Source organism: Neolamprologus multifasciatus, chromosome 5 (assembly GCF_963576455.1).
Source record: "Neolamprologus multifasciatus chromosome 5, fNeoMul1.2, whole genome shotgun sequence".
Classification (NCBI taxonomy): domain Eukaryota; kingdom Metazoa; phylum Chordata; class Actinopteri; order Cichliformes; family Cichlidae; genus Neolamprologus; species Neolamprologus multifasciatus.
In genome coordinates this window covers 3,947,607-4,019,138 of record NC_140443.1, presented here as the reverse complement: position 1 = coordinate 4,019,138, position 71,532 = coordinate 3,947,607, and the positions used below count along the sequence as shown (strand labels likewise).

Here is a 71,532-nt window from a genome sequence, read left to right as displayed (position 1 = left end):
GTTACTGAAGGTCCGCGGCTCCGAACCGTAGTAAAGGGACCTCTGGCTAATACGGTGGGTTCTGTGTCGGGCTCGTAGCCGAAAACTAGCTTTACTTTGTTGTCTGTGTCAACTTTGCTAGCGAGAGACAGAGAGAGGCGTTGAAAGGCTGCTCCAACGGAACTTATTGTTTCAGAGGAAAACACGAACACGGTGTACAGTTGAGTCTTAATAGCTTACTTACAACTGGGCTCGTCAGGCTCTCTTCTTGGCTGCAGTGGTTATTATTATATTTACATGCTTCCAGCTCCCGTTTCTGCTCGATGACAGCTCGTACTTTTCCTTTTTCTCCCTCCCTCGCTCACAGACACATAACGTGTATGGCAGTCCATTCTCCCTGCAGCACGGACTACACTGCCTATGATGCTACATTCTTTAGAGCTATACCTGTAGCATTCTGCCTATTAGCTTAGCACAACAACAAAAAGGCCTCTCTCACCCAGGAAACACGCAGAACGAGAGCGGCACCCTGTAACCATGGCAACCGCAACGCTGCCGCCTGGAACAACAGAACGTAGCTGTCAAACAAAACCCAAACAGTCCTGACCCGCCACAATATGAAACAGGGAAGTACCGCCGTGTAATCCATTTATTTCAACAAAGTAACTGTATTCTAAATACCACCTTTTTAAACGGTAACTGTAACGGAATACAGTTACTCCTATTTTGTATTTTAAATACGTAACGGCGGTACATGTATTCCGTTACTCCCCAACACTGTTCCCCGTGGGGAGGGGGGGGGGGTCTGTCGGGATGGGTTCGTTTAGATTTGATTGTGAAAGATGACGACGCATTAATGTGGGTTGAGCAGGATTTTCAAAGTTGCCGTTTTTGATGCAATACATATTTTTTATGTGGACAGAAAGCTAAATATCAACATAATTAATATACATTTTGGATATATTCAAGTTAACACATACAGTGTACAGAAGAGTGTAACTTTTTACAAGGATCAGTGATTGAGCTGCAATCAAATACACTAAAAGGAAGAGAAAAAAAGGGCAACTCTTTCAGTTTTAAAGCTTAAATCCAGAATAAAGTCATTATAAAAAAGCTCCTTTTTATAATTAAGAGTTTTAGCTCATTTTGATCAAAGTCAAATATCATCCTGCTGATTAAACTAGTTGGTCAGTGTGACTTCAACGTTAAAACAAGCTTAGGATTAGTGTCTGTGGTAGTGTTATCAGTGTCTACATGCACCAGCTTCCAGCAGGATGAGGCTCAGTTCTTTTCATGTGACCTGCTGGCATCATGAACCAGCTTCATGAACCTGCTGTTAAACTTTAACAGCAGGTTAAACTGCCCCCTGCTGCCCTTATGAGGGATTTAAAAACGATCCCATATATGAGCACATTTAACATTCAAGTGAGTTATTGCCCTAAAAAGATGTTTTTACCTGAGTTTTTCTAGACATTTTTAAACATCTTCAACATCTTTTCACAGATGCTTTAATTTGTTTTTTAAAGGAACTTTAAAACCCATTTCTGTGGCAAGACTAATGGAAGCACAATTGTGTGAGGTCAGTATTTTTTTAAATAGACTTAGGATCTATTTTAATATTCCCCTTTGAAAATATTTCACAGTGAATCAGAGATGTCCTCAATCAGCCTGAGGAGACGTGCAGGCCAAGGATGAATTTGCTGTTTCAGAGATATCTGGAGAATGTTTATAGTTACTTAAAACATTCGTCCCTCTTCTGATCTTCACAGGGATAAACAGACAGAGGCTTTCAGAGGCAAGTGCTGTTTCAGTCAATACATCCCCTCTAAATCAGAAAATAAGACATAAACATGCTTTTTGCATGATAGATAAAAGAAACCATGTTGGTACCATAACCATAAATACAACAAGTATTCCTGTATAACAACTACTACTTCATTAGAACTTGAGGGTTACACATAGTAACTGCTTTTGATTTAATCTAATCCTGGATGAACAGTTATCAGCAGTCTCCAACCTTTTTTGCACCACGGACCGGTTTATGCCCGACAATATTTTCACGGACCGGCCTTTAAGGTGTCGCGGATAAATACAACAAAATAAAACTAGTACCGGTACCGAAAAAAAGAAAATTTATTTTTTTTTCACACGTGAAAAGACCCAGGAAAACCGAGTAAACGCTGAAAACGATAACAAAATAACGCTGAAAACCGATAAAAACCCTGAAAACCATACATTTCACACCTGAGCCTCAACTCTCGCGGCCCGGTACCAAACGACCCGGGGGTTGGGGACCGCTAACCTATACCACACACCAAATATGCTCTGTTGTTGCTAGCAGCAGCATGCTAACATGCTCATGTTTACCAGGTATAACCTCGACTCTGCTCACCATAGACCACCTTCATTTTTTTTAGCATGACAACATTTTTTTTTTTTTTTAATTAAATAGTAAAGTATATATTTTTTGTGTATTTAGTCAAAAGGATCAAATACTGTAGGGGTAAAGTTGTAAACTGCCTGCAAGAAATACCTTTCATAAATTCAGAAGTTTATCAGGATCTGAACAGTTGATGATGATGTTTCCTCATATTTGGTTCAGTTCTCTTTGTACACATGTGACATTAACTTTGGTCATTCTTATTTGAATTAACTCTAAATTATGAACACCAGTTCATAACACCAGTTAAACTGGCCTGGGCCCAAACACGGTTTCATGAGCATCCACCATAACACAAACAGCCAAACTGAACCAGTTTTATAGAATTTTTTTTTTTTAAAGGGACTTCCATCTTTTGTACGTGAATTGGAAATGTGCACTCATCTGTAGTGAAAAACACCAAAATATAAATAATGTTGGAAACTTGCTAGCAGTTATTTTAAATGGAGCTGATTTAAAAACATGGAGGCAAAGCTGTTGTGGCTTTTTGTGTTTCTATTTGGAAAAGTTCGATGTCTGTTTGAAGCACCTTGGCCACAGCGAGAGCCGGCACTGGGGAGTTTGTGCTTTTGTCAGCCGGAGCTCCCACGCACAGCTCACTGGTTCACTGCAGAGTTCTAGATATTATCTAACACCAGATCAAAAAGGTGGTTTTATATTCAATGAAACAGTGTTCCTTCTGTCTATTATGTGAGAGATGAGCTGCTTCATTTTGAGATAAAAATACCAGAAGAACTTAGAACAGAAGGAAAAATGTGGGTGTGGGGATGTGGAGAAAATGCTGAAACATCTTAATGGCAGCTCGGGCGGGAGGCCAGACAAGAATGCCTTTTGACAGAACAAAGCATACTCAGAGGCTGAGATAGAAGAAAGTGGAAAAAAAGAAGAAGAAAGAGACGAGGAGAAAGAAATCAGTGAAGCTGGCTGGCTGTAAAGATTATCTGCCACACTATCCACGACACTGGCATCCCCACATAAGTGCTCATTAGCAGTCTGAGGCATGCTCCAAGGAGAGAGCTTATTTTAGACAGTAGACTGCAGCAGCAGTGCTCACAGTCAGGGTCATTTCTCCCGTTTTAGTCCCACATTGCTTCAATGGCTGAGATTGCTGCAGTCAGCACTATTATTGTATTGATTTATGGACAGTAAGATGCTATAAGAGGGAGCTGGTGCTGGTTATTATGGGATTAAAACCAAGCATGCCCATTCTGGCTATATCTGTCTGAGTGCACTTTGGGAAGGCTTTTCTCGTACTGGTGAAAACATGTAAGGACAGGTTTATGGATGTAAAAACTAAACTTGATTCATTCAAGTAAGATGTTTTATTAAGCCTTATTTTTTTCTTCATTATATATATATATACACATGTGTGTGTGTGTGCTGCATTTGCAGTGATAAAAAACAGCTGGATTGCAACAATATTTTATTGAAGGGAATGGAAGAAATTACATAGATTGAATTTGTCATGATTAGGCTGTGTGCAGGCAGGAGAGGACCCAAACGCAAACTCACGGGAAAACAGGACTGAACTCAAAATACAGCTTTATTGCTGACAGAGAATAAAGGCGATACAAAAATAATATGAAACTAAACTGGGAAGTACTAAGAAACTGACTCACGAGGAAACACACGGAGGGGCACACAGTCATGAGGGAGAACGCGACACTGAACTGAGGGAGACGTGGACATAAATACAGAGGGTAAACGAGGGAAGTGGGAGCACATGGGGAACACAGCTGACACAGATAATCGTAACAAGACAGGGCAGGAGTGAACACAACATGACACATACTTAGGAGAGACTGTCAAAGTAAAACAGGAAGTACACAGAGGTTCAGACAGGAGGAGAGAGAGCACGGACATAATGGGCTGGGAAAACGTGGAATAAAACACAAGGAGGGGAAACGAGGGTTCACAGATAGACAGAGGGGCACACGGGGGGTTACTGAATAAGGAACATCTTAACTAAACAACCTAGGAACAAAGGCATAAATAAAGAACAAAATACAAGAACACACGAAAACTAAGAATACTGGGCCAACATGGCCCAGGACCATGACAGAATTGAATAGAATTGAAGACTATGATTTGCCTTAGATTTGTTATATACGTGCAGTATATCTGAGTTTTACCATCATTATATACTTCTGGCTAGTACGGTGCTGGACTAGCTTTTGTCTTAAGAACTCTTCATGGCATAGATTTAAAAAGCACTGGAGACTCAGATCCGTATTGACAGAATCACAGAGTTGAGTTGCTGCAGATTTGTGTTCATCCATGATGTAAATCTTCCACCACTTCCCAAAGGTGCTCTGTTGGATTTAGACCTGCGGCTGTGGAGACCATTCATATTTAAGAAACCAGTTTTGCATGATGTGAGTTTTGTCACATCATCAAGTTGTCAACAGCTGTTGAACCGGTGTACCTGGCTCATTAATAGGTATGTTTTGTGCTTTTTACAGTGGTTTTGTAAAGGTGATTTTTACACAAAGACAAGCAGAGACGATAATAATAAATATAACTCTTCAGAAATGAATTGTTCATGTCACATCTTTAGTGTTGAATAGACTCTCGTCCAGGAGGTTATATTATTATAATAGGTTATATTATTATTATTATTATTATTATTATTATTATTATTACATATAATATATATTACTGCTTCTGTTTGAGCCACAGTTCACTAACAGTCACGGCAGTAAAAGCACCAGCAAGAAAAATCCAATTTACACCAGATGTAAAATTGAGACATAAATGTTTGGCTCGGCTCAAGAATAACGAACAACAAAAAATCTACTGAATGTGAAAAAGTATGAGAGCAAAGGTCCCAGACAGAGCTAATACAGAACTAACACCAGTGCAAAGTTCATTCCCAGAATTCCCTTATCTGGATTCACTTACCCAATCAGGCTAAGTGGTCGCGGCGAGCTTTTAATCAACTTGCCGGTGTTTAATTTATGTTACCACAGAGAGAGCAAACATCATCCCATGTAAAATCTCAGCTGTACATTGCTCGACATGGATGATGCTGCGAATCAGTCGAATGCTGTCGACAGTTAGATCAGAGCAGAAAAACGAGCAACAGCAGAATTCACCATTTATAGGAGAAATGAAAAAATACTGCATGAAAAATAAAGAGACTGAATATTTCTCATTAGTTTTAACTTTTGGTTTCACTTCAGCTCTTCTCCACAGTTGACGGTTAAACAACAACACAACAACACAACAAAAGTAACCCACAGACTAGTTGTACTACATATTATTGACACCGCACCCGTGTGACAGCAGATGCTCTCTGCAGATAGACGGGTCGTCTGAAGCTGCCAGACTGCCAACCGTCCTCTCGTTATTTCACCAAACCAATGAGTCCCATTAGTCAGGTGCAGTTTTATGAACCCGTTAAAAAATGTAAATGTTATATTTTCTTAATTTACTGCTAAATGAACAGCACAAAAATCAGTGTCCATAATTTACATTGTAAATGGAATATTTATTTAAGCATCTGGACAGAGAAAAACATGTAGCTCAATCACAACACATCAATCAATCAATCAATCTTTATTTACAAAGCACTTTTCATACAAAAAAAAAAATGTAGCACAAAGTGCTTTACATGGTTGACCCATGACAAGGTTCAAGCTCCTCCAGCTCATCTGAATGTAATGCTGCTGCAGAAGGCTGGCCGACCCGTTGAAAGGAGTTCATTGGCTGCGATTGTGTGAATGAAACTGAAAAGACAAATAAGCAATATATTGTTTGTATTTACTAAGTATGCCTTTAATAGTAAAGAACAAAGGAAGTAAACAAATTTACTGAATATACTTTTGAAGTCTGAAATATGCTACATAATAAAAATAAATGGGACTTGTCCTCCAAAAGTCAAATAAAAGTGTATTACCCTCTGACTTGTCTTTTTAAAAGCATCGTTACGTTGACATAATGGTAAGAAAAAACACTCCTGTGTTACAGTTTAGTCTCACTGGAGTAAAATTCATTCATTCTCAAACAATCTGATTTGGACTGCCTGCAGTCACTTTAGTGTGAAGCTCTGTGTATACAGAGTTGATTATATATAGATTTGTGATTTTCACAGATTTATCACAGTTAATCACCACATTATCAGATTACATGTTATTGGCAATTTGACCCCCTTTTACCGACAGCTAGCAGCTAGCTAGACTTCACTTCTTATTGCCCTTTTATTGTTGCCTTCACAAACCAAAGTTGCTTTTAAGACGTGGTCCCCGTCATGGAAGCAATCAGATCAAAGGCAATAAAATCACCAGTTCTTTACATGATTGTGATAATTTTGGTTTCCCTTGGTGTGACGGTATCAATAATGGAAATCAGATGCCATCAAATATGTGTTAAAATCACAGCAAAAACTGATTATTAGCTTCATTTGATGACTAGCCTCAAAACCTGGGTGACATCAGCCATGCTTGCTAACAATCTCTCTCAATGAGACTCCGAAACGTTTGAGCTGACGTAGTTATTGTGTTTTAAAATGTAATGAAAAAACTTACCACTTTCCTGGTAGGAGGGTGGTGGCATTGTGAGCATGGGTGTGGCTGCTGGTACAGGCTGATAGACCGTGTTAACTACAGTGGTTAACACTAGAGAAAGCGAAAGATTTCATGTAAGTTTGAAAATGAAAGCAAATTTTGATGTTCCCGTCATTACAACTGAACTTTTAAATCAAAAGTTTAAAGACAATGGGGATAAAAAAAATCTGTGTCTTACTATGTACCCTGCACAAACGGTAAAACTGACAATATTGCAGTTTCATGAGCGTTTGTGTATCAGATTATTTCTTGCTTTCAAGAATTCCTGTAAGCCACCATCCCAACTGGAAAGAGCTCTAACACATAAAGCTCATCAAACAGCCATTTTCCATTGTAAGAATTAAACATAATTTCAAACAAGATGCTTCTGGATAATATGCCAGTGTGGCTGCTTGCAGCTGTAGCAAACTTACTGATTATTTCTCGACTGGGATTTTTCTTTTTGGATGTCCTGCAGCAGGAGCAGCAACGAGTCACACAGCAGATTATGAGACCCGTGCATACGAGAATAGGAACAGGAACCCCTATTCCCACATACTCTGCATGATAGCTTCTTTTCACTCGAGCAGACCTGCAAATACAAAAAAAAAAGCTGTAGTTTGTACTCATTTCTGGAGCATTGAGGGGGGATAAGGCTAAAATGAAGAGCACACCTTCTGAAACAGAGTTCCTGTTTTTTCTCAGTAAAGCTGTACTTTATGTCACTGCAGCAGTATTTTGTCCTGCAGTCCCCACAGCAGTACTTTTTACATTCCTGAGTATCATGGAAGACACCGTTCGTGTCCCAGTAACTGTGGCAGTGATCAGCTGTAAGACAAACATGTTGAAGCAAAGTGAGAATGAGAGGTTAAAGCTGCAGTGCATTACAGATCCTGCAGACAGATATTGTGCAAAGACACTAATAGAGAATTAAGATGACTTAGCTTGATATTTTATTTTCACTTTGTTATTTTAAATATTAAAAATAAAACTCACCCCATACAGCCGGGACCACAACCACACACAAAACACACACAAGACTGGACAAGATACTCGAAGGCATAGCTGATGTGATGCAGTGTAAGGGGGAAATGAACCTGACTGTGGAGTGATGGCTGGTTATAGGGCTCTGTGTCTGTCCTACCTGTACATGAGTAACCCAACAACATTCCTTACTTCACATTTCACTAGCTCGGCTTACATCCTCATTTTAGATTTGACAGCGTTCTAGTAGGTAAAGGTGAATGGCTTGGACATGAATTGAGCTGCGGTTTGGGGAAGGCCTTGAAGGGGACTGGCGAGGACTCCCGGGCCTGGCAGATCCCCATGTACTAAATAGAAGTGAAGAAGTTAAAGAATTGAAAGGGGAAGAGAGGTGTAGGTAAACGAGAATGAACAGCTTGCAGAACTATAGATGAGAACCGGAAGGAGCGTGTTTGGAGGCGTAGTCCCGCTCTTGAAATTCTGATACATAACCTCCAAAAATACCTCGATACTCAACATTTCTTAAAACATTAGGGTGCTGTAATTGTTGCTGGAGCTTTGTCCTTCTCAGATTTTAAGACTCCATCGACATTGGAAGTAAGTGAAATTGTACCAGAAACATCTACTGAGGTTAGTCTAGCACCTACACGTTTTCATTACAGAGCCATCCTGCTGCAGTCTGTGCAGAGGTTTAGCGTCATCTTACTGAAATAAGAAAGTCCTTCCCCGAAAAGGAAGTAATCTCAGTGTCACCATGTGTAGTTCCAAAACCTCCAAGTGTCATTCACGGTTAATGGTTAATGCTATATGTTCCTGTAGTCCAAGAGACGGTTTGGCCACGATGTGCTGAGGCCACTTCAGTCATTTAAATCGCATTTAAGCCCGTAGAAAGTGATGGTGTTGAATTGTTGAATTTTGACTTGTATGTCAGATCAAACCAAATGTAATCAAATGTGTTTAGTAGCAGCAGTTTGTAGAAGTGTTTCATAGCACATTGGTCTGTCACATATCGAATCCCTCCTCGTCTTTACTCTTGAAAGAGTCAGCCTCTCTGTGATGTTTTTGTAAAGAGAAAAGAGGGAAGAGAGCACAAAACACAAATGGTGGACCTCAACAATTTTAAAGCAGAGCCCACATAGCAAAATTGGTATGGCCCGGATCTGGCCCACACGATGTTCTTACACATGGCCCGCATACCGCAAAGAATGACGGCCCTTTGGTGGCCCAGATCTGTTTTGCCAGATGTGGCCCACACATGGGCCAGCACAAGGCCAGTTGCGGCCCACACATGGGCCAGCACAAGGCCAGTTGCAGACACACTGGTAGTCCTGTGCTGGCCCAGAACAGTTTCAGATCTGGCCCCAGATGTCAGCCTAATGTGTACCTTAATCAAGCCATGTAATAACAACATGTGCCGGAACATAATAGTGCAAAAGTAGCATGACAACACTCTGTTCAGACAGTGAATGGACTGATTCTTTTATAGCGCTCGTCTACTCTCCAGGATTACTGAAAGTGCTCAATTACAACATGCCACATTCACTAAACTGAGCGCTTCCTAACTACATTTATACACATTCATACTCTTGACATGCAGCCAGGGATCGAACCACCAACCTTCCGATCAGCAGATGACCTGCTCTACCTCCTGAGCTACAGCCACCCACTGGCAAAGATGAGTAAACCGTCACTAGGTTTTGGATAAAGTGTACACTCACAAACCTTTCAAACCTGCATTTGAAACGTTGGCTACCATAGCAGTATAGTATTGCAACATGGCATTTGAGTCTTTTAACTAAAATAGGAAAACAGGAACATAAACAGTGCCATCATTGCCAGGCCTGGCCCACAACTGGTTGACATACAACCTGCCATGACACCAGTCAGTCAGAAGTGCCAGCTTGATGCCAGATCCGGGCCAGACCTGTTTTCTATGAGCCTGGGCCACGTAAACCAAACCACAATTGGGCCAGATGTGGCATGCCATCACATAGACAGTGCCATCTATGCCAGGCCTGGCCCACATCTGGATGACATACGTCTTATCATGTCAGAAGTCAGCCAGCAGTGCCGGCTTGATACCAGATCCGGGCTTGCTATGTGGGTGTGGGATCATCCAGAGAGAAAACAGGATAAAAGCCAGACAATATCGGAGGTCCTTCGGAGTCTGCTGGACTCTGTCAAGGACATTCTATGACACTGTGGTAGCAGCCGCCTTTTTCTATGCAGTGACCTGTTGGGGGAGCAGATGCACGGACAAGGACAGGAGCAGGATTGACAAACTGATGCAGAGGTCTAGCTCCGTGCTGGAATGTCTTCTGGAATCTGTGGAGGTGGTGGGCGAGAGGAGGATGTTAGTATAGCTGAATTCCATCATGCACAACCCACATCACTCTGCATGAGTCTGAGTGTGCTGAGCGGCTCCTTTAGTCAGAGACGGAAACACCCTCGCTGTAGGAAGGAGCGCAGTTAGACTCTAAAACTTTATTTCTTGCATATTTGTACAACCATCTATCTATAACACATTCTGGGTATGCATGTACATAGAACCTCAGCTACTGTTGTATATATTGTATTGTATTATATATCTTATTATCTTCTAGTCGTCTTATCTTATATCCACTGTGGAAGAGTGTCTTAAAGAGGTTCTCCCCATCAATATTTTTTAAAAAAACAAAGTAAAAGAATTATTTCCTAATGTTCCTGGCAAAATATAAAAAAGTAGGGTTGGCTCAACACTTACGCAGCACTGCACATTTGACATCAGCTGTGTGTGGCATGCTGCAATACTTTTATTATTTTACATACAAACTATAAATTGGGCAGGGGCGACCTCTGCTGGCAGGTTGCACTTATGACTTGTGTAGTATTTTGTTTTGTTTCATTTATTTTATTTTTGTATTAAATTTTATTACATTTATTTTTGTTTCTTTCAACAGTACTGTTCACTGCGTTTCAAGACAAGATACAGCATAATAAAATAAAGATATCCAGCTGGCAGGGATGTGGTCGTACAAACACCATCTGCAGTGAACACAACACAGGACAACAAAGGCTCCTGTTCAGGCTCCTGAAATAAATAAGTTAAACTGTCCAATGCTGTGCTTTCATACACATGAAACATGTTATTAATTATTTACTTAGGCTTGTTTATAAAGGATATATTAAAGTGGAATAATGCTATTTAAATAAAGTGTTAACTAATACACTTCTTAATAGCATGTAGTTACAGTTCTAGGATTTTGTTTTGTTTGTTGAGTATGAATCATGTTAATGGTGTTTCATCACAAATTCAGTACCACAACTTGATCCTCATCAACGTTGTTGAATGTGAGATTTGTAATTACTACACAGGGACAGTTGTCTACATAAACACAGACACTGTGGCCACGATTAAGGTAGAAATGGTTTCATTTGATTCCTCTTTTTATTTGAGTCGATATGTGTGTTTTGGTATCTGTTTGATTAAAAAAAAAAGAATAAGAAATTCATCATTGAGTCATGTAAAAAGAAATTAACATCACTGATGCAAAATTTCAAAAAGCAACAACACAAACATGTTCAGAAATTAGGAACACTTATTTAATTGTGTGGATTCTGATTGAGAGCTCTCCTCATGTAAACACAACGTAATCCACAGATTTTACATGTCTTTGAGAGCCGAGGTTCAATTAGGGAACAGATAATAATGGGTTGGATTTATATAGCGCTTTTCAAGGCACCCAAAGCGCTTTGGGTGCCTTGACAATGCCACTTTACAATGCCACTATTCATTCACTCTCGCATTCACACACTGGTGGAGGCAAGCTACGGTTGTAGGCAAGGAGCAGACTGACAGAAGCGAGGCTGCCATATCGCGCCATCGATACCACCAGTAGGCGGTAGGGTAAAGTGTCTTGCCCAAGGACACAACGAGCAGGACAGAGAGCCCGGGGATTGAACCAGTGACCTTCTGGTTACAGATACGCTTCCCAACCCCCTGAGCCACGGTCGCCCCAGATACAAAAACACTGTATTTTTCTAAGAAAACTAAATACAAAAGCATACAAAGGTATACACATTCATTTTATAAACATCTTTAAATTACATACTTTTGGTTCTTAGTTCAATCTTTTTTTGTGTATTTATTTGGATGAAAGCTAAGGACAGATTTAAACATGGGGTTCCACCAACCTTAGAAGTGATTACCTTAGTGTCAATTTTAATCCAGAAAATAACACTATCACACATTTGACGACCTCAGCACTGGAACAACACACACACACAGACACACACAGACACACACACACACAAAATTTACTGAAGGTCAGAAGTAATGGAAGCTCTGTAAGTTCCGAGCAAAGGACCCAGGCGAAGGCCATACAGGAACAACACAAAGCAGCTGTCAGTACACACAATAGGCATGGCTGCCATTTGTAGCAACTACAAATACCTAAAAAACACATTTTAAACAAGAATCGACCTTATCATACTTAACATGGTTTACAATATTGTTTTGGATAGGCATACACAGCATTGTTTATACATTCATCCCTGGGTCTTTAAAAGCTGTAGTGTGGCGTAGCAGCAGTCTGGTAAGCTGTATACATTTAAGGCCTTGGATTATGAGAAGGGTTGTACGGTGCTGGCTGAGGGTCCTCTGAATATGGTGGCGGTGCAGTAGCCTGGCTTGGAGGTTGCAGAGGGTACATCGGCTCCCCGGTGAACAGCACTGAGTGAGTAGGATTGGCTGAAAAGACAAAAGAAACTGATTTTCTATGTTTATATTGTTATTGATCAAATTATTATTTCTAACTCATTAGGCCATATGAACATTTTAATAGTAAATGGTATGAAAAGTCAACAAATTTAATAATTTTGTTTATAACTGTGTATTGATCCACGTAACAGAACAAAGAAAGGTGCTGTCTAATAGATCAAATGGACCATCAGCTCCCTCCTGTTTTTAAAAAAATTAGTCAGAAATCGCGTGAAGTAGCAAAACTTTTATGTTAGTGCCAATCAGATGATGCTGTCAAATTTACACTCACTGACCACTTTATTAGGTACACCTGTTCAACTGGTGACTAATGCAAATCTGTAATCAGCCAATCACATGGAGGCAACTCAACGCGTGTAAGCACGTCATATTTCAGAAACTACTGATTTGCTGGAACCATCTCTAGTGTTTACAGAGAATGACCGGAGTGCTTTGAGCTGACAGGAAGGAAACAATAACTGAAATAACCAGTTGTTACAACCAAGAACGTCTCTGAATGCAGAGCATGTTGGAACCTTGAAGCAGATAAGATAACCTTGAAGCAGAAGACCGCACCACTCGTCTCGGCTAAGGAAAGGAAATGTTGACTACATTTCAAACAGACTCTGCAAAACTGAACAACAGAAGCTTGGAAAATCGTTGTCTGGTCTGATGAGTTTCAAATTCTACTGTGATATTAAGATCAGAATTTCATGTGAACAACATGACAGCTTGGATCCATCCTGCCTTATGTACAGTTAGACTGCTGATGGTGGTGTAATAGTGTGCAGGATATTTTCCTCAGTGTTGGGAAGGTTGCTTTTAAAATGTATTCCATTACAGAATACAGAATACATGCCCCAAAATGTATTCTGTAACGTATTCCGTTACGTTACTCAATGAGAGTAACGTATTCTGAATACTTTGGATTACTTAATATATTATCATGCTGTTTACAACTACATGAATGTACTATTGCTGTGATTTATTACTGTTACTGAAGGTCCGCGGCTCCGAACCGTAGTAAAGGGACCTCTGGCTAATACGGTGGGTTCTGTGTCGGGCTCGTAGCCGAAAACTAGCTTTACTTTGTTGTCTGGGTCAACTTTGCTAGTGAGAGACAGAGAGAGGCGTTGAAAGGCTGCTCCAACGGAACTTATTGTTTCAGAGGAAAACACGAACACGGTGTACAGTCGAGTCTTAATAGCTTACTTACAGCTGGGCTCGTCAGGCTCTCTTCTTGGCTGCAGTGGTTATTATTATATTTACATGCTTCCAGCTCCCGTTTCTGCTCGATGACAGCTCGTACTTTTCCTTTTTCTCCCTCCCTCGCTCACAGACACATAACGCGTATGGCAGTCCATTCTCCCTGCAGCACGGACTACACTGCCTATGATGCTACATTCTTTAGAGCTATACCTGTAGCATTCTGCCTGTTAGCTTAGCACAACAACAACAGGCGCTCTCTCACCCAGGAAACACAGAGAGAGAGCGTCTCCCTGTAACCATGGCAACCGTAACGCTGCCGCCTGGAACAACAGAACGTAGCTGTCAAACAAAACCAAACAGTCCTGACCCGCCACAATATGAAACAGGGAAGTACCGCCGTGTAATCCATTTATTTCAACAAAGTAACTGTATTCTAAATACCACCTTTTTAAACGGTAACTGTAACGGAATACAGTTACTCATATTTTGTATTTTAAATACGTAACGGCGGTACATGTATTCCGTTACTCCCCAACACTGATTTTCCTGGTACACTTTGGGCACCTAAGCATAAATTCTTTATCAGTTAAATGTCGGAACCCATGTAACTGCTGACTATGTCAATTCCATCTTCTGATGGCTCCTTCCAGCATGAAAACATCCTCTATCACGTGCTCAAATCATCTCAAACTGGTTCCTCCAACATTATAGTGAGTTCACTGTTCTCAAATTGGGATGGTGTCATGTGAATATGGACCAAAATCTCTGAGGAATGTTTGCAGCACCTTTTTGAAGGCAGCAAAAGGGGTTCAAACTCGTACCAGCAAGGCAACTTGAGTGTATATTAAATCACAGCACAAACACAGATACATAGCTTCATCAACACCTGGGTGTCATCAGCCAAGCTTGCTGCCAACTTTAAAAATGGGAAAAGTTGTCAGTTTACATATTTTATTATATTTTATTATATTATATTTATTATGTTTTAAAATAGAATGAAACAACTTACTACTTTCTTGGTAGGAGGGTGGTGGAGCTGTGGGCATGGGCGGGCCTGAAGGCACAGCCTGGTAGCCTGGGTGTGGCGGCTGCTGAGGTGTGTTGGAATTTATCACAACTGGAAAAAGTCAAAGATTTACTTCAGCTTGAAAATGAGTTTAAAGACAACTGGGAAAACTCCCATCTTTTCTAATCTTTTTTAAAAAAAATCCAACATTAGAAATGACAGATTGCTGTTTTATTGTTCATGCATCAGACTGTTTCTTGTTTCCAAAACTTCCCAAAAATCCCACCTTATCAACTGAGAAGGTGTCTGGCACATAAAATCTCACAAAACAGACAGTACATGTCTATAAGAAGTAAAACTCATTTCATTATTTACAGTGTCACTGCTTGTAACTGTGACCAACTTACTTATCTGTCTTTGAGTCGGCCTTTTTTGACATTTACTGTAGCAAAGGCAGCAAGGAACCAAACAGCAGATTATGAGAACCACACACAGCAGAAGAATTAAACTCCCGACGACGATTCCTACAATCAGACCGATTTGGCTTGTACTGCAAATAAAACATGAAAAAAAGCTTTAATTTCTACTCACATTTGCATCATGAAAAAAGGTTAAATAGAAGACCACACCTTTCAGAACTTCCAGAACAGGATTCTTGATTTAGCTGCTTGGACTTATCCTTGCAGCAGTATCTTAGATTGCATGTGCCACAGCAGTACTTGCTACATTTTTCAGCATCATGTGAGAAACCGTACGTACCCACATAGCTATGGCACAAGTCGTCTGTAAGACATGAACGAGGGTAAAGTGAAGAGAGCGTAAGAGTTGAACCAAAGATCTGGTAGACAGATACTGTAGTGATGGTAGACAGAAGACAGTAATACACAAACACAACGATGAGATCTCAGGCCTGATGACATAAATATCATAATAAAAACTCACCTGATTCCACTGGGATCAAAAACACACACAAAAGACACACGAGACAAGGTAAGACACTTGAAACTATAAGAGACATGATGTCGTGTAAAAGGAAATGAGCTTGACAGGGACGACTCTCCCTACTTGTGTGTCTGTCACACCCTGTGAAAGGTCACCCAACAACATTCCTTCAATAGCATACATGACTTAGCTTTAGATGATCAACAGAATGCAACTACTCGCAAATAAACCCTTTGAAAACAGTACAAAGTGTATTAATCAAAGGTTAATCCTAACAGTTAATTTTTAATTTTTTTAATTTTTAATTTTTAATTTTTTTTAATTATTTTTAAAAAAATTTAATTTTTTAATTTTTTAAAAATTTAAAAATTTAAAATTTTTAAATTTTTAAATTTTTAAATTTTTATATTTTTTAATTTTTTAATTTTTTAATTTTTTAATTTTTTAATTTTTTAATTTTTTAATTTTTTTGTAATCTCTTGCCAGCAGTTTTTAAACTTTTGGGAACTAAAGCAGTCATATACCAAATTTAAATCAAAACAGCTTCCCATTCTTTCTTAGAATTAGATTAAAGCTCCTCATTATTTTGGGGTCATATTTTTTGTTTCAAATAAGTCAAAAGTTTTCCTCGGGTAGCAGATGTGAACAATCGAGGCCACAAGCTAAAATGCATCAGTCAAGCAGTAAAGTTGCACTTTAGCTTTTATTACATGCGTTTTTAGTACAGAGCCATCCTTTGACTTGACTTGCTGAGATAAGAATCACCTTCCCTGATAAGGAAGTAATCTCAGTAGCCATTAATGAAGCATTTACAGATGTGCAAGAATTGCTCATTTCATCCCAGATGTTTTCTTTTGATGCATGCTCAATCATCCAGATAGTTAAATCCCCAAAGGTTGTTTCTGTTCATCTGGACGTAGCGTTTTCAGTGGGAGAAACGTTTCGTCACTCATCCAAGTGACTTCTTCAGTCTCAGCTGTCTTATAAACAGTATATTTGCACAATGACTGAAAGCAGCCCACTGAAGGAACAATGGGCTTTTAATTAAAACAGCATCAAATCCTAGATAAGTCAATACATAAATTAACAAATTCAGGATATTTACAGACACCAGTACTGTAGTCACTGGGTTGCTTCCATTAACTTTACTCCTTTACACCACAATATCACGGACTGCTACTATACCATATAAGACTTTGAAATCAAACCAGATTTACTTCATTAAACCATCTAAAATCCAGAAAATAAAACAAATTCCTGAAGACTCAAGTTTAAACTCAAGTTTAAACTCACGTTTAAACTGGTAATGTGAGACTTGGGTCTCACATTACCAGTTTAAATGTGAGTTTCTGTTGCTGTGCAACATGTGAATGGAATACTTTTAAGCAGCTCCGCCCAAACGTCCTCTGAACCAGTTACTGTTTGTTTTTTTTTATCTTGTCTCCACCCAGTCTCCGCTGATTGGGCTGGTTACACTTGTGCTCTTAGATCAAATCCTTGTACACTCCCCCCATCCCCTTACTCCCACCAGCCACACACATAAACACCATTATTAAATGTATGCCAAAATGTATTTTTGAATGTTCCATTTTATGAAAACTAGTTTAGCAGGTACTAAAACAAGGGCTGGTCGTGAAGCCTTAAATCCACATCATAACTCTGTTATGTTGCTTGGCCTGTTTTCCATGATAAGCTCAGATGCAGAGCACAGGACACTCAACTCCTTTCCTCATCTCTCAGATCTTTGATTTTTTTTTTATACAAGTAAGTGATCAACAGCCCATCTAAGCACCACCATGGTGTACCCATATTTTTGCTGCTTCCAGCAGGATAACGTGCTCGGCCACAAAGGTCATCTCAGACTGGCTTCTTGAACATGACAGTGAGGTCGTTGTACTCAAACGGCCTTAAAGTCACTACGGGTGGGGGGAAAAATCGATACTGTGTAGTAACGTGATATTTTGTTTGATAATAATGTATCGATACAGGGACAGCAGAAATCGATATTTTGTTACAAAAAAGGTTTTTGTGCTCTGACTTCAGAGCATGTTGATCCTTTTTCTGAGCAAGAATCCTGACATTCCTTCACTGTCCAAATGTGTTTAACTTTTTTTTGGCAGCAATTCAATTCAATTCAATTCAAGGCGCTTCATAGATACAGAGAAAAAGCCAACAATCATATGACCCCCTATGAGCAAGCACTTTGGCGACAGTGGGAAGGAAAAACTCCCTTTTAACAGGAAGAAACCTCCGGCAGAACCAGGCTCAGGGAGGGGCGGCCATCTGCTGCGACCGGTTGGGGTGAGAGAAGGAAGACAGGATAAAATAATAAACATGACAGTTTACTTATTTTAATTTAAGACATGTTTTATTATAATTAAGTTTAAAACTTTTTTATTTAATGTAAAATTATATTTTGTTTTAATTGACTTTCAAATTCTTCAGTTGCTGAAGGGGCTGCATAGTTTTCATAAACTGCATAGTTCAGAATAGCTATAATTGTACCAGATGGTTGATTCAGTTAAGTTGGACTAGACTGTAATACAAACCGTTCAGTTTGTCAACAATAAAACTGAAATGAGAGAAAGACTGAGTGTGAGACTTTGATATTAGATAAAATGAATATTGATAAAGTTTACCTTTATGTACAGAATCTGAATATCGCAAAATATTTTAAAAAATTGCAATAATATCGTATCGTGCGTTAAGTATTGTGATAATATCGTATCGTGGGATGTATGGTGATTCCCACCTCTAAAAGTCACCAGATCTGTTTCCAATGGAGCAGCAAAGTTGCATCATTGTGGCAACTGTGTGATGATGTCATATCAATATGGACCAAAATCAGTGGGAAACATCACACTGAAAAGTCCATGGAAAGAACGAATGGGAAACACGTCAGAACTGGAGCTCTTAAACAAGCTGGTTGGTTTTCCTATTTACGTGTTAAATAACCCCCTGGAAATACTAAAATAGATAATAAAATAATATAGACTAAACAATAACCCTGTATTAATTAGACTAGATGCCATTATATGAAGTCTTTTGAAATTATACATTAAACATAAATATTAGTGAAGTCATTATTTTCACTCCCCAAACTAACTTGTATTTTATTTTATAATTTTTAAAACGTATTCACCAACATGTCAGTTCATTTTCTTTCCTTTGAGTCTGTCGCCCATTTCATAGCTGTTGATAATATATTAACACAAATTCACCAAACTGAAAATTAAACAACCAGCAACTGAAGAAAAGAAAAAATAAACTTTATTGAACTTTACAATAAGGTCTTTTTCACAAAATGACATTAACACACAAAGAAAGTCCAACATATACTCTTAAAGTGGAATTATTAGACTTTAAAGGAAGCAAGAATAAATCTCTGAAAACAACATAATCTACTGTAATCCACACACGCATCAATAAAATAGTCAACACTGGCCAGAGAACAGAAACCACAGGAAGAACACAAACAGGAAAGCCAACACAAGTGTTTTTCTATTCGTCGGCTGATGTAACAAACAAAACTAGAAACACGTGACACTGCATCCCTTTCGTTAGCGAACATTCAGGGACTCAAACATGAGTAGATCCCAAAGGCCACTGCAGACGTGTGACTGACGCACACTGAAATGTAAAGTTTGCCGCCAAGTCTAAATAAAGAAGGATGATACATTGTCAGAGAAGGTCAAGGTCTGGACGTCACATGAATTGTAACTGTACTTTTCAGCTGAGTCACGAGAAAAAAAAAAGGTCTCTTCAAGTAATTTCAGCCAGCAGAAAGCAGAAGTGATGGCTCTTTTCCACAATCAACACACAAACACGCAGACAGAACAAGTTAAACAACACCAAAGAAACTGTTAATGTTGTGAGAACATTAGAGAGAAGGTTTGATGGCACTACTCAGGAAACAGGACACTGCTGAATATTGTGCATCATCCAAGCCTTCATGGTGACATAAAGCAAACAGACTCCATGATAAGTAGAAAAAGATATTTTAAATGATTTGGAATTGCATGCATGCTTCTGCAGGTAATGTGGCTGGAAGGCACAATTGTTTCTTGTGTTTAACACGCGCTCATCATGTTATTGTTTGGTTAACTGAAAAGAAAAGAATCTCCTTTGGTAAAGTAACCAGAAGCTGCCAGCGCATTTCAGCTCAGTTAGATGTGCAACCCCGTTTACAACAAAGTTGGGATGCTACATACAACTTCACGAGTAAATTCAACTAACAGCTAACTGGCAATAACAAATGATTGGATTCAAAAAGAGCATTAGCAAGATTTAGACGACTTAGATTTAGAGCTGGAAATGGAGTCCGGCACTCTTTAAAAGACCGTGCAAGCAAATAGTTTAAAATATTAGCAACAATTTCTTAAGAGCAGCAAATCACGATAGCCATCTGGAGACAGTGTATTTTACCTAATATCACAAAAACATTCTGATAAACTGGGAAACTCTTTACATAAAAGGACGAATTAAATATCAGTTTTATACTGAAAAATGCTACATGGGCTCGACAACACTGTTAATTAATATAGAGTTCATCTTATTCCAGGATTTTCTGATTTTCTGGGCCTGTGTTTATTTAAGATAGGCTGTGGAAAACGCTCCTGCCTGACCAATCACAATTTAAGGGAGCGAGCCCATCTGAATGTTTGGTACATTAGCGCACACGTTACAGCTAGCATTCAGCATTTTTCTGCAGCTTACACAGCATCCCAGCCCGGTTGGAAATGTGGTTGTAGGACGGGCAAATAAAACCTGAGTAATGACGGGGAAACAAGATCTTGATGCTAATTCTTCTGTGTACGTAAACATCAAAATGTAAAGCAAACCATCCCTGTGTGCGAGGCGTGTTTTGCTGAATTGGAACTGGAGTGTGTGCTGAACACTTGTTAACTACGTGGAATTTGTGTGCTCAGGAAACACTTCTGGTCAACTCACATAACACAAATAACTTTAAGGTATAAACCCTCCAGTGATAAATGCTGCACACTTTCAATTTGTTCCCATGTAACATTATTTACAAGGCGATACAAGAAAAATACAGGAAATAAAGGATCGAAGCACTTCATCGACCTGCAAACAGCTGCCAGATGGCAGTGGGAAAATGGCTACAGACAGTGAGACACCTTAAGATCAACCACTGAATCTGACTGCAGTCACTGCAGAGGTCAGGTAGTTTGGCTGGTGGATAGTAAAGGCAAGATGGATACGCTGAGGAATGAGGCTGAAAAAAGTACTTAAAGCAGTGAGAAACAGTGGTCTCATGTTTCATTTCTCAAAATAACTAAAGATGGACCCCAAAAAAGAAAAAAAGATGCATATTGCATGCCCATGCAATGCAAGTAAAAAACACAATTTTCACTTGGTAACTGTTCAACAGAACTGCTGAATCAGCACCGCCCTAAAATTCCCAAATACAGGCAACAATGAACCAAGTTACTCTGAGGTTTCTCCTCTTGATTCAAAGAACAAACTCCCATTTCAGCCGAGTGCTGCAGCACGGACGTCCACTATCCAGGCTAGGGTGGTGGTGCAACAAAATCTGGGTTGTATGGAGGCTGGACTAGGAAGTCTGCGCCTGCAGGTGGAAGGTTGGGCTGCGGCTGGGTCGGAGGGTTCAGCGGGTACGCCGGCTGGCCGGGTGTGAACGCAGCCTGGCTGTAAGGCATCGGTTGTGGAGGAAAAGCAGGGCCAGCTGGAAACAAAAAATGAAGTTGGCGTGAGGATGAACACAACCTCAACTTCAGCTCTGCAGCTTAAATGTTTCATTTCCCTTTTTAGAAAAACCTCAAAAGACCCACGTCTATGCAACCGCAGTTTCCACCTCTACATCTGAATACAGCTCTTTTGCAAAATTGCAAAATATTATTGCTAAATCTGCAAACATTTAATGAAACACAATAGTTAATAATGTCGTGCATTTCTTTAAAAAAACTCTTTAATTCTATCCGAAAACCTTTGTTTAGCACAGATCAGTTTGAAAAAGCTACACCTTCAGAATATTCTTCTACAATAAAAACTAAACATCTAACCTGCATTTTATAAGTGGCTACAATTAAATTACAGTCATTCAGTCTCAAATAAACAGGGGCTTTCTGCTCAAATATCCTTGATTTGCATAAAAAGTTAGAACATTTATGATGATATAATTAAAATTTTACCATTTTCTTCATTTTTGTGATAAAGAATTCTTTATACTTTTTTTAGAGTATTGTGAAAATCACAACAAATATTGGCATGCTTGTTTGTTTGTTTTAGATATTTTTGGACAGAGCAGCTCCTTTTCCCAGTTAGAAGCTTCAATCAGCATTTCCTCAAACACACTGTTTTGGTGTTCAAAGCCAATTTAAAGCTAGATCAACACAATGTTTTGTTAATTACAGGGATGAGGAAAATTCACACTTACTTGCTTCCTGATAAGATGGTGGTGGTCCTGGTGTGAATGGTTGTCCATGGTAGGGTGATGTGGACTGAGCTGGATAGCCGGGTTGAGCTGGATAACCAGACTGAGCTGGATAACCGGGCTGAGCTGGATAACCAGGCTGAGCTGGATAGCCGGGCTGCACTGGTACTGGCTGGTAGGGCATTCCCTGGTAGGACTGAGATTGTCCAGGTACTGCAGTTGGTTGCTGCGGGTAACGCTGAGGAGTGGTGGTGACCACTGTGGTGTGGGTAGTGGTCGCTATCACAGCTGCAATTAAACAAACAAATAGATTAGAAATATAGAAAACTTTGCTGTTTTACATGCAGTGTAGGAGTACAACTACAGGAGGAATTATTCAGGTATGGAGATAAAAGGATTCAAACTAGTTTCAGGACATCCTCATAAACCCTTATAAATGTTTATTACACACATAACAAACTCCATAGGCATATGTACTAAATCCACATTGGCTTTGTCATGATTTCCAGTGCAGAAAGATTTAAACACATTAGGAAAGTAGAGTCAAAGGTATTTGTACTTCCTACTCTGTTTGTATTCAGGAGGATATGAGATAACAGAGGATTAAAGACCAACCAACAGCACAAATAAAATGATCCAAATGTCCTGAACTTGTTTGGAACGTGCCACCAAGTTAAACACAACTTGCCTTGGACAAATATGAGGCAAGAGCTACGTAACTCTTATCGCAACTTCTGCATTTAATCAACTGTAAAAACCCAGCTGTCGCAAAAAGAAAAGCATGGCAAGAAAAAAAAAAGAAAACAAAAATAGTTTAGTTTCGATTCCTGCAAATGGATCTTCTAACACTACAGCTTAAACACAGAAGACAGGATATCCTGGCTGGTAATTAGCCAAATAATTAACAGCCAAGATCCAAAATGTCTTCAATGTGTATCATAATGTATGGATAATATTAGGGCTGGGCGATATATCGAGTTTTTTAAAAATATCGATATATTTTTATACGAGATATAAGATGTGACAATATCCTTTATATCGATATAGTCCATGTTACGTTATAATTGTAGTTGTGGAGCCGCAAGTTTGCCTCTCTTTCGTCCACTTTTGTCTTTACGCAACGTACTCGGCCTCGCCCCGCCTTCACTGAACACAACTCCCCCTCCTCCACCATCGCTTCACCTGCAGGCAGCGACAAGATGAACACGGCAAATCTCCGTTAACGAGTTACTGCGCATCGCCCCGTGCGTGGGGCTGGACGGCGTCTACGTGTTAGCGAGCTAACCACGCTAACGAGCTAACCACGCTAACGCCATGCACGGCCTGAAATCCTTTCATTTTCTCAAAAGTTGACATATGTGCCTTATGTGTGAATTCTGGTTGTGCTTGATGACCGCGAACCGATTTTATGTGGTACACGGCGCTCAGCAATCTGTCAAAAAATGTTTTACTTCGACTTTGGTAAGCTACGGAGCTGCACTGCTTGATAGATTGTCGGAGCATTACGGCCAGTGTTGCCAACTCCTCAGTAAGGAAAATCGCTATTGGTTGTCCTAAAAGTCGCTAGAAGACGCTAAATGACGTCATCGCCTAATTTGCATAATTGGTCATGCTAATGTAATTGTAACCTACGTTGTTGGAGAGAGAAATAACATCGTGGAAGAGACATAAAGTGAGTAAAAAACGTCCTAAATGCATTTAGAATTTATTTAGAACTACAAATTAAATTTCTTTTAGCAATTATTGTTTTTTTTAATGTCATAATTCCAACCCTGCTCCTTTATCCGGGCTTGGACCGGCAAAAGTGACCCGAAATAGGCACTCTGGTGGAGTTACTTTGTGTGTGTGTGTGTGTTTATAAGTAGTTTTAAACCTGATCCACAAAACAGCATAAGAGTAAAAGAAGAACTGACTGTGTTACAGCACCCGCTGCTCGTTGAGAGTAAAAGCGATATGCGCTTTCACGTCTTTTTTTAGAGAAGCAGGGGTCTCTAAACTCGCTAAATATAGCGACAAAGTCGCTAAGTTGGCAACACTGATTACGGCTACCGAGGAGCCTCGCGGAGTGATACGTACTGTGCTTCAATGTAATATTACCGTATTGTGTGTGTATAAGGACCATAAATGGCACCTGTTAAGTGCCGGTTACGAAGCGGATTTCAAACTCAAGGCTGTCAGTCACGAACTTGGAAAGAGAGCAGCTGTGAAATCTGTCTTTGTTATTATGCTCAGCGTCTTTTAGTTTACATTTTGACTGCACAATTGTGAGCTCTTTGTTATGCACAAAAACAACATTGTTTTCTTTTATTTATGGAGCATTATTATTTAATAAATGCTCAATTTATTTTTGAGTAGCTTTGTTCATGTACATCTATGCTGTATGTTAATAAAAGTGCCTGTGTGACATCTGGGACACAGCTTTGACTAAGAACTCTTTTTGTTCTTACCTTATGGCTTTAAAAAAAATATCGAGATATATATCTTATATCGCCATCCAGCTAAAAAATATCGAGATATATATCTTATATCGCCATCCAGCTAAAAAATATCGAGATATGAATTTTGGGTCATATCGCCCAGCCCTAGATAATATTCTTATAAAGAATGACTGAAAACTGAATATTAATCAGAGAAAGACAAGAAAAGGGTGCAGTTTTAAGTAAACATCATCGATCATCCTCTCTAGCTTCGCCTAATGAAGATTTACACTTTGCTATATTTGATTGAGTCTCTGTACATTTAATGTTAAAGAAACAGCCCTGCCATAGTCACACTCAGAGTGTAAACCCATCGCTGTGTAAGCTCAGTGAAAATGAAAAAAAGAGGGGGAAAAAAACCACCTGCGGGTGTAACGAAGATGTTCTTCAACATCTTCACGACCACTTCCTGTAAATGACGTAGGATGGCTTTCTTTTTTTTCTTTCCAGTCTGTGGCTGTCATAGAAACAATGAGTCACACAGCGTGGCGCTCTGACTTCCTGGATTTGATCCCATCATACCACTGGAACTGAGGCAGCCAAGGAAGCCAGACTGCGTTCCTCACTTGCATTTTAGCCTCTCCGCCAGAAGACTGTCGCCTAACAGCAAAACATTAACCAGCTGACAGGAGGTGTGAGAACTGGGAAGAGCGTTCATTATGGTGAATGCACGTCTCTGTAAACATAAATATGGACGTGTGGAGTCAGATGCTTTCCTCTATTGAGCAGAATTTTTTTTTAATTCCTTTTAGGGAAGCGGATCAAGATGTGGCCATGGACATTAGCGGTTTCGGGTTTGAAAAACACAGGATAGTAGAAAGAACTGTTTCAGGGAATTGTGGAATTAAGGAGGATAAAGTGGAATCTTTATAATAATCTTTATAATCTACCGCAGATAAAGAGTTGAGCGCTGCATTCTTGGCAAAATAACCTGTCGAAGTTTTCTCTTTCCTATTGAAGGCGGGTGTCCTCTTCACCTATATGGGAGATTCCTCTTTCTCTCCTCGTCTCGCCTTCACTAACTGAGAAATGCAACAACCTGCAACAAAGGCTCTGAACTGAGAAGCAGGCTGATGTGTGATTGGTTGCACACACACTCCAATCTCAGCTTTATTTCAGAGGATTATTAATTAGACATATTTGCATAGCAGAGCTTAGACACGTAAATATCAACTAAATTTGATTTCTGATGTTGACTAAAAAAAAAAAATGCACGGCAATGCTTAACAGTGGAAAGAAGTTTGTACAAGAATCCAAATGTCTGCTTCTTTGCGGCAGATCTGCACAGCTATGACTGTACGTTTACACTGATTCAGCTGCAGAAGTATAAAAGAGAAACAGCAGAAACCATGGGCAACCACAGCATGATGTATATTTAAGCCTGTGATTTTGATTTATTTTTGAGGAAAGTAAATAAGGCACATTAAGTAGAGTTACAGGTAGAAAAAAGGCCAGTTCAGCAGATATTTAATGGACAAGACTGATGATGTGGGATATTTTCATTACTGTCAAGAAAGCCAATGAAAAGCTCACAATGTTCCATCTTCCCTACACAGTGTGTGACATCACACTTCCTACTCAAATACTAAAGGTTAAAAAAGAAAAAGGTCCCAAATGAAACCTGTTTAGTTTAAAAATGTGTCAAATATTCATCTGCATGTTCTGGACTAAACAGTGACGCTTTCAGGAACTACTTTCAGCGGTCTTTGTCTGTTGTGAGGAAAAGGTGGAGCACGAGGAAAAGGGATAAACTGGAATTTACAGTCGATGTGATGAAGCGAGGAGGAAATGTGTCAACATAAGCGGTCTCTATTACTCCTTACCAGATGTTGGCTACAGTGCACAGTTAAATGTCACTCTACATGGCTAACAGCTCACAGACGTTGTTATTATGAGAGGAGACGCTTTGTGTTATCGAGCATGGCAGAAAAACATCCGTCCAAAAGGGGAAAAACCCCCACGATGCTTTATGACAGAAATCAAAGAAGGTGAAGAGGAAAGTAGTAGTTAGCCTGGGTCAACTATTTATATGATAGCGAGAGCTTCACGACATCACAAAAATGATTTGTGATCTAAAAATAAACAAGAAACAGTCATAAACAAACTTCTGAGGTGAGAGAAAAGAATAAAGGTTACATAGGCTACACTTAACCTGTGGTTATCACAATAAATCTGCATTGCACTGAACTTCAAACAGCCTCGCTATGTTAATACGACACTGGGAAATGCTATTTGCTGTCTTTAATAGTATAAGTTTTTCTTGGTTTGCTATGTGAGTATTTCCCCAAAAATGTGTTGATCATACTGACTAACAATCTGGTGTATCCAGGAGCCTCGTTTAGAGTGGTGCCAACAGCAAAATAAGGCAGTAGGTCACCCCGTGGAGAGGGGTCAAAGTACGCTAACACAAACAGAGAACACAACCAGATATACCACAATCCTCTGCAAAGTGTTGTGATGATGCCAAAGTTGGTTTAATAACATCAGTTAATTTCTGGCTGTAGTTGGGTGAGATTTGAGAGTGGAAAAAAATATAAAGACACTTAGGAACGCTGGAGTTGTGGTTAAACAGACAGACATAAACACCTGTGCAGGTGACTCTAAGTAGGGCTGGGCCATATCATACCGTTCACGGTAATACCGGCATAATGTTGGGCAATGATAAGAAAATGAAATATCGCGATAGAATTTGGATAAAACGCGCATGCGCAGAGCCTTTGTTTTCATACGCACATGGTGGAAAAAGCATGGCGGCGACGGAGAATGAGAAGGGCGAAAGCGGATCGTTAAATGAAACAGATGAACCAGAACTGGTTTGTAAAAATGCTGCAACTTCACTGGTGTGGAACTGGTTTAGCTTTCGTCCGTCAGATACACAACAAAGCACTGTTTTTGGTAGCGCATGCTAGCGGGCCGCCGTTATTACCATGTTTTTTGGAAAATAAGTCGCACTTAAAATCAATCCTTTGATTTTTCTGAAAGTCGACAGAGCCCCTTATAATCCCGTGTGCCTTATGTATGAATTCTGGTCGTGTTTACTGACCTCGAAACGATTTTATGTACACGGCGCTCAAAAATCTGTCAAATGTTTCATTACGACTTTGCTAAGATTGTCGGAGCATTACGGCTATCGTAGGCGGAGCCTCGCGGAGTGATACATACTGTGCTTCAACATAATATTACCGTATTGTGTGGGTATAACCTCTTTTTAAGTTTTGTGGATATTATACATTATTATGCTGAGGATATGTCGGCCAGTTTCCACTGGAAATGCCTTTTGGTTAAACTGTCAGCAAGGAATTTGCACTGTTAAATTTTTTATATCGCTTTAATGCACATAAAACAGCTGCTTGTTTAAGTAAAAATACATTGATGGGTTTTTTTGCACTAATAAAGTTGTGGAGTTGTAAAGTATTTTGTCTTGTGTCAATTATATCGTCAGTTATATCGTTATCGCAAATTTTCAAATGTATATCGTGATAAATATTTTTGGTCATATCGCCCTGCTCTAACTCTAAGCAACTTAAAGCTGGTGTTTCCATTTGTGGGAAAGTCAAAGTTAAGTACTCAAAGTAAGCAGATTCAAAAGTCAAGTAAAAACATGACCCCTGAAGAGAAACAAATAAAGCAGCATCGTCGTTTGGCACCAACTCTAAACAGCAATTATCTTTAATGACATGCTGAGTCATCGTTCTGACGGCTAAACTCTCACCAAGAGAATCACTGAAAAGCCAAAACTTCTACAACAAACCAGAGAAACACAAAGTGAGAATGAGGAACTTCACTGAAACATTAGGTCAGGTGCTGCACTGTGCCACAGCTGTGCTTTTAGTCGTCAGGCTAAATTTTGCAATAATGAAAGTCATGTGGTGGGCCAACAGGCTTCAAATGAGTCCCCTCATGATCTGCTTCAAAAACTACGCGGATAAATCCTCCAACTCACTAGAAACCAAGAGTCTGGCTTCTTTAAGACATGGCAAAAAAGCAGACATCCGTGTCTATGTAGGTGAGAAGCTCAACAGCCGAGAGCACACAACCTACAAAAGTGCAGCAACATGTTGCAGATGCAGCAGCACGGGCCTACAAGCTGTCGACATATTAATAATAGGAAGTGTCACCGCTAAAGGTTGTGGTTACTTTATGCACAACAATTGCTAAAAAGTAACAATTACTTCAATGTGTCAGAAATCCCCTGAACTGTAGAAGATTCTCCCGGTGCCATGAAAAAGCTTCTTGAATCAGAGACCACATGAGGTTTGGGATGTGCTGTAGATGAGCTTAGGTATGTGACTTGTGTAAGCTTGTTCCCCGAGTCTGCAGAGAAAATGTGCATGCACAACAGCATGACTCACGCTAATGGGTCCATGATATAAAGGTGATAGAAAGATTTAAAAGCACCAGTCGTGCAACGCGACTAATGCTATGTTACATTTATTTATTTCGCCCTCGTTATACGTTTTGCATCTCCGAGTCCTCCTGGTCTGACTGATGCAAATGTAATCATCACACAGTGAGCGTCCACGTGTCTGCCAGCTGTTTTCAACTGCACTGACCTTTCTGCAGGGTCTTTACATCACAATGCACCAGCTGAATGAGCTGAACTCAATTCAGCACATTAACTCTTTATAAACTGCTACTGGTAAGAGCAGATGCTACGATTAGACCCTTATTGCAGCCCTTGGGAAAATATATCGTCCATTCTCGGCTTAAACAATCAAAGAAAGAATTAGTAAAACTTACGGCGTGGTTTGCGGCACATGTTGTACAGGCAACAGCAGGGGCAGACGCAGCAGCAGATGAAGATGAGTAGAATAATGATGAAGCCCACAATACCAGCCACCATGGGTACCGTATTGAAACTATGATACTCATATTTAGCAGTGTTGGAGCTATCAACATTATTGAGACTGAAAAGGAAACAAAAAGAAATTAGTATGAAAAATTGTCTTTATATGACATTAACTTACTACAAAACAGGAAAAGGAAACATTTACAAGTCACCAAGTCAAATTTAACCATTTTAGGACCTTTTTAAAACTGGAATTAATCACAAACCCAAAGTATGATTAAATAATTAACAAGGCTATCATGTATTTACTAGTACGCTACAATTTTCAGACCTTCAAAGCACTACACAACAAAAACAACTCCTGATACTATAGTTCAAGTAGAACCACGGTGCTGCCTCCCTTTCCTCAGTTAGAGTTTGTGTTTGCAGGTGTGTCACTTTCCAAAAACCAGCACAAAACATACAAAAGGCCCTTTTTCTGGGCTTTGGGAGATATTTTTACGAGAAGCTGAATTCACTGTAGTTCAGTGGTTTCAAAGAGAACAGATAACCTGTCAGTCCTACAGCAGGCATGTGGAGGAGTATGGTCTATTAATCTTAGGGATAATGTGAATGAGCTGTAGCTGACTCACGCTTCAGCTTTATGCTGGTGGTCGTGCACAGGAAAACCTTACTTCCTGTTTCTTAACGGCCTAAAACACACACTTGGCTGTAATTACACAGAGAAAAGGGGGGAAAATGAAACCAACATCGAAAATAGATTGAAGGAGAAAAACATACCACTTTTTTTGGTCATCTTCTTCAAAACGTCTGTAATAAGATGAACAACAATGTCTGTAATAGCAGGTCCCACAGCAATATTGTGAAGAGCATTTCTGGAAGCTTTGGCCCGTGTAGGCCAGGCAGTCGTCCCCTGCTGTAACAGAGCAGAAAGAGGGGCAGCGGAAGTTAGCTCAATCGTCAATAAATCATTTCAAATAAATCAATTGGTGTAAATATTAGTTATGAAATTTCACTTTTCAGCACTGCAACTTGGTGACTTTTGGGAAACTGTTGATTCACCTTCAGTTTCATTTCAGAGGCTGTAGCTCTGGGTGTTGTTGAAGTCTACGACACTACAGAGAGGTGATGTTTTCACACCCTTATTTATCCTCAGTTTAAAACCCCGCTGTTTCCACTTTGTGGGTACTTTGGATGATGTAGTTTCCACTGCTGCCAAATTATCTTTCACATGTTTCTTATACTACAACCGAGCTGTACCCTTCTCTGTACCTAATTAACTGGCAGCTTGAGCGACCAGATTATGCTTGATGGTAACTCTGAGCTGAAACGTTAGAAAACAGTCGTACGTAAACCCCCATTAACGTGCACATGGCTTTCAACAAATAAAACGAGGCTGTAACAAACTAATCTTTCGGTCTTTTTAAAAGGTTTAAAACACGAGCTGTAACTTTAACGACGAACGTCTGTGACATCGCCCAAACAGCGGTCTAATATCGATGTGACGCTAACGTCACAGACTGCGTGGCGGCCTGAGACAACACGCAGTTCGATAGCTAATGCGAACAGCGACCGTTTACAGATTAAAACAGTCAAACTTACCGGAAACACAAGGGGACAGGACCACATACAAAGCCAACGCAACAATAGTGGACAGGCCTGGCGCCATGTCTACTCCAACACTCCCGGATTCAGTCAAGGAACTGAGAGTCTTCGACAGCTCCGGAGGAGGAGGTGGTGTGATGATGGACTCTTCGACTGCGGCAAAGCTCGTCTATTCCCGGAGCTGCCTCGCTCGGTTCATGTTCCAGCCCACTGCCAAACTGTTTCTATTCATAGACTGTTTATAACCGTGAGCATATTAATACGTCTTTATACGCGGTTTTTGGCTACGGCCGTAGATGTTCTGTATAAAAACGTTTTACGAAGCGTGAAAACTACAACAAATACGGAAAATAACTTAACGATAACGGATGTTTTTAAAGCGGCTGCAGACAATGTGGCAGACCTCCACAGGAAGTACCTCCGCGGCGGAAGTTGATCATTATTTTTTTGTTTTGTTTTTTGCTTTGTTTTCTCTTTCTTTCTTTGTTTTTTTGCGCTCATTTAGTGACATTTTACAATATTTAAATTAATTTGGGGCTGATTACCCAGAGCCCCAGTGACAGAAGCTCCAACAAGCCTGCAAACAAGAGTTTTTTGTGTAATTTATCTCTAAGTAATAACGGTCACAAATTGACTCGAATTCAACGGAAATGGTTGATCACTGCAAATTGTGAATTTATTTCTTTGTTTAATCATAACTTTAAAAATAAATACGGTGAAAACACGATATTGAGAGCGTGAGAAGTTTCTCAAAGTTTGTATTGTTGCTCATATTGTCTTTGCTGTACACACATGCAGAGCTTGAGCATTTATTATTTATTTTCAGAAAAGTAGTTGATTGACTCAAAGACCACGTGGAAGCCACTGCTGTGTATGTGAGTCAAGTTGCCCCCCCACCTTCTTCACATCCAACAAAAGTGGTATCAAACGTTTGTGCTGCTATAATTTTAAAGATATTAATAAAAAATTCTAATAATAATAATAATGATAATGGATTGCATTTATATAGCGCTTTTCGGGGTCCTCAAAGCGCTGTACAATTCCACTATTCGTTCACTCTCACATTCACACACTGGTGGAGGCAGCTACAGTTGTAGCCACAGCTGCCCTGGGGCAGACTGACAGAAGCGAGGCTGCCATATCGCGCCATCGGCCCCTCTGGCCAACACCAGTAGGCGGTAGGTGAAGTGTCTTGCCCAAGGACACAACGACCGAGACTGACCGAGCCGGGGCTCGAACCGGCAACCTTCTAGAGGTCATCAGAGGTCAACCAGCCCCCCCACATTAATTAAATCAAACAAAATGGGTGTCAATCAACTGTGCAACGTTTGTGCTGGTTTGTGCTGCAAACATTTTTGTTTGTGCTGCTAAAATTGGCATTTGTGCTGCTTCTGTTTTAAAGATATTAATGAAAATGTAAAGGTCAACCAGCCCCCCCACATTACCCAAATCAAACAAAATTGATGTCAAATGTTTGTGCTGGTTTGTGCTGCTATCATTATAAAAAATATTAATAAAATAACATCTTGATGCGTGCTTAATCATCCAGGTAAGTAAATCCCAAAAGGTTGATTCTGTTCATCTGGACATTTTTCAGTTGGAGAAACGTTTCGTCACTCATCCAAGTGACTTCTTCAGTCTCAGCTGACTGCAGGTTTTCCCAACCTTATAAACACATGTGAGGGAAGTTGGCCCCCCTACCTTCTTCAAATTGAACAAAATTGATGTCAAATGTTTGTCCTGCAAATTATTTTGTTTGTGCAGTTTATGTTTCCCTAGTTTTATAAACAGTACATGTACATTGAGACGTTACATCTGTCTTCACTTGCATCCCAGTCACGGAAGCGTTGGAGGTCGTTCATAAGAGATGACAGGATCACCCCAACCTCAGCAACAGGACCACTCTCAGCACTGATCAGTTGTGTTTGCTTTTGGAACTGTGTCTTAATTCCACCCATTTTGCATAAGGGTCAGTACAGGCAGAAACCTGGGTGTGCCATGGGTTCCCCCAGGCCCCTGGTCAAAGTCACCAAACCAGTTCGTAAGCAGGTACAGGTGTGGCCAGAAGGGTCCTCAGAGGCACTGCAAGACTGCTTTTCCACCACAGGCTGCTACACACGACAACACCACAGACTTTCAGGAATATACAGAAACTGTCACTGCCTACATCCCAAAATGCATCGATGATGTCACAGAGACCAGGACTATCACTGTCCGGGCCAATCAGAAACCATGGCTCACAGGTCAGGTTTAAATGCTCCTAAGGTTGACAAATGCAGCCTTCAGAGCCGGGAATTAGGTGAGCCTAAGAACAGCAAGGGCAAACCTGTCACGTGGCATCAGCTACAGCAAAGCTTCAGTGACAGCAGAGATACTTGGAGGCAGTGGCAAGGAATACAAAACCATCACAGACTACAAGCCCACTCTGCAGACCGTGGTGACACAATCCCCAGACAGTGTGTGAAGATCCCTTGCCAAAATCAATACACGCAAAGCTCCAGGTGCTGATAACATCCTTGGACGAGCACTGACGGACTATGCTGTGGAACTCACAAATGTCTTCACAGACATCTTTAACACATCACTAGGGTCAGGCCGTCGTTCCCACATGCCTCAAAGCCTCCACCATCATTACTGTACCCAAGAAGTCATCTACCTCCTGCTTTAAGGACCACCGTCCTGTCAAACTCACCTCCGTTAGTCATGCATCAAATCAAATTATCGCTTTCCTCCAACCTGGATCCATTTGAGTTCTCATACCGGTCAAAACGCTCAACCGATGATGGAATCAACTGCCCCTCACTCAGCCCTCACACATCTGAACACTAGAGACTCATATGTCCGAGTGCTGTTCATAGACTTCAGTTCAGCATTCAACACCATCATTCCCCAGAAACTCATTCACAAACTGGATCTGCTGGGGATCAGCACCTCGCTGTATAACGGGCTGCTAGATTTCTTGACAGGAAGACAGCAGACAGTACGGGTCGACAGCCCAAGAACACTGAATACGGGGGCTCCCCAAGGATGTGTGTTGAGCCCCCTTCTCTTCACTCTGCTGACCCACGACGAGATCTACTACAGGGGTGAAGTTAACCATCTGGCAGAGTGGTGCAGCAACAACAACCTGTCCCTGAATGTGGAGAAGACCAACAGCGACTCTACTTCCTCTGCAAACTGAGAAGCACAAAAGATTCAACCCCCCATTATGAGCACCTTCTGCAGAGGCACAGTTGAGAGTATCCTCACCACTGCATCACTGTGTGGTATGACTCCTGCACGGGGTTCTGCAAGAAAAAATGACAACGGGTAGTGAGAGCAGCCGAGAGCATTGTGGGGTCCTCTCTTGCCTCCCTCACCCGGAGATCTACTGCGCCTGCCTCATCTGGAAGGTCCTCTCCATTACAGGTGACTCCACTCATCTCTTCAACAACGTCTTCAGTTTGCTGCCATCAGGAAGGATACTGAAGAGCCTCCGGGCCAGAACACGCAGACTGAGACAGCTTCGTCCATCAGGCTGTCAGGATGCTGACCATCTCTGCATCGAGAAGGGGGGCCCAAGGGTATCACAATGCTGTGATTGTAGCCATTCCCCACTTTCTGTGAATGGTACTCATGGCCATTGATCAGTAGGCTTTGATTAGTTGTCATTGATCAATGGTCATAAGAATTTGCATACTAACAATCATGGAACTAACCCCCCAGCATGTTGTTCATTCAGTGGTGCTAGTTTCCTTCACTATGCAAATGTAATGTTTATAAGGTTGGGGAAACCTGCAGTCAGCTGAGACTGAAGAAGTCACTTTGATGAGTGACGAAACGTTTCTCCAACTGAAAATGTCCAGATGAACAAAATCAACCTTTTGGGATTTACTTACCTGGATGATTAAGCACGCATCAAGATGTTATTTTATTAATATTTTTGAAATGATAGCGGCACAAATGAAAATGTTTGCAGCACAAACGTAGCACAAATGTAGCACAAACATTTAACATCAATTTTGTTTGATTTGGGTAATGTGGGGGGGCTGGTTGACCTTTTGACCTTTACATTTTCATTAATATCTTTAAAACAGAAGCAGCACAAATGCCAACTTTAGCAGCACAAACATAGCACAACTGATTGACATTTTGTTTGTTTCCATTAATATGGGGGGTTGGCTGACCTTTGATGACCTCTAGAAATTCTTTATAATATCTTTAAAATGATAGTGGCACAAACGAACATTTTTGCAGCACAAATGTTTAACATCAATTTTGTTGGATTTGAAGAAGGTGGGGGGGGGGGGGGGGGGGGGGGGAACTTCACTCACATCTGCTGTGTTTTGTCATGTCAGTGATCTTTGCCACATCTTTTTCTGCATGGATGTCTACGTCGTTTGAGTTAAGAGCAGGGTTTATCGAGGAAAATGTTTCCTAATATTTTAAAGACTTGAAGATGTAATGAAGTCATCCTAGAGAACGTAGAGCAACACTTAACACCGGTAGGTTGTATTAGAGGGAGAATCCGAACAGCACATTTATCTGGCATCTATGTAACACACACACAACCAACCGTCTCAGCCGTGGGCAAAAAGATGACGGTCAATACAATTCTGAAAGGTAATTTATTGACACAATAATAAAAGATGAATCAGTCCAGTGTCCCATTTGTGGATCAAGTAAAAAAAACACAGTCCCAAGGCCAGAGCCAACTATGCCAGCTTCACAGAGAGACAAAATAACACCTTCACTATATAATTCATAGCACAAAACCCATCCATCCCAAACATATCAGGTTTCATCACATTACAAACCTGCACAGAGAGATAAAATAACACAGCAGTATTTGTACTGTGGGCTACAAGTAGGCTAGTGTATCAGAGCAATCAACTACACCTGCCTCTAATTAGTCCAACCCCATCACGGCCATTGGCTTACCAGAAATGTGACACACACACACACACACTCCCAACCCAGTGCAGCTTCACACAATAATATGGAGATGAATTAATACAGGCACATTAGTCTACCATGTTACATCTATCCATGGCTGTGTGGCTGAATCACTGTATCAGCTCTCTGTTGTTAGGTCTGAGGTAACAAAGGGGAAAATCCTAATAACATAAAAATGTTTTTGACCCTGCTGAACCTCTACTGCACAGGTGTCAAACTCCAGGCCTCGAGGGCCGGTGTCCTGCATGTTTTAGATGTGTCCTTGATCCAACACAGCTGATTCAAATGGCTAAATTATCACCTCAACATGTCCTGAAGTTCTCCAGAAGCCTGTTAATGAACTAATCATGTGATTCAGGTGTGTTGACCAAGGGTGATATCTAAAACCTGCGGGACACCGGCCCTCGAGGCCTGGAGTTCGATACCCCTGCTCTACTGGCTTTTTCTGCTTTGTTTTGTTTTCAAAATCACAAAAGGTAATTTTCAAATTTCAAAATGTAATTTTTTTAATTTAATTACATTTACATTGATTTTATATAATGGGGAGGTTTTTTCTTTTTGTTTTCGTTTAAGGTTCTGTTATACCGCCTCCCTTCTCATCGATTTTGTTGGGTTGTTACAGGATTGACTAGTTCTTATGACTACCAGTCCTTTTTGTTGTTTAAAAAATACCAAATACCATACTCTTTCAAATCTGAAATAAAACATTTTTTTCATGTATTGCTTATTTTGTTATGCAGTGATATTATATTTACTGTTAGTGTGATTCAGATAGGTTTTTTTAGGGGAGGGGGGTTGTCTTGTCTTTCTTACAGCGACGTAGTATCTGAAATGTACTGAAATGCAACCACCACAATCATCACATCCTCTTATACCACTCACCGCTGTGGTTTCATTGACCTGATGTCATGGTCCAGGTGAGTGCTGCTGGGCCTTCCCACAGAACCAGCGTTTCCACCCCCACTCTAAATAAAGCTCTGTCACTTTTGGTTCCTGTGTCTCCGAGTGCTGCTTGCCTTAGAGTCTGTTTCCACACTGGCCTCTGGCCGTGACATCTGATTAATCTGGATGGTGTTTTTTTTCTCTTCTCAGTCTATATTGTTTCTCATACACAGGTATTCCTGTACATAACCCTACGATCTTCAGTCTAACTTAATCTGCTCTACTTGCCGTGTCGTTTTGCTGTGTCAGTGCCCTTTGACACATTTTCTCTGTTTGGATGTCTGTTAACTTTTTTGTAACAGTAAAGGTAAAAAAAGGCACAAAAAGAGGAAAAGCATCAGTCATGTGATAGAATATGAAAAATATTTTGTGTGGGATATTTTAATATGGTTTAAAGAAATGTAACTTTATTTTCTGGCATTGCAAGTTTCCTTCAGGTCAAATCCGAGGTTAAAGGTCAAATAGAGATTGTTATGGTTCCTAAATTTATGGTTTAAAGAAATCCAACATACAAGATGGCACAACACTGCTGACCTTAACAAGCGAAACAGAGATGAGAGCCCAGCTAAAAGAAACAGAGGAAGAAGTGCATGAACCAAACACATGATGGGCTGTCTGATTCAGGCTTGTCCCTGAAACTAGTTCTGGTAAACTACGTTAAAACCAAAACAGTGCCGCTAAATCCCAACTCAACCTAAATGAAGCTTTAAATGCAACAGAAATATAAAATAGGTACGCAGGTGCAGATCGAGGCGAGGGAGAAATAGACCCTGACACCAGCTGTTAAACATCAAGCTCCGCCTTCTCTGATTTGTTCTCACTGCTGAACAAATCAGAGAAGTGAGAAAGCAGGTTAAAGATGCTAACATAAAAACACAAAATGATGACTGGACCCACACACTGAGGTCACGTATAACAGAGATAATATAACATTTGAACTCTGACAATTACATTTGATAGTTGATGCAGTTTCAGTTCATAGCAGCCCAGTTTCATCAAAATTAGAATAGTTCATGAAGACTGGTCAGCTGAAATCATCACTTGCCTCATGCTCGCCAGAATTCAGGGATCAGAATGGGTTTTATTCATAACTGCTTTCAATTAAAAGCTTTTTGTCTTAGAACTGACCTAGTATCATATAATGAAAACCAGAGCAAACAAACCATTTTAACCTTCAACGACTCGCCTCCTTTTTTGTTTTGTTTTTTGCTGTAAACCACTAAATCGCACCATCCACCAGCACTTACCCTACTTAGTAACTCACCCCAGCACCTGATCCAGCACAAAACAGTTTTTACTAAAGAGAAAATAAGTCATCCTAATCTTAAAAGCTGAGAAGATTTACATCTAAAACTATTGAATTGTTTCAGTTGTAATCCGGGATAATATTAGTCAATTATTTTATTTAGTCTATATTGATTCTGAGCTGCCAGACCCAGACCATCATTAGAAATTAAGTTTTTTTTAACAGTTTAAAAGGCCTGGTATAGAGTTGGGGTCGAAACATCTACCATAGAGCAGGAAAACTGAAAGGAATGTGTGCGGGGGCACCTGTGCACCATTGCATCACGCCTCGCCAGCTAAATCTGTGTAGAGTCCTGTGTTTGGAGTTGTTTGTTGGTGTGTATGGCTGGCAGAGGCAGAGCTGCAGCCGAGTGTGTATAGCAACCGTGACAGAGATAATAAAGGATGCTAAAAAGCATGAAGGTACACCCGGGTCTGCCGTGGATTTCTTCCAGCATGTTTACATCTAAATGTTTCCTCTGATTTTTGTATACAAAATCTGTTCTGTGCAGAGAGTTAGTACAAATAAAAGCTTTCAGTTTTAATGTTTGACTCCTCGTTCAGTTGATGATAAAATATTTTCTGACTTTCAGTAAGTATTTTTGTAGATTTAAATGAAAGAGTTTGACAGAACTGCATGTGGGTTAAATTTCAACAAACACTCCTAAAGACAAAACAGATCAGCAGAGGGCAGCAAAACACCACAACCACTGGTGTTGGCCCTCTTCCTTGGCCTGATTGAGAGGAACAAAAGGACTTCCTGTTTCCTGTCCAGGTATTTGTCCTTTTTGTCCCCCTTCAGCTACCAAGCACAGAAAATGCGGCTCAGATGGATAAAAGACTGCATTTCCTATCCTCAATCTATGTGGTACCATATTCCAAACAAACTCTTTAATAAGGTCGGGGGTTTAGATTTTTTGCTCAGATGTGATTATGAAATATCTAAGATTCCTCTTAAGTTGTCTAGTTTCTATAAGCAAGCTTTGAATTTTGGGAAACTAATTTTCACCCACAATTTTTCACCTCACAATTCTGTGTTGTGGAATAATAGGGTTATAGTCATCAATAAGAAGTCCTTATTTAAATCAGACTGGTATGATAGTGGTGTATGTTTTGTTGTTGATCTGCTTGATACAAACGGAAACTTGCTATCTTATGAAGAATTTATTGATAAGTATAAAATAGACGTTTCATTTAATAATTATAATAAGGTTTGTAAAGCACTACCCACACCGTTGTTAAATCTTATCATAAATACTTTAAAGTATTCACTAATAAGAACATGCTTACCTTCACTGACGATAGGTAATACCTCAATAAAGGACAAACAATTTAATAATAAGTTAATCTCTAATACCTTTAAGCAAATAGTATTCTGCAACTACAATGTCAATGTCAGACATGATCTTGATAGCATGTTGAAAGAAAAGTCATTTTCTTTTTACCTAAAATACCCACTTGCGCCTAAAATGAAAGAAACACACTTCAGAATCATATCCGGCATTTATCCAGTTGGAGAATTCCTGTATAAAAGGTTTAATTTTGAGGCCGACTCTTGTGCTTTCTGTTCTTCCAATCCAGAAACACTAGAGCATCTTTTTTTTCACTTGTCAGTATGTTAATGCTTTTTGGTTTGTAATACACTGTTGGGTTTCACTCAGAATGTCCAATATACCTTCCTTCACATCTAAGGATGTTCTTTACTTTATGGACAATCTGGATTCTGAAATCTCAGATGTTGTCAATTTTGTAATAGTGCTATGTAAATTTTTTATTCATTTATGTAAGTGGAAGAATGCCTCTCCTATGTTTACCGTCTTCTTGAATTACTTTTGTCAGTATTTTAAGTCACTTAAGCTTATTTTGAATATGAATAAAAAAACTGCTGCACTATACTGTAAAAATCACAAAATACTTGCTATTCTAATTTTCCTGCCTGTGTCAAATGGTCTATGTTCCTTATTACTTTACCCTAGAAACTTATATCTTCTCCCTGTAAAGTTATAATGACTTGCTTCACCATCTTTATAATGTAAATTGTTACAATTCTGGTCTGTTTCCTTGACTTGTTTTGTATATGAAAATTTCTTTCAATAAAAAAAAAAAAAAGACGTATTGTTGTTCTAGTTAGCAATTAGCCTATAGCCTATAGTTCAGCATCGCCTCACTCAAAACGCGCGATGGGTGCTTCGACTTACAAAAATGTTCGACTTACGAAAGACCCTCGGGAACAAATTAATTTTGCAAGTCGGGGTTCCATATTCAAGCATCAGCAATAGAAAAAAAATCCTCAAAACCAGAAAAATACACAGGAAATATCAACAAGAAAAAGGAAGACAGCGAGAGAGAGAAAAACACTATAAATCTTATTTTGGGTCAAGAAACTTCTAAAGAATTGTTATTTTTTTATGATTTGACCAATAGGTCACTTTAAAATGTCTAATTCTTCCATTACCTCTTAGAGATGCAGTGGGAGAAATGTGTGTAGTTCATGCACACATTAACATCCTAATTCATCTGCTATCATTCACGTATTGCATTATGAATAAACACACTGCAGTATGACCATCATTAATAATATTCAAGAACCAAAAACTGAGGAAAAAAGAAAATATACACTTTAATGAACATCACAATAAAGTATCACAATAAAGTATTTTTTCTCCACAAAATTTAAATATGACTAACCAAAAATATATAAAAAACAAATAAACAGTATTCCTACATACACAGTTTAGACAAAAGGAAAGTATACTACAAAGTGTTTTTGGATTAAAATACTTCTTACATCAATGGTCTAAACTACAAACATGTGACCTTGCATCCCTTTCATTAACTGACAGATGGTGTCTGCAGAGAAGCGACTGACGCACACTGAAATGTAAGAGTCTAAACAAAGAAAGATGATGAGATTTTCACAGAACGTCAAAATGTAAACTGGCACACGAGTTTGTGACTGTACTGCTGGGTCAGCAGATTCACAAGAAAAAGGTCACATCTGTAAATGATGTTCAAGTAATTTCAGTCAACAGAAAGCAAAAGTGATGGCTCTTTTTCCATAACAACAGTGAAACAACACACGAACAAACCCTCACTCGTACGGGGCACTTTAAACAATACCAAAAAGAATAATAACTTCTAACAGGTTCGATGGCAGCATTTTAAAAAAAACTGCACGCTGCAAAACATCGAGGCTCATTTGAGTGAAGCTGTTATTAAGATAGCTGAGTAAATGTGACAACATTTTGTGACTCAAATGGATCAATAAATTGAATAAAATTAGATAAAATGCTTTAAAATATTTTTCTTTTAAGTTCCATGCATGCTTTTTGTAGGCACAAGTCTTTCTCATATTTAACACGTGCTCATCGAGTTGATGTTTGGTTCACTGAACATAAAAGACTCCTTTGGTAAACCTCGCAGTGCATTTTGGCTCAGTCCTGTTTTTAACAAAGCTGGGACTTTATGTAAAACTGAATCATTACTGGAACATCGCTAAAAGATCTAGAGTGTGTTTTAGAACAGGAAACGGAGCACTCGGGAAAAGACAGAGATCAAACAAAGTCATATTTCTAATGCAGGAAATCACAATAGTTGTCTAAAGGCACTGCATTTTCCATAATAGAATTTAAATAGTGACATAAGCCGGAAAAATTGCTTTACACAAAAGCACAAAGGAAAAAAAATCAATATCTGTTATCACTTAGCACAGTTCTGTAAAGGAAATCATAACACGGACTCAGTAAAACTATCCAAGTTTAAAAGAGGCGAGACCACCAAGCTTGATATGAGCATGAAGTTACATGACGCAGGTCACTGCCATATATCAGTGAAAGCAACATTAAGGCTAAACTAATATATATGTATTCCTGAAATGATAAATATTGCACTTTGTTCCCATGTAACGTGACTTACATGCGAGTACAGGGTCTCAAAGCACTTCCTGATGTCCATGATCCAGCCTAGTGTGGTGATGAAGCAAAATCTGGATTATATGCAGGCTGAGCAAGAAAGTCTGGAGTTGCAGGTGGAGCACTGGGCTTCGGCTGGGGGTACGGTGGCTGGGGGTATGCTGGCTGCTGGGGCATGAACGCAGCCTGGCCATAAGGCATCGGAGGATAGGCAGGACTGACTGGAAAGTGAAAAAGGAGCTTACATGAGACTGAACATGCAGACAGCACTAAAAAAGTAACCACAACTGCAGTTCTGTAGAATAAGAAGAAATATTATATTTAAAAAAAAAAGTCTCTGGCAGTAATGGATGTGTTTATTTGTGTTTATTTTCAATGATTCATCAACTTTACTTTAGCCAGTCGCAGTATTTTACACAACATGACTCACAGAAACAAGCTAGGGGGCCTAGGGGCTAAATCAACTTCTGTAGAAATATTTTGTACATTGTACTATTAATTAGGGCTGCCACGATTAGTCAACTTGTCACGATTACATCGACTATCAAAATCGTCGACGACTGATTTAATAGTCGACGCGTCGTTTGAAGCTTTGTAAGATCCCAAAAGACGCAGGAATAAGTAGTAGGATTTAAGAGTGTAATAACAGACTGAAACAGAAGATGGCAGCACTGCATGTACAAGGATGCCAGCTGCCGTTAAACCCCGAAGAAGAAGAAGAAGCTGTGTCCCAGAATTCATAGCGCAGCCCAGCTCAGTTTCCAACAATGGCAGCAGCTAGTTAGTTTTAATATTACTCTTATTATTCTTTCTGGGTCACAAAATAAACGTTTAACATATTTTCTGGCGAGAATGTAGCTGTGTAAACCTCAAATATCTGCTCAGTTTATCAAGACACCACATATTTTCAAAAGCGCTCCGACGTTTTCGGAGACGTCTGTTAGCTACTAGCTCGATAGCTAGCCGGGGGCTAGGCTCACTAGACCCCGTGAGAACACCGGACTCCCGCAGATCGTTTTCAAACCCACCGCCGTCTTTCGCTACTCAGGTTAAACATATATAAGTCACTTAGATAACTTAAAAATGTTATTGTTTGGCTTTTTTTTAGTATTCTATTTGTTCCTGAGTAAATCGGTTTGGCTGAGATTAAAGTTATAGTTTTTACACAGCTGAATAAACATCAAGCAGACAACTGATTATCAGAAGTGTGAGATGCTGGAGAATTTACTCCGGTGTCCTGTTATATTTTAGATAGCAAGGAGTTTATTAAACTTCACCAAAACAATCTGCAAATTTCATTAAAATTTAATAAACTATCATCTTGTCTTTATTTTTAGTTAGCGCATACCTTAAACACTTAAAGCTGTAAGCTAATGATAGTTATATAAGAGCAGATGCTGCTGGTGCAATAAGCTGTAGTTTTACGTCCAATGGATGATGATCTGATTAGTCAAATAATCGGTGACTAGTCGACTATCAAAATAATCGTTTGTGGCAGCCCTACTATTAATATTTCCACAGATGCACAGTTCTGGGTTTCAAAGCCTACCTTTCACCTGGTTGTTTATTCTGCAAACAAATATATTCTCTTTAGTTAAATACGGGCCACTTTTCCAGGAAGCATTTTCAAAAAACCAAGTTTAAAAATAAACTGAGTTGATTCACTTTGAGATAACTCTGAGTTTCCTGTTTCAGAACAGCTGATCAGATTTAGTTCAATCAAGAGTATATTCACCCAGAGTTAAGCATCTGCATTAGTAAAGGAAGAAAGCCACATCAGTGGAGCTGTGGCATCACGATTCACCATGGCAACAGGTAAATAAAGAGCATGAGAAATATGAAGACCACTCAGTACTGAGCAGGATATTGATCGTCTCTCTTTCATCATCACTTTTAATGTCTGCTGGAAAGCTGGAATCCAAATGTTGCATTTGATTTTTAAATCAATCTTTTCTAATTATTCAGCGGTAACCTGACAGGGACAAAATGTAGGGACCAGGAACTGATGATAAAAATCTACAGAAACTCATTAGACACAGTTCACTGATGGATCTGTGATATTAGTTACCCAGACAGCAACAGACTCCACCTTCAAGTCAGTTTATTAAATGAAAACCTGCCTTCACAGCAGGTTATGACCATTTTGTTGTTTGAATAATTATTCTCTAAACATTTCTTTCTTTTTTCTTTTCCTTTTTTGTGTTTCTGCCATTACTGGATAGAAATGCATAATGAGATTCTCAGAAAAAATGTTCCCCAGTTTAATCTGATCTGATTTCAGCCTTCACTGACAGATAATGGCTCTTACAGCCATAGCACTATCACATTTAACTGAAAAAAAGCAAGGCAGCTTCCTGAGTCTTTAATGAATGTAAAATAACATCAGTAGAGACAAACATGTTATAAGAAAAGTCTCAGCTTTTGCAAGGAAACTGGCTGACAGTCTGAAAACATTACTGCCTAAGTTATAGACTATATCGATTTTATTCTGAGCTGATCATAAAACAGTGATGTAATCGCTGTCATCGCTTATTCATGGCTGTCAAAGCGCTCACGTTAATTACACAAAATAGCAAAACATCCCATAGCGTTTCGGTTTCTGTAAAAGTGTACACTTCCACGCTGTGAACGCTGACAGCGACTTTATGAATAAGAAAATGACTCAGTGTGTCACACAAGTGGTTCAGGTCCAGCAGGACGGGAGGAGTCAGAGAGAAGCTCAGGGTCTGTTCCCAGTAACTAACAGAAAACAGGAGTTTCTCTCAGCTCGCAGTTAACAAACTCAGACTCGTTAGCTAAACCTGCTTCCTGGAATAGAGCTCAAGGCAAATCATAAACCACACTCACTGGCTTCCTGATAAGATGGCGGTGGTCCAACTGTGAATGGCTGTCCATGGTAGGGCGGTGTGAGGATGGGCTGAGCTGGGTAGCCAGGCTGGGGTAGATGGTGGGGCATTTCCTGGTAGGATTCAGAGGGCCCAGGTGCTGCCGTTGGATGCTGAGGAGTGTTGCTGACCTGGGTAGTGGCCTCTATCACAGGTGTAAGCAAATAAGTAACAAAAAGTTAGAAATGGAGAAACATGCTACATATTATCCATATTATTGTTATTTATAGGTAATATTCTAATAAAGATTCAAAAATACATTTTTACCAAAGGAAGGAGAAGAGCAAATGGTGCACTTTGAGTTAAGATACATCATTTATCATCCTCTCCTTAAGGTCTGCATCAAAGAAACTAAACATGATGTCGTTTGCTTATTGAATATACACAGATTTACACTTTTGAAGTTTACAGAGACTCAAAGAAACTCTTTTTATCATCGTCAGAGTGTAAACTGATCTCTGTGTAAGGACAGTGAAAATGAAAAGGCACTGCTTAGAACAGGAAAAAAGAAAACTTGTGGAAAACAAGGTGTCTTTAAACAGGGGGTGTCATCACAACCACTTCCTGTAAATGACGTGGGGTTGTCATGGAAACAATGAGTCACACAGGGTGGAGCTCTGACATTCCTGGATTTGATCCCATCATGCAGCGGCTTAAGCCAAAGATGCCACATTGTGTTCCTCACTTTATTGTAGCCTCTCTGCCAGAAGAATTTCCCCTAACGGCAAAACATTTACGAGCTGGCAAAACATTTACGAGCTGACCAAACTGACAGGAAGTCGGAAATGTAAAAATGGTTGACTGTAAATACTGACAAAAGTCAGCTAAAGTACCGATTTGCAAAACAGAAATGTGTTTATTTGACACGACAAACTGTTGGTTGAACATAATTTAATCATGTTACGCATTTCCATGTAATTACATCACGTTATGTACAATAACCCAGTCTTTCTCATGTCACATGAACACATTTACATAAAACTAACAAGTAGTAATGATTTAAAAACATAAACACTATATGTACATGTTAAATGAACACATGGGATCTAACCAGCACTAAGGGGGTTAAATTAAGATTAAGACATGGTCTATTTATAGAAGTCTAGAGACTCAGAGTTAAATATTCATGTGTGAGGACAATCATGCATTTATGAGTGAATAAACTTTGGAGGCCACCGAACATGCTGTTACACTCTGAACCTGAGAAGTAGATGGACCTGTGATTGTAGGTTGCACATACATCTGAGCTGTTTTTCAGATGTTTTTGACTAACATGTTTATTGACGGGGGATATCGATTCTGACATGTCTTAAAAGAAATGCAAAACAACAGCCTATTAATGGGGCTGGTCACAACCAAGCAACAAGAAATCCTTACAGCAACCTAAGTGTTTACTGCTCAGAGGTAGATCTGCAGATTCTTTGCACCGATCACATTTCGTGTACAGCGTAAAAACAACACTAGGAACTACAGGCAAGGCACAGCCTGCTTATTTAAATAAAAAAGAAATTTTGTCCCAAGTAGAAGGGACCAGAAAAAGCAAATTCAGCAATCATTTGATGGGCAGGGGTGGAGATTAGGAATGTAGAATTATTTAAATGACATTGAAAATGCATGCTTCTCCAACAGATCATAAAGCAGAGCACTACCAAAATCCCAGCGCTACACCTTACGCCTGATCGCCAATCACAGCTGTTCACTGCATCGTAGCCTGGAGGAGTAACACTACATCAAAGACAGGCAACAGACGGTCAAAACAAAAATCAAATGTCTGGAGCAGCAGAAAGCGAGCTTGCTTCCAAAAGCAGGTCTGCTGTTTTGGATTTAGAACAATCATGTTAACCAAGAAGAAATCATCTGCGAAGAGTAGATTTGTGTCAGGACCACAAAGCAGCACAGCAAACTTATTCAACCACCTGGAAACACACCTGCAAGGTGAAGTAAAAAAAATGCAATTGTTGCTAAGGTTAATCATCCAACATCAACTCAGATGTACATAAAAGCGAACCTGTACAGCTCTTCGTGGTATCGCTAGCGCTCACAAAGAAGCACAATCTCATTTGGCCAAGGTAAGTAGTTAAGGCTTTAGGTAATATAGCACATTTAAAAACAGAAAGTTTGCCCAAAGTGAATAATGCCTATAATGAAAAAAGAAGAGGGCCAAGGATTAAGCCCTGGGGCACCTCACAAGAAAGTGGGGCTGAGGTGGACTTTTTCAACATTAACACTGAAAGTTCTGCGACTCAAATATGAATGAAGAAAATCCAGTGCAGCACCTTTGATGCCAACCAGGTGTTCCACATGGGAGATAAGAATATTGTGGTCAACAGCATCAAACGCTGCAGTAAGATCTAAAAGCACGAGAATGACCGAAATTCCACAATCAGTAGCTAAAAAGAAAAACACGTAAAAGTGCTGTTTCAGTGGAGTGTAGCTGTTTAAAACCAGACTGAAAAACTTCCATCATACCATTAGCATCTATATTCAGATGGATAAAAACTATTTTTTCCAAATAACTTTGAGAAGAATGGAACTTTTGAAATGAGGGGTCAGCGCCAGGTTTTTGTTAATAAATGGTTTACAACTGCATGTTTAAAACCATCAGGAACCACACTGGAAGTAATACTGCTATTTATAATAGCGAGGACTGAGGTTCCAATAGAAGGGAAAACGTCTTTAAAGAGCCGTGCAGGAATAAAACATCCATGGGAATAACCTTTCCAAAGTGCCAATGCGGGCACTATATGCAAAGCATCCAAGGGGAAAGAGATTAAGCTCTAAGATCTGTTGAGTACTTTGCTATGAGTTTCCATCACGCAGATACCAAGAATGGAGTGAAAGAATTTATGTTTTACTTTTAGGAAATGAATAAATATCTTATTTGTCTGCAATTAAGTTTTATTTAAGAAGACTATAGCACAATGGGGAAAGCAGGGCTGTGTTGATGTAATTTTGCATTAAGTTTTTGTACAATTTTCTTTAAACTTACGTAATGTTTTTGCTCAAAGAGAGGCACTGAATTTAAATGAATGATGAGTAACAGCTTTATTACAGCACACATATGCACATGAAATCTGTGTTATGTGATGTCTCTAAATTTATTATGAATATTTTAAGGCCTAATTTAGTTTATATTGAATAATCGTGATAATAATAATCCTAAAATTGGGCAAAATGATAAGGATTAGCATTTTGCCTATAATTGCGCAGCCTTAGGGGTTTTGCAATTTCATTACTCTCAAGAAGTGACAAAGTGATGAAAACACAAGGATTCCTTGCACAGGACATGGTATTCAACTTCCTACTGAAAATAACAACTGTAAAAAACAAACAAACAAAATTCCCTTTCATTATTAAAATCTATAAAATCTTAGTCTGCATTTTATCCAGCATTACATAATCCTTATTGCTATTAGCATAATTGCTATTAGCATTATTGCTGCTATTATTGCTATTAGCATTATTGCTGCTATTAGCATTATTGCTATTAGCATTATTGCTGCTATTATTGCTATTAGCATTATTGCTGCTATTATTGCTATTAGCATTATTGCTATTAGCATTATTGCTGCTATTATTGCTATTAGCATTATTGCTATTAGCATTATTGCTGCTATTATTTCTATTAGCATTATTGCTGCTATTATTGCTCCTCGTAAATAATAGAATCATTACAGCTATGCTGTGTCTAACAGGTTTGAAATATTGACAATGATTCTGGCTACAGAGACAATACTCAGTAGGATCAGTTAACTGCTGGCTCTGATCTTTTCATGTCATTTGAGAAAAAACAAAATAAAGATGCTAGAGTTCAAAGCCCCACACAGCTGTTTCTGAGCGCCTTAAAGTTGGTATTTGAAAAATTGATACGGCTTCGCTCAAAGAATTTAAAGCGCTCAGAATAAGCACAAGCAAAAATCAAGTAAAGACATGACCCCTGAAGTGGAAAAAACAAAAACCACACCAGCATCAAACTTTGGCACAAACTCGAAACAGCAATTATCTCTGATGATGTGTTGACTCATTGCCCTGTGGCATGTACGCTCACCAAGAACACCAATGGAAGGCAAAACCTCGTCAAACACCAATAAGGAGCTGAAAAGTTTACAAAGCCTCCAATACTGCAGTGATTCTGAAACATTAGGTCAGGGGAGGCTCTGTATCTCAGTTGTGTTTCTTGTCAGACCAAACTGCTGAGGTAATAAAAGTCATGTGGTAGGTGAGCCAACAGTCTACAAACGAGGCCCTCATGGTCTCAGACAAATGCTCCAACTCACCAGTCAATCACTGCAATGTATGAGAAATCACCCAAATGTCAGACTCACACTAACAGGTCCTTGTTCACATGAAGTCTTCCAAGTACTTCATTCATTTGACTGAGCCGGGAACTTTAGGTTTTTGCATGTTGCATCACACAGGCAGGAGGTGAAATCCAGCATCACTAATCTTTTTCAGTGTTTGACATGTTTTGTCCTGCAAGGCTCCGACTTACTGTGAATATGGCTCTATTCACAGGAACTCAGCAGTCTCTTCTAGTTGACTAACAGGTTTGTTCTAGAAGACAGATACGTTTCACAGGTTTCAGCAGCTGAGTTACTGAAGACTAGAATGAGAAGTTTTGCCGACAGAAAGCAGATTTGTTTAAATAATCATTGACTCGTCAACTAATCAAAGGAATTAAGATTAGTCGGCTATGAAAATAATCGTTAGTTGCAGCCCTACCAGTGAGTAAAGATAATCACATTATTGTCTTTGTGGACTTTTTCATCTCTGATAAAAGACATCGAGAGGATGAAACTTTGACAGTTAAAAAAAAAGAAAGTCAACAGCTACTGATGAAAGTTTAATTGGCATTTTCATAGGGTTTTCTCTTTTAGCCACTATAAAAACAAATGAGACATTTGTTTGATGACAGCATTGAAGTGCAGACAACGAGGATAAGACACGCTTGGAGGGAGGAATTGGGCATAGAAATATCAGAATCAACGTGGGACAAATGCCTATCAAAAATTCATTCCTGCTCTGTTAACAGCAAACATCAATTAATACAATTTAAAATTGTCCACCGGCTACATTATTCCAAAGTTTGGCTACACAAAATTTATCCTTCAACTTCCCCCATATGTGACAGATGTAAAACATCAGAGAGCACATTGGCTCACGCTTTCTGGCATTGCCCCTCATTGACCAATTTTTGGTCCAAAATATTTGATTGGTACTCTAAAGCTTATGGGATTTCCATCTCGTTTTTGGCTGTGTACGTTCCAGAACTATCCCTGTGACTGTGCGGGTGCCAATCGACCTCGGAATGATGATTGCGAAAAGACTTATTCTAAAGGAATGAAAGTCCGCTGCTCCTCCCTCCTTCAGCGTCTGGCTCAATGATATGTTATCAGTCATTCAACTGGAAAAAGTTCGATACCTGCAGCAAATGTTTTCTCAAAATCCTGGACTCCGTTTTGTACTCACCTGGAGAAAGCTCACGTTGTATAAACATGTACCATGGCACTGCAATTTCCCTGTTTATTGCATATTCATGACATTTAATTCATTATGGATACTGGTAGTTTCTAATTTTAATGTTTTCTTTCTTTTGTCTTTCCCTATTGATTATTATTATTGTGCTATTTCTTGTCCTATCATCTCAGCGCCTGAGCTGTATTTGTTTGTTGAGGGGTTTTCTATGCTGAAAAAATTAAAATAAAATATTGGAAAACAAATGAGGTGCCTTAAACTCCGTCATGCCACAGTGCCTACTCTTACGTTTAAGGCATCAATGCATGAAAAGTGTGTTTTGAGAGCTTGAAATATTCTGTAAATACCAAAACGCACAAAACAACAGCCTTCAGATCTATATCGAAGGCCTTGACTATACTTTGTGTAGGTTTGAGTAAAGTAAAATCCGTCATCAGAGAAAGCGTGTGAGAATCTGTTCGTGTATCTGTGACTGCCAATATTTTTTGACTGCAATAACGCTACATTACAATGCACCAACTGTAGTAAATGTAAAGGTGCCTTCCAGAAGTTTCACACGAATGACTAAAGTCGTCTTTGCTCACAACAGAGTCCAGTCAAGGTTTAAAGCATCACCCAAATTAAAGTACTAGTTCTAGTAAAACTTACCACGTTTGTTGCACAGCTTGTACAGGCAGCAGCTGGGGCAGACGCAGCAGCAGAAGATGAGGAACACAAAGGGGATGATGCTCATGCCAACAATGAGAATGAGTAATGTTTTGTTGTTGATAGCAGTTAACTGATCCTGAAAAGATTTGTCAGCATCTTCGCTGCTGAAAAAGAAGCAAAGTAAGGATTATGCCCGAAACAAAATAGGAAAAAAACAAAAATAAAACAAAGTATTACAGCTAATTTTCAAAACTTCCAACTATGCAACAACTCCTCGTGCTATAGTTGTGTCTGCTACATTTTTTGCAACACTGACTGAAAAACAGGTGTAGGTATGTTATCTTCCAACAACCAGCACACAGCATGCAAAAGCCCTTTTTCTACCCCGATACCCTGTCAGTCCTCCAGCGAGTAAGCAAAGCAGCACACTGATGGATGTTATGTGAATGAAGGCCTTCGTTTCAGTCTACACTTTGGCTTTATGCTGATGGCCGTGCGCAGGAAGACATCGCGTCCTGTTTTTGAACAGCTACATTACTGCACAGGTGGCCTTAAACACATTTATACTGGGAGAAAAGAGAGATTTAAAAAGAAATCACCAGAGATAGGCAGTAACGCGTTACTGTAATCTGATTACCTTTTTCAGGTAACGAGTAAAGTAAGGGATTACTATTGCAAAAACGGTAATTAGATTACCGTTACTTTCCCGTAGGAACGCTGCGTTACTGCGTTACTAAAACCGTGATTTTTTTTTGCGAGAATGTCTCATGACAGTGACGTAAGCGAGTGCGACGTTTGTGACAACAGCTGTGTGCAGATCAACAATGGATCATATATCGAGTGCAGAGAGAGTATGAGCGTGCAGCGTTTAAAGCGTGGAAGTACTGACCTTACTTTGAGTTTGATTCCATAAAAAGTGACAAAAACATTAGTGTCCGTTGTGCGTGGGAAGAAAACTTCTTTTTACAGCGAAAAAAACCCCTAAACTTCCAAGCAAGCACCGAGTAGCTATGACGTAATGGGAAACTCACGGAGAAACTCGCGGATTCTTCCACTGACCGCTGCGGCACACCTGCACCAGGGTAAACCTCCGCCTACCCCACTCCTGCTTTACAGGTGAAAATAGAGCAACAGGACCGCTAGTCTTTGACTTTATTTATTTTCTGCTGTGTTTTACTTGCATCTATTTGAAAGAGTGAGTGTAAACACACAAAAAAATATTTTATTTCATGTGCTGGAATGTGCAGAAAATAAGTTTAAATGTTAAACAAATTTCTTCCAGTCAGAGAATGTTGCATATAATTTAATTTTTGCTTGATGCATAAAGTTAAAAGATTAAAACTAATAAAACAAGTTTTAAAAAGGACTTTTCAATTTGATTACATTTTGTGTGATGATTATGCAGAAAAAGTAGAATTGGGCTGAAAGATCTATCGCTTTATCACCTATTCAGGTTGTAAATCGTGTTTTTAAAAAGTAACTAAGTAACTAAGTAATTAATTACTTTTGAAAATAAGTAATCAGTAAAGTAACGGGATTACTTTTTGGGGAAGTAATCAGTAATTAGTTACTGAGTACTTTTTTCAAGTAACTTGACCAACACTGGAAATCACTTTCTAAAATAGGAAATTGTTAATTTTACACAAACTAGCTAAATGCAGGTTTTTTTGTGGATTGCAGATTGAAAATGAAAACATACCACTCTTCTTGGTGATCTTCGTCAAAGCGTTTTGAAGAATCTAAACAACAATATCTGCTGTTGCAGTCCCCACAGCAAAATTTTCTGTGGCATTTCTGGGCTTCCGTACCACTGTAGGCCAGGCAGTCATCCCCTGCTGTAACAGAACAGACCGAGAAAATCAGAGAGGGGCAGCAAAAGTTAGCTCGTTTCAGGTCAATCAATTAGTTATTAAAATTAACTTTTCAGCACTGCAACATTTTGACTTTTAGGGAATCGGTGATTCACTGTCACTGTAGCTCTTGGTGGTGTTTAAGTGTACTACGCTGTACAGAGGTGATGTTTTCACACACTTATCTATGCTCAGCCCTGAGTTTGAAACCCTGCTGCTTCCACTTGGTGGTCTCTGAATGATGTAGTTTGTACTGATGCTAAATGATCGTTCACACGTTTCTTGTTAATTAGCGGGCAGCTCGAGTGACCAGAATATACTGGATAAAAAAATATAACCTAAAACATGTGAAAATAGCCACCGACACTGACTGATTGTATATTCTTTTTTAAATGACTTTTATGGGTCTGTAACAAACTAATCCTACAGTGTTATTAAAAGGTTAAAACACAAGCTGTAACTTAAAAAACAAAAGAAAAGAAAAGATGTCTTGATGAGTTTTATGGCCTTTCATAAAAATGAAAAGTTTTCGGATACTTAGACGCTACGTCACTGACTTCGCCCTAAACGTGGTCTGAAGTAACATCACAGACTGCTTGATGGTCAGCGGCTACAAGAAAACACAGCGGCCGTTTAAGGATGAACATAATTAAACTTACCGGATACACAAGGGGACAGGATCACAAACAGAGCCAGCACGACTGCACAACACAGGCCTGACGCCATGTCCGTGTGTAAAACTTTCCCGGATTCACTCACGGACCCGGGAATCTTCCCCGACAGTTACCCTGATCCGCACAGACTGCTGCACAGATCGTCTATACACGAAGCCGCCTCACTCAGTTCGTGTTCCAGCCCACTGACACACTCATTCCACGGACTGTGCAGAATCGCGGGTCTGTAAACACATCATTACACACGGTTACACCATAGACGGTATGAAACCGGTTACGAGCTGCGAACAAAAAGTCTTTTAAGGAATTGTTAACAGAAATGTTTAAAGGGACGAGGCTGCAGACACGAGCGGACCTCCTCAGAGGAAGTTATTCTTCCCTCTTGTCGTCTTTTTCCGGTGAGTTATTGAGCTGATGAAAAAAAACAAAACTTTTTTCCCTCTTTTTTACAATTTAAATTAATGTAAAAATTATTGCGTATTTTATTTATTCGGGTATCCGAATATTAATATTACCCAGTGCTAACTAGCTTGAATACCAGTAATTATTTTACACTATCTTATTACTTTGCATTTTAAAAAATAGTTTACAGACTTGTAATTCGCAATATTTCAGAAATATTGTACATTTAACTCCTTGGTGTTTCTGACAAACCACCACAGTGAAATGCATTTTTACCTAACAGTTAAATCATAAGTCAATATTACATTTTGGACAACTTGTTTTTAAATTTTAATATTTTGCCTGTAGTAGTATTTTTATAGTACAGTGTAAATGTTTTGAGCCACTTGTCATTTCATTATGTTGGGGAAATGGGTGTAGTGATGTTTTTGAAAAAGTGCTTACACATGTGCAAGTATACAGCATATAAGGCAAAAATAATGTCTGTATAATTTAAATTATTCTTCAGTACAGCCTGAAATAAGGCAGCTTTCATGTAAAGCTCTGCAGGCTTGAAGGACATTCAAAACTTTTATTTGCATGTTGGTGCTTTTTGTTCTGTTCTCAGTCAAGATGCTCCCACACTGCTAACCAGGAATGCTTTTACTGCCTTGACAGTGTACTTGCCATCATTGTCATGATACATAATGAAAATACTGCCAATGAAACACTTGAATATTGTGTTTTGTCTCAAAATGTGTTTTTTCTGCATTTATTATTCCGTCAGTTTGACACGATCCCCTGCACCACCTGCTGAAATGCAGCCCAAAGCATGAAAGAGCCTCCACCATGTTTTACGGATGTGTTTTACATTCACTGTTGTACCTCTAACCTGACATCATCCATACATACTGACAATTTTAAATTTGGATCCAGCACTCCACAAAACCTGTTGCCACTGACTTTCTGTCCGGTTTTATGTGTAATTGAACACAACTCGGACTCTTTGCCCACATTTCCCTTCCTTAAAAATGGCTTCTTGACAGCCACCTTTCCACTGAGACCATATTTAATGAGGCAATAGCTTAGTCTGTAATTGTGTTGTGCTTTCATTGAGACAGAATATTAACCAAACAAATCCAGAGAAAAGTATGCATCGCATAAAACTTAAAAATTAAAAAAAAATTAAAAAAAAACTTAAAAATGCTAATAGCAATAATGCTAATAGCAATAATAGCAGCAATAATGCTAATAGCAATAATGCTAATAGCAATAATAGCAGCAATAATGCTAATAGCAATAAGGATTATGTAATGCTGGATAAAATGCAGACTAAGATTTTATAGATTTTAATGATGAAAGGGAATTTTGTTTGTTTTTTACAGTTGTTATTTTCAGTAGGAAGTTGAATACCATGTACTGTGCAAGGAAGCCTTGTGTTTTCATCACTTTGTCACTTCTTGACAGTAATGAAATTGCAAAACCCCTAAGGCTGCACAATTATAGCCAAAATGCTAATCCTTATCATTTTGCCCAATTTTAGGATTACTATTATCACGATTAGTCAATATAAACTAAATTAGGCCTTAAAATATTCATAATAAATTTAGAGACGTCACATAACACAGATTTCATGTGCATGTCATGCTGTGATCCTGCTACTTTGCAAATATGTGTGCTGTAATAAAGCTGTTACTCATCATTCATTTAAATTCAGTGCCTCTCTTTGAGCAAAGAAATGACGTACGTTTAAAGAAAATTGTACAAAAACTTAATGCAAAATTACATCAACACATCCCTGCTTTCCCCATTGTGCTATATTCTTCTTAAATAAAACTTAATTGCAGACAAATAAGATATTTATTCATTTCCTAAAAGTAAAACATAAATTCTTTCACTCCATTCTTGGTATCTGCGTGATGGAAACTCATAGCAAAGTACTCAACAGATCTTAGAGCTTAATCTCTTTCCCCTTGGATGCTTTGCATATAGTGCCCGCATTGGCACTTTGGAAAGGTTATTCCCATGGATGTTTTATTCCTGCATGGCTCTTTAAAGACGTTTTCCCTTCTATTGGAACCTCAGTCCTCGCTCTTATAAATAGCAGTATTACTTCCAGTGTGGTTCCTGATGGTTTTAAACATGCAATTGTAAACCCTTTATTAACAAAAACCTGGCGCTGACCCCTCATTTCAAAAGTTCCATTCTTCTCAAAGTTACTGGAAAAAATAGTTTTTATCCATCTGAATATAGATACTAATGGTATGATGGAAGTTTTTTAGTCTGGTTTTAAACAGCTACACTCCACTGAAACAGCACTTTTACGTGTTTTTCTTTTTAGCTACTGATTGTGGAATTTCGGTCATCCTCGTGCTTTTAGATCTTACTGCAGCATTTGATGCTGTTGACCACAATATTCTTATCTCCCATGTGGAACACCTGGTTGGCATCAAAGGTGCTGCACTGGATTTTCTTCATTCATATTTGAGTCGCAGAACTTTCAGTGTTAATGTTGAAAAAGTCCACCTCAGCCCCACTTTCTTGTGAGGTGCCCCAGGGCTTAATCCTTGGCCCTCTTCTTTTTTCATTATAGGCATTATTCACTTTGGGCAAACTTTCTGTTTTTAAATGTGCTATATTACCTAAAGCCTTAACTACTTACCTTGGCCAAATGAGATTGTGCTTCTTTGTGAGCGCTAGCGATACCACGAAGAGCTGTACAGGTTCGCTTTTATGTACATCTGAGTTGATGTTGGATGATTAACCTTAGCAACAATTGCATTTTTTTACTTCACCTTGCAGGTGTGTTTTCAGGTGGTTGAATAAGTTCGCTGTGCTGTTTGTGGTCCTGACACAAATCTACTCTTCGCAGATGATTTCTTCTTGGTTAACATGATTGTTCTAAATCCAAAACAGCAGACCTGCTTTTGGAAGCAAGCTCGCGTTCTGCTGCTCCAGACATTTGATTTTTGTTTTGACCGTCTGTTGCCTGTCTTTGATGTAGTGTTACTCCTCCAGGCTACGATGCAGTGAACAGCTGCGATTGGCGATCAGGCGTAAGGTGTAGCGCTGGGATTTTGGGAGTGCTCAATTTGCTTTGCGATCTGTTGGAGAAGCATGCATTTTCAATGTCATTTAAATAATTCTACATTCCTAATCTCCACCCCTGCCCATCAAATGATTGCTGAATTTGCTTTTTCTGGTCCCTTCTACTTGGGACAAAATTTCTTTTTTATTTAAATAAGCAGGCTGTGCCTTGCCTGTAGTTCCTAGTGTTGTTTTTACGCTGTACATGAAATGTGATCGGTGCAAAGAATCTGCAGATCTACCTCTGAGCAGTAAACACTTAGGTTGCTGTAAGGATTTCTTGTTGCTTGGTTGTGACCAGCCCCATTAATAGGCTGTTGTTTTGCATTTCTTTTAAGACATGTCAGAATCAATATCCCCCGTCAATAAACATGTTAGTCAAAAACATCTGAAAAACAGCTCAGATGTATGTGCAACCTACAATCACAGGTCCATCTACTTCTCAGGTTCAGAGTGTAACAGCATGTTCGGTGGCCTCCAAAGTTTATTCACTCATAAATGCATAATTGTCCTCACACATGAATACTTAACTCTGAGTCTCTAGACTTTTATAAATAGACAATGTCTTAATCTTAATTTAACCCCCTTAGTGCTGGTTAGATCCCATGTGTTCATTTAACATGTACATATAGTGTTTATGTTTTTAAATCATTACTACTTGTTAGTTTTATGTAAATGTGTTCATGTGACATGATAAAGAATGGGTTATTGTAATTACATGGAAATGCGTGACATGATTACATTATGTTCAACCAACAGTTTGTCGTGTCAAATAAACACATTTCTGTTTTGCAAATCGGTACTTTAGCTGACTTTTGTCAGTATTTACAGTCAACCATTTTTACATTTCCGACTTCCTGTCAGTTTGGTCAGCTCGTAAATGTTTTGCCAGCTCGTAAATGTTTTGCCGTTAGGGGAAATTCTTCTGGCAGAGAGGCTACAATAAAGTGAGGAACACAATGTGGCATCTTTGGCTTAAGCCGCTGCATGATGGGATCAAATCCAGGAATGTCAGAGCTCCACCCTGTGTGACTCATTGTTTCCATGACAACCCCACGTCATTTACAGGAAGTGGTTGTGATGACACCCCCTGTTTAAAGACACCTTGTTTTCCACAAGTTTTCTTTTTTCCTGTTCTAAGCAGTGCCTTTTCATTTTCACTGTCCTTACACAGAGATCAGTTTACACTCTGACGATGATAAAAAGAGTTTCTTTGAGTCTCTGTAAACTTCAAAAGTGTAAATCTGTGTATATTCAATAAGCAAACGACATCCTGTTTAGTTTCTTTGATGCAGACCTTAAGGAGAGGATGATAAATGATGTATCTTAACTCAAAGTGCACCATTTGCTCTTCTCCTTCCTTTGGTAAAAATGTATTTTTGAATCTTTATTAGAATATTACCTATAAATGACAATACACATTAAAGGTGTTTTGGATAATATGTAGCATGTTTCTCCATTTCTAACTTTTTGTTACTTATTTGCTTACACCTGTGATAGAGGCCACTACCCAGGTCAGCAACACTCCTCAGCATCCAACGGCAGCACCTGGGCCCTCTGAATCCTACCAGGAAATGCCCCACCATCTACCCCAGCCTGGCTACCCAGCTCAGCCCATCCTCACACCGCCCTACCATGGACAGCCATTCACAGTTGGACCACCGCCATCTTATCAGGAAGCCAGTGAGTGTGGTTTATGATTTGCCTTGAGCCTTATTCCAGGAAGCAGGTTTAACTAACGAGTCTGAGTTTGTTAACTGCGAGCTGAGAGAAACTCCTGTTTTCTGTTAGTTACTGGGAACAGACCCTGAGCTTCTCTCTGACTCCTCCCGTCCTGCTGGACCTGAACCACTTGTGTGACACACTGAGTCATTTTCTTATTCATAAAGTCGCTGTCAGCGTTCACAGCGTGGAAGTGTACATTTTTACAGAAACCGAAACGCTATGGGATGTTTTGCTATTTTGTGTAATTAACGTGAGCGCTTTGACAGCCATGAATAAGCGATGACAGCGATTACATCACTGTTTTATGATCAGCTCAGAATAAAATCGATATAGTCTATAACTTGGGCAGTAATGTTTTCAGACTGTCAGCCAGTTTCCTTGCAAAAGCTAAGACTTTTCTTATAACATGTTTGTCTCTACTGATGTTATTTTACATTCATTAAAGACTCAGGAAGCTGCCTTGCTTTTTTCAGTTAAATGTGATAGTGCTATGGCTGTAAGAGCCATTATCTGTCAGTGAAGGCTGAAATCAGATCAGATTAAACTGGGGAACATTTTTTCTGAGAATCTCATTATGCATTTCTATCCAGTAATGGCAGAAACACAAAAAAGGAAAAGAAAAAAGAAAGAAATGTTTAGAGAATAATTATTCAAACAACAAAATGGTCATAAGGCAGGTTTTCATTTAATAAACTGACTTGAAGGTGGAGTCTGTTGCTGTCTGGGTAACTAATATCACAGATCCATCAGTGAACTGTGTCTAATGAGTTTCTGTAGATTTTTATCATCGGTTCCTGGTTCCTACATTTTGTCCCTGTCAGGTTACCGCTGAATAATTAGAAAAGATTGATTTAAAAATCAAATGCAACATTTGGATTCCAGCTTTCCAGCAGACATTAAAAGTGATGATGAAAGACGGACGATCAATATCCTGCTCAGCACTGAGTGGTCTTCATATTTCTCATGCTCTTTATTTACCTGTTGCCATGGTGAATCGTGATGCCACAGCTCCACTGATGTGGCTTTCTTCCTTTACTAATGCAGATGCTTAACTCTGGGTGAATATACTCTTGATTGAACTAAATCTGATCAGCTGTTCTGAAACAGGAAACTCAGAGTTATCTCAAAGTGAATCAACTCAGTTTATTTTTAAACTTGGTTTTTTGAAAATGCTTCCTGGAAAAGTGGCCCGTATTTAACTAAAGAGAATATATTTGTTTGCAGAATAAACAACCAGGTGAAAGGTAGGCTTTGAAACCCAGAACTGTGCATCTGTGGAAATATTAATAGTAGGGCTGCCACAAACGATTATTTTGATAGTCGACTAGTCACCGATTATTTGACTAATCAGATCATCATCCATTGGACGTAAAACGTACAGCTTATTGCACCAGCAGCATCTGCTCTTATATAACTATCATTAGCTTACAGCTTTAAGTGTTTAAGGTATGTGCTAACTAAAAATAAAGACAAGATGATAGTTTAAGTTTTAATGAAATTTGCAGATTGTTTCGGTGAAGTTTAATAAACTCCTTGCCATCTAAAACATAACAGGACACCGGAGTATATTCTCGAGCATCTCACACTTCTGATAATCAGCTGTCTTCTTGATGTTTATTCAGCTGTGTAAAAACTATAACTTTAATCTCAGCCAAACCGATTTACTCAGGAACAAATAAAATACTAAAAAAAAGCCAAACAATAACATTTTTAAGTTATCTAAGTGACTTATATATGTTTAACCTGAGTAGCGAAAGACGGTGGTGGGTTTGAAAACGATCTGCCGGGAGTCCGGTGCTCTCACGGCTCTAGTTAGCCTAGCCCCCGGCTAGCTATCGAGCTAGTGGGTAACAGACGTCTCCGAAAACGTCGGAGCGCTTTTGAAAATATGTGGTGTCTTGATAAACTGAGCAGATATTTGAGGTTTACACAGCTACATTCTCACCTGAAAATATGTTAAACGTTTATTTTTTGACCCAGAAAGAATAATAAGAGTAATATTAAAACTAACTAGCTGCCGCCATTGTTGTAAACTGAGCTGGGCTGCGCTATGAATTCTGGGACAGAGCTTCTTCTTCTTCTTCGGGGTTTAACGGCAGCTGGCATCCTTGTACATGCAGTGCTGCCATCTTCTGTTTCAGTCCGTTATTACACTCTTAAATCCTGCTACTTATTCCTGCGTCTTTTGGGATCTTACAAAGCTTCAAACGAGGCGCTAGGCGTAAGGCTTCCACTTGGGCAGTCTCAGAATCTCATTTCTGCTCTTTGCAGATGATGTGGTTCCTTTTGGCTTCATTACGTGATGGCCTCCAGCTCGCACTTGAGTGGTTCACAGCCAGTTGTGAAGCGGTGGGAATGAGAATCAGCAACCTTACACTAGATAGTGCTCTGATAAATTTGTTAAGCTGTAAGCGGCAGTAAAGTTGGTTTTAAAATTCACAGCTCAGTTTTCTTCTTTTCTTCCTTCTTAGTATTTTTCTCCTCTTTATGGAAGACTGCTCCATCAGGCAGCTTTCTCCACTTCAGATTGACTCCATTCACTCCTTTTTCCTCCAGTTTGTCCTGCAGCTGGAACACAAACAGTAAACATTTTAAACCCTCCAGGTGACTAAAAACACACAAAAAAGACAGCAAAGGTCCTGAAGACTGAAGGATTTATCAAAATTATCAGCTTGATTTCTGACATTATTTTATATCTCAGCATTTAGATAAGGCACAAAATCATATTGCATTATTACAGCGAAGTCCTAACAATATTTTTGTCACTTATAGAACTTGGCTGAGACTTGCCTTTGTTAGGAGGTTTGCTTTGACAGCTCTGTCATTCAGATCCACAGACACATCCTCCACATTCAAGCTAATTTTTATTACTGAGAAAGAGAAGACAAAAGAAATCTTGACGAGTTTTCAGTTTTATTATTTTTGGGTCTCAAAATGTTTGTTGAAAAATAATTTTCATCATAGTTTTTAATCAATAACATTTTTTTCTGACAAAAAGAAAACATTACCAAAAAAAAACCAAATGCGCAAGGACAAAATTATAATGACACGTAAAGTTTGGAAGTGATCCAATCAGAAATAATCTGCAATAAGTTTCGAATGTCACGATCAGGCCGTGTGCAGGCAGGAATTGGACCCAAACGTAAACTGACAGGAAACAGGACTGAACTCTAAATACAGCTTTATTGCTGACAGAAGACTAACGGTGTGAACACACTGTAAGGCGAGACAAAATAATATAAAACTCAACTGGGAGATTCTAAAGGAACTGACTCATGAGGAAACACACAGTCATGAGGGAGGATGCGACACGGAATGGAGGGAGATGTGGACATAAATACACAGAAGGATAACGAGGGACATGGGAACACACAGGGGACACAGCTGACACTGATAATCATAACGAGCAAACACAACATGACGCATACTGACGGGAGACTGTCAAAGTTAAACAGGAAGTACACAGAGGCGCCGACAGGAGGGGAGGAGAGAACACGGGGAGAGCACAGACATAACGGGCTGGAATAAAACACAAGGAGGAGAAACGAGGCACGGGGACTCACAGATATGTGGGGAAATCTGATAACCTTAACAGAACAACCTAGGGACCCTTAGAATAAACGGTGGACCTAAAACATAATAACATCAAATGACAACAATACAAGAAACACAAAATACCGGGTAGAAGTCCCGGGACCATGACATTGAGGAGTACGTCTGATTGCCCACTGTAAACAGTACCACTAACTCCCCTGCTCACAGTTTCTCAAACAAATATGATAAAATGCTAATGTTTGGAGGAAGAGAAGAGTAGACATATGGACACATTTTGCATCTCATGTAAAAAATAAGATTCTTTGTAAACCCTGTGAAGCAACTCTCCACAGTAAAAGCACAGCAAGCTTTAACACTTTATATGTTAGAGAACTAAAACAACTTTTGATTTACTCTACTGTAATCTTATGATATTTACTCAGTTAAATCCAGACTACCAAAATAATATTGATGCCTAAATTATGACCAAAAAAATGACTAAATTATGACTTAAACTAAAAACTTAACACGCACGTACCTTTTTTCTGAACATTTTCCTTTCCAGGAGCTGGCAGGTTGTCAAAGCAGACAAATGGTATTTTTGTGAAATACTCAATGAACCTCCATTTCCCTGATCTCTGCAAATCTGCAACACCAAACAATGAGCGAAAAATGCTGGGAATGTTTCCGAAGTCATCCCAGTATCTGAATGAGGAGTTGCCACAATCTCTCTGGCGAATTTCAGGATGTGAAATGACGCCTATCCACGCTCGATCCCCATTTGGCAGCAGCATTTGCAACTGACTGTCAGATATCGAATAACTGGCTAAGTCTGTGAAGTTCTCCCTGCAGTACCTCAGAGCTCAGAACCAGTCCATGCTTTCATTAACAAGAACATATTGAGGACTCTGCGAAGTTCCTGCAATTAGAAATGGTAGAGGAACAGGTCATGTTGAATTTTCTGGGTAAATGAAAATGAATCAAAACAGTCTTTATTGGAAAAGACAATGCTTTTTCTCACCATTGTAACAGATGAATGGATGTTCCACTGAGCAGTTGGAATACCACTGTCCACTCACTGAAAGGCTTTGACAAAAATAGGAAACTAAGAAAGGTTCACTTTGAATTTGTTTTTTCCATTTCCAGGAGTCATCATCATTCTGAGATGCAGAACGCTGTTGTAAATGAATGTAAACACCAATCCAGACCTCAGAGTTGTAACCCGCAGATGAAACTGTATCGATAAACTGGTTCATTTCTTCACTGTTTTCAATGCAGGCCAGGCCTACGTAGTTCTTTCTGCAGTAGCTCTGAGCCTCATACCAAGTAAAAGACTTATTAACAAAGTGGTACCGACGGCATTTGGAGAGGACGAGCCACCCTGTGAGGAAAATATGAATCATGAACATCTCTCAACATGTAAGCTGGCTGTATTACAACATATCAGAGCAATAAGGACTGGCAAAGGGAGACAAAAGAATTCACTGACCTGAGAGATACAAGACACCCAGCAGGATCTTCACAATCATCTTGCTGCTCTGTGGACTGGAAGAGGAAAGTCTGGCTATGTAACCAAAATGTAGGTACATTGTTATCATCCTCTTTCTGCGAAATGCAATTTTTCTGTTTGTCTATGCAAAATGTGTTACAGGAATTCCTTTATTGAAATATTTACTTAACCAAATATTTAGTCAACTTGGTTTGTTGAAAAATGTTCAAAGTTCATATATGAAGCTTAAAGTAAATAAAAGATTTTAAAGTAGAGTGCCTGATGTTTTTAATTTCTCTGTGTTTATTTCCAACAGTACAGTAATTTGTCTTTAAATTTAAAACAATTGAATGCATTTTAGTGCCTGTTGTAATAATACTGCTGCAGAGCTAATCTGCTTGATTTTATTACTGTTCCAGAGCCTTAGTGCCCCAGGCTGAAAGGATATGTCCCCTTTTGTCTTCAGACTTACATAAAGGACAACTAATAGATTTTGAGCTTGTGAGTGAAAATAGCAAGAAGCAGCATGTTTAAAAAAGAGTTGAGGGATGTAATCTAGAATTTGTCCATTCAGAGACTTGAATGCAATTTTGAGAATTTTAAAGGAAATCTAAAATCACCTTGGAGTTAGTGTTAAGAAAATAAAATAGAGGTAATCACTTGTGTGGTTTAAAAAAAGGTAATTACAGTTACAATAATCTAGGTGTGATGATACAAATGCATGAGATTTTTTTCTAGTTCAGAAGAGGAGAAATCTAGGTCAACCGTGATTATCAACTTATGCCACTACCGACTGATATTATAAAAACAGTTTTAGAAGCTCATATTCCCCTGATCGTCAGTGATTCTCTCTTTTCTTACACCAGTACCTCAGATTGTCATGGTTGTGAGTCTGAGGACTCGGTGTTTTGTGTTTCTTTATATTCTTCTATATTCTTGTTTATTCTGCCTTGTCTTTTGTTTAGGTTTGCTATGTGTTAGTGTGTTTGTTTCATGCCTGCCTGTGTTCCCTCTGTCTGTCCATGGTGTTATTGTGTCTGCTCATGAGTCTGCCTGTCAAGTTCAGTGTCCTGTCTGGTTCTCTGTGTCTGTTAGTTTCCTGTTTTATTCTGAAAGTTCATGTCTCATGTCAGTGTGTTCAGTTTTACCTCTCCCCTGCCTCGTTAGCCTGATTTCTCCCAGCTGTGTCTCCCTCCTGTGGCCCATTCCCTGATTACTCCCTGTGTATTTAAGCCCTGTGTTTTCCTGTGCTCTCTGTCGTGTTGTCTGTGTTACGCCGTGTCAGTCTTCACTACTCCGTGTAACTCCGTGTTCATTCGGCGTCTCTCTGCCATCCTTCTCTGTGCATTTTCCCCCTCCTCCTGTGAGTGTTTGGTTTCTGGTTAGTTCTTTAGTTTTCCCCAGTTTAGGTTTGTTAACTCCCTGCTCTGCTCGTCCTGTTTTTGTCACTTCTGTAAATAAACACTCACTCGCACACTAGCCAGTGTCTGCATTTTGGATCCTTTTCTCAATACACCACACGACTGCTCCTCAGCCATGACACAGATAAATCATACATTATATCAATCACTTTAAAATATTTTTTTCAGATGCTCAAAGGTAACCCCACAATATTATTTAAACAAAAGCTCTAGAAATTCTGAGTCATCTGATCCAACCCTAACTATGTGCTTTGTCAAAAAGGAACGTTTTAAGCATAAGTATCTTAAATCTAAACTGGTTCATGGCTGTGTGGAAGCTGGTGTAGCTGTCATTGGCCCGAGGTCAGCTGCTCTGACTCTTGACCCGTACTGGACAAATTTCAGTTTCCCAGCTTCTTCCAGAGGAACTAAAGGTGGATGCTTCTCACTCGGCATTGACAGCTGAGGTCCACAGACTGACAATTTTCCACAGAGAGACAATTTCTGAGGTGGATCTGGATCCAATCCAAACAGTAGTAGAAACACGTGGCTTGCAGTGAGCACTATGAGTTACAGGCTAAATTTTATCTTAGTTTCTTGTCTCTCTTGACTGGCTAAAACACATTTGTCCTCTCGCAGCCACCATGGCTAGGATTATATGTTTGAATTGGTGGGTATAAGAAAACAGAACTCAATTGACTGCAATCTGCATTTTACCTCACACAAATCTGCATCTGACAGCAAAGATCAGGAGCAGCCATGTCATAGACCTTGGAGGATTTGCAATTTATTAAACAGGTAAAACACATACACACACTTAAAGGAAATACAAATTATAAGCTTGTTTTATGACATTCATAAATCAGCATTTGAGTAAGTTGTAACAACAAGACAAATGTATAAAATAATATAGCTTATAAACTTTTATAGAGCAAAGTATCAATAGTATTAATGTTGTGGGAAAGCCATGTGAGTAAGGGCTGAAAGTAGCTTTTATCAGAATCTAAACTTGTTATGTAAATTTTATCCCAGCAAAGCCCAAATAAAAACAAAAAATTCAAACCAAGGTAGGGATTGTTGGCAGCATCATTTACGAAAACAAATATTGAAGGAGAGTGAAACCGTAGTGGGTACAGAAGCTTTATACAAAAAACATCACACTACAGTGTTTTCCAAATTCCCCAATACTAAAGGAGGGAGCTTCAGTGCTTCCTTGACTACCTCCTTTAGCATAAGATCAGTGTTGGGAGTAACAGAATACATGTACTGGCATTCCGTATTTAAATGCAAAATATGAGTAACTGTAACTTCTGTTACCGTTTAAAAAGGTGATATTCAGACTACAGTTACTTTGTTGAAATAAATGGATTACACTGCAGTTTTTTCCTGTTTCATATGTTCTTTTCTTCCTTCCTCTTTATGGAAGACGGCTCCATCAGGCTGCTTTCTCCACTCCAGAGTGACTCCATTCAGTCCTTTCTCATTCAGTTTGTCCTGCAGCTGAAACACAAACCATACATATTTTGTAACAGACCTCCAGTGACAAAAAAAATAACAAAAAGACATTTTTACCTCACAAAAATGCTGCTTCCAACAGCAAAAGTTAGGTTATGTTCGACATAGAAGGATTTGCAAATTACCAAACAAGCAATTACTGTCAGTAGTTTGTTCTCCTACACTGATTTATTTCTCAGCATTTATTTATCATTTATTGCTCACAAACCTTTCACATCAAAGTACCAACAATACCTTTGTCATTCAGAAAAACTATTCATTTGTAAATGTCAGAATTTTATAAACATTCCTCAGCATTGAAAATGTCATATTTTCATATGTCATATTTACATGAAATGCAGAAGCCCACTCATAAATACTATGAGCAAGGGTCAACCCAGTGTGAAGACCATCAGTAACTAAAAGTAACAATATCCTAAAACACATCATGTCTTTTACTCATCCTGAATCAAACTGAATATCATCCTTGTGAAATCAGACTTGACCTGAGAGTAGAAACTAAGGAAAGTATTTACTAAAGTCATGGACCAGGTAAGAAATGGCATTTTCCCACAGACCTTTATACAGTCAGACCTCTCTTTGCAATCTGAAGTCAATCAATGCAGCCTCATCAGTCAATGAAACATTTTAAAATTGATAAGAAAAAAATATAAAGTATCTTATCTAAGAGTTTAAAATATCATTATACTTAAATAATGCTGAAACTGTGTAATGACGGATTGAAGGACTGGGTACTTCAAAGTGATCACAGTATGCAAATTGTTGAATTATGCGCCTGTAAGCCTCACAGTGCCTAAACCAAAATATAAAGCACACCATGAGGTGATATTTTAAAGCTGGATTGTGGAGACTTGCCTTTTTCAGGAGGTTTGCTTTGACCGCTTCGTCATTCAGATCCACAGAGGAGCCTTCCTGCTTCAGGTTTATTTTTATTACTGAGACACAGAGAACAAACGCAATCATGATTAGTTTCCAGCTTTATTATTTTTCTCAAATCTCAAAACTGTAACTAGGTACCTTTTTTGTGAACATTTGATTTTCCGGGAGCTTTTGTGGTTGTAGGTAGAGGAGCTGGCAGGTTGTCATAGCAGACGAATGGTAGTTTTGTGTCACTGGGCAGTAGCCTCCATTTTCCTGATGTCTTCAAATCTGCAGCACCATACAATGAACCAAAAATACCAAATATTTTTTTATAATCATCCCAGTATCTGAATGATGAGTCGCTGCCATCACTCCAGTAAATGTTAGGATGTGCAATATGGCCTATCCATGCAGAATCATCCTTTGGTGCCAGAGTCTGCATATCACTTGTAGAAAACCAAGCTGGGGTTAGGTCTGTGAAGTTCTTCCTGCAGTACCTCAGAGCTCTGAACCAGTCCATCCTTTCACTCACAACAATAAATTTGCGATTTGGGTAGGTTCCTGCAATTAGAGATTGTATTCAAATAGGTCATTTTGAGTTTTCTTAGAATTAAAATAAATCAAATACAAACAATCTTTATGGGTAAAGAGAATACTTTATTTTCTCACCATTGTAACAGATGAATGGATGTTCCTCTGAACAATTGTTATACCACTGCCATCCATCCATTGAAAGCCTCCCACAAAAATAGTAAACTAAGAAAGGTGCAGTTTTATTTTCCCAATTCCAGAAATGATCATTGATCTCAGGTACATGATACCCATATACATCAAAGTAAACACCAATCCAGACCTCAGAGTTGTAACCAGCAGATGAAACAGTTTTGATAAGTTGGTTCATTTCTGTAGAGTTTCCAATGCTGGCCAGGCCTACGTAGTTCTTTCTGCAGTAACTGTGAGCCTCATGCCAAGTAAAAGACTCATTAACAAAGTGGTACTGACGGCATTTGGAGAGGATGAGCCACCCTGTGAGGAAAACATTATAATGAACCTCTTTGGACATCTGAGATGGCTGTTTTTAATAGTATTTCAAAGCAATAAGCACCGCGAAAGGGAGACAAAAAAAATTACTGACCTGAGAGATACAAGACACCCAGCAGGATCTTCATAGTCATCATGCCGCTCTGTGGACTGTAAGAGGAAACTGTCTTTCTAACAGAAAAGTAGGGAAATTCCACTTTGCTTTATGTTCCTGTTTCTGAAAAATCCCATTGGTTCATTGATTTGTTTATGCTAAAAGTTTTACTTATAAACATGTATGTACACCACCATCAACCAGGTTTATCACACATAAATGTGTGATCAAAATGAAGAGGTAACTGTGAAATATAAAATAATGAGCTATATAAGCATTTAAGATAAAAAATTAAAAATAAAATTCTAACACCAGCCACCAGGTAGGACATCATTATGTATCAACTCGCCCAAACGCCCAAACGCCCCTCTCTCATCTGCAACTTGTGTCCATGAGTGAATGAGAGTAAGATTTACCATACGAGGTTTACAGAGAGGGAGAAAAAGGAAAGTATGCTTATAGTGGTAGATACTACAGCCCTGAGAGTGTTTAACATTTGTGAGTGAAATATTACTATTCAGCTGTATACTGTGTTGACCGCCTCTTTTATGTGGAGGGGCAAAGGGGGGTTAGAGGTCTGGGCAGGGTGGCACATACTTCTTCAGTGAAGCATGTGAAAATCTCGTAGATGTAAATGGAATCAACAAAATAGCCACAAAACAAATTAAAACGATTTCTTGTAGCATTATCTCTTCTAGGAAAACAAAGACAATGTGTCATGGTCCCCGCACCTCGCCAGCTGACAGCAGTCAGGCGCTATGTTTTGTGTTCTTTATTCTCCTCTCTTGCCTCTGCTCTCTTTCTCTCGTCCTCTCCCACTCTCTTTCTCCCGCCAGGGCGGAGCTCAGTATGGGCTCCCGCCCCTGGCCCACGCACCTGGGGATGATCAGCACACCTGCCGCTGATTACGAGAATTAGAGTACTACTTAAGATGGCGAGTCTGCTCTACTCGTCGCTGGATTGTTGAGCCATCAGCGTCAGTCGCCCTGCAAACCTGTAATTTGAACTTGTGAGTACTTCTGAACCTGGAAGCTGACTGTCTCTCTATATGTGTGTAGATCTCCCCTGGACCCTGAGCAACTGTGACTGAGCGTGTGCAAGACGAGTGGTGGTGAAGAGAGGAGCTGTTGTCTGTGTATGGAAAGCCCCCACCCTGGACTCCTTCCCCTGTCACTCCTGGACCCCGAACCCCGACCCTTTTCCCGAACACCTTTGTATATATATTGCACCTGTGGGAATCACTGTAAATAAATCCACTCTTGTTTGAAGGAACTAGTGGTCTGCGCCTGAGTCCGCTTCACTAGCCTTGACACAATGTGATTTTATACAAGTTTTAAAGTAGAAAAACTTCACTCAGACCCTGCAGTACTCACTGGCAAACTCACCGGGTTTCTACAGTTCTACAGCAGGGGAGCTTAAAATTATTATGGCCATATTAGGGTGTGTGTGTGTGTGTGTGTGTGTGTTGAATAAATTTTTCAAACTTTAACTTAGTCATCTTCTCTCAAAGAAAAAAAGAACCTAACAAGTGCAATACCTCTTTTTCTCTGGACTGTTTACCTGTATTGCAAATATCAGTATCAATATAATCCTGGACTACCAAAATCTTCAAATGTGTTTTTTAAGATCCATATTCAGTTTTATTTGTCTGTCAAAGTGTCAGAGAACATGAGATTTATCTCATAGTACAGTTTTCTGCTGAGGATCTGATTATTCTTCTGTGATGTGCAGCCTGAATGAAGCATCTTTAATCAGCATGGCTTCACACTAAGTGATCTGTATTGGGTGGGCGCACGAAATATCTCTCATATCTCTCTCTCATGAGAAGGAACCTCTGAGAATCAGTGAGTTTCTCTTTACTAATGACACATCCAAACAGGCAGAACTGCTCTCCGCACCACAAGAAAATGCAATTATGCAGCGTATCAAGTAATTTAAGATAGTGACTGCTGGAGATCTGCTAGAACAATGAACTGTTCTTCATTCTCAACTCAAATGTCATCTGGGATTTTCTCTTCAAAGATTTGCTGCAGCTCCACAGTAAGCACAAAAAGGAGGGAACCATCGTGGTGAAACAGTCTGCTTATTTTTAGCTGCTACAGACTGTCAGGTTTATACGATTTTAAGGTTTAAGATGAAAGTTGACTAGTTTTCTAGTCTTGCTGGATTAACTCACATTTCAGTGATAAGGAAACTAGTTCAAACCTCTGCACTGTAGTAGCTCTAAACCATTATGTTTATTGCCAATAGATACCACTTAATCCTACACACTCATCTTTTAAAGCTACACCAATTGTAACGTGAGGGTTCACTAGATGGTTTGGAATCTCTCTGAATAATTAGGAATTAGGGGACGGATAACTTTTCATCTACACTTTACACCAATTTATTAATGAGGGCACCAAAACAAGCTGTGAAGAACTTCATGAAAATGCTAATGTTTTGAGTTAAGTCATGTTTGCATCCACCTGAATATAATTTGCATAACATAACACTCAGTAATTTGATCAGTTTTTATACAGAAATCCAGATAATTGCATCTTTATTCATGTTGGTTTTGTCTAATGACTTTCATGAGCTTTACAGGTTTCTTTGTTCTCTCTGTAGAGCAGTTTGCTTCAATGAGTTACTGTTTGGCAAAAAGTCTTCAAGATTTAGTATAGTATAGATAGT

At 39.3% G+C, this 71,532-nt stretch overlaps 5 protein-coding genes across 8 annotated transcripts in view; all 5 read right to left on the bottom strand.

Annotated features, from left to right (window-relative positions):
- Positions 1–6,028: 6,028 nt before the first annotated feature.
- LOC146517852 (uncharacterized) lies at positions 6,029–8,700 on the bottom strand. Its single transcript, XM_085159258.1, has 5 exons — positions 7,960–8,700; positions 7,638–7,791; positions 7,398–7,555; positions 6,946–7,035; positions 6,029–6,147 (listed from the first exon to the last, which is right to left on the bottom strand). The coding sequence occupies exons 1-5, from the start codon at positions 8,024–8,026 to the stop codon at positions 6,029–6,031; spliced, it is 588 nt and encodes a 195-aa protein (XP_085015384.1). The 5' UTR covers positions 8,027–8,700.
- Positions 8,701–12,051: 3,351 nt separating this feature from the next.
- LOC146517851 (uncharacterized) lies at positions 12,052–16,109 on the bottom strand. The gene is made up of 5 exons (XM_085161210.1): positions 15,843–16,109; positions 15,530–15,683; positions 15,308–15,450; positions 14,904–15,011; positions 12,052–12,676 (listed from the first exon to the last, which is right to left on the bottom strand). The coding sequence occupies exons 1-5, from the start codon at positions 15,916–15,918 to the stop codon at positions 12,537–12,539; spliced, it is 621 nt and encodes a 206-aa protein (XP_085017336.1). The 5' UTR covers positions 15,919–16,109; the 3' UTR covers positions 12,052–12,536.
- Positions 16,110–19,090: 2,981 nt separating this feature from the next.
- LOC146517850 (uncharacterized) lies at positions 19,091–31,415 on the bottom strand. Its single transcript, XM_085160206.1, has 5 exons — positions 31,126–31,415; positions 30,304–30,439; positions 29,475–29,641; positions 22,261–22,545; positions 19,091–21,549 (listed from the first exon to the last, which is right to left on the bottom strand). The coding sequence occupies exons 1-5, from the start codon at positions 31,190–31,192 to the stop codon at positions 21,374–21,376; spliced, it is 831 nt and encodes a 276-aa protein (XP_085016332.1). The 5' UTR covers positions 31,193–31,415; the 3' UTR covers positions 19,091–21,373.
- A 9,329-nt stretch (positions 31,416–40,744) lies between these two features.
- LOC146517849 (uncharacterized) lies at positions 40,745–54,121 on the bottom strand. 2 transcript variants are annotated; one of them, XM_085160294.1, is made up of 5 exons: positions 53,718–54,121; positions 52,908–53,043; positions 51,209–51,369; positions 45,048–45,230; positions 40,745–42,421 (listed from the first exon to the last, which is right to left on the bottom strand). In XM_085160294.1, exons 1-5 carry the CDS (start codon positions 53,782–53,784, stop codon positions 42,252–42,254), a joined length of 717 nt encoding a protein of 238 aa, XP_085016420.1. In that variant the 5' UTR covers positions 53,785–54,121; the 3' UTR covers positions 40,745–42,251. The 2 variants fall into 2 exon arrangements, with proteins under 2 accessions (XP_085016420.1, XP_085016419.1); XM_085160293.1 differs by having other exon boundaries at positions 51,209–51,372; positions 53,718–54,119.
- A 10,733-nt stretch (positions 54,122–64,854) lies between these two features.
- The window catches only part of LOC146517848 (E3 ubiquitin-protein ligase TRIM35-like), a 9,219-nt gene continuing 2,541 nt past the window's right edge, over positions 64,855–71,532 (bottom strand). Inside the window, exons 1-3 of one of the 3 annotated variants that reach the window (XM_085160310.1) lie at positions 68,394–71,532; positions 67,881–68,285; positions 64,855–67,798 (exon numbers count right to left, since the gene is read on the bottom strand). The exon at positions 68,394–71,532 is cut by the window's right edge and continues 2,541 nt beyond it. The gene's annotated coding sequence lies outside the window, so the exon portion shown is untranslated. Of the gene's footprint in view, positions 67,799–67,880 lie in introns of all 3 variants that reach the window. The other 2 variants (XM_085160311.1, XM_085160309.1) reach the window with 2 other exon arrangements.

What these genes read in the sequence shown, in the direction of transcription:
- LOC146517849 (XM_085160293.1), bottom strand. Translation starts at nt 53,784, where the DNA reads ATGGCGTCAGGCCTGTGTTGTGCAGTCGTGCTGGCTCTGTTTGTGATC. An exon ending in CCTGTCCCCTTGTGTATCCG is followed by an intron (nt 53,044 to 53,717) that starts GTAAGTTTAATT and finishes GTTCTGTTACAG; the next exon opens with CAGGGGATGACTGCCTGGCC. An exon ending in GCCATCTTATCAGGAAGCCA is followed by an intron (nt 42,422 to 45,047) that starts GTGAGTGTGGTT and finishes TTCACTTTCCAG; the next exon opens with TCAGTCCTGCCTATCCTCCG.
- LOC146517851 (XM_085161210.1), bottom strand. Translation starts at nt 15,918, where the DNA reads ATGTCTCTTATAGTTTCAAGTGTCTTACCTTGTCTCGTGTGTCTTTTG. An exon ending in TTTGATCCCAGTGGAATCAG is followed by an intron (nt 15,684 to 15,842) that starts GTGAGTTTTTAT and finishes CATGTCTTACAG; the next exon opens with ACGACTTGTGCCATAGCTAT. An exon ending in TGTTCTGGAAGTTCTGAAAG is followed by an intron (nt 15,451 to 15,529) that starts GTGTGGTCTTCT and finishes TTTTATTTGCAG; the next exon opens with TACAAGCCAAATCGGTCTGA.
- LOC146517850 (XM_085160206.1), bottom strand. Translation starts at nt 31,192, where the DNA reads ATGGCGCCAGGCCTGTCCACTATTGTTGCGTTGGCTTTGTATGTGGTC. An exon ending in CCTGTCCCCTTGTGTTTCCG is followed by an intron (nt 30,440 to 31,125) that starts GTAAGTTTGACT and finishes GCTCTGTTACAG; the next exon opens with CAGGGGACGACTGCCTGGCC. An exon ending in ACCATCTTATCAGGAAGCAA is followed by an intron (nt 21,550 to 22,260) that starts GTAAGTGTGAAT and finishes TTTTGTTTCCAG; the next exon opens with CTGGCCCTGCTTTTCCTCCA.
- LOC146517852 (XM_085159258.1), bottom strand. Translation starts at nt 8,026, where the DNA reads ATGCCTTCGAGTATCTTGTCCAGTCTTGTGTGTGTTTTGTGTGTGGTT. An exon ending in TCCCAGTCGAGAAATAATCA is followed by an intron (nt 7,036 to 7,397) that starts GTAAGTTTGCTA and finishes CGCTTTCTCTAG; the next exon opens with TGTTAACCACTGTAGTTAAC. An exon ending in ACCCTCCTACCAGGAAAGTG is followed by an intron (nt 6,148 to 6,945) that starts GTAAGTTTTTTC and finishes TTGTCTTTTCAG; the next exon opens with TTTCATTCACACAATCGCAG.